At 36.7% G+C, this 72,089-nt stretch overlaps 1 protein-coding gene across 1 annotated transcript; it reads left to right on the top strand.

The window, feature by feature from the left end:
* The first annotated feature begins 21,748 nt into the window (after nucleotides 1–21,748).
* Nucleotides 21,749–46,184, top strand: LOC133038166 (uncharacterized). Its single transcript, XM_061116227.1, has 7 exons — nucleotides 21,749–21,761; nucleotides 25,341–25,585; nucleotides 25,673–25,993; nucleotides 26,102–26,200; nucleotides 26,279–26,865; nucleotides 31,105–31,168; nucleotides 46,113–46,184. The coding sequence occupies exons 1-7, from the start codon at nucleotides 21,749–21,751 to the stop codon at nucleotides 46,182–46,184; spliced, it is 1,401 nt and encodes a 466-aa protein (XP_060972210.1).
* The last annotated feature ends 25,905 nt before the right edge of the window (nucleotides 46,185–72,089 follow it).

The raw sequence follows: 72,089 nt of genomic DNA, 5'->3' as shown, positions 1-72,089 counted from the left end.
TACCGTTCTCACCCCTCAATGTATTTTGCCCCTTAAAACACTTAGCTACCTGTAAATGGTGTTTAGTGATCTAATAATTAGTCAGTTAAACAAGAGCTCATCCATTTACTTCTATTTGCTAAGCTCAAAGGGAATCATCACTTGACTTCTATACACCAGTAGAAGCTATAGATTCCATATTTATGTTCAGCACTCCCACTCAATCATACTATCATGTTCCAAAAATATACGTATTACCCTGACCCAAAAGTAGGCTTAACAAATAAATCAAAGAACATGAATAGCACTCCTGAGTTGAGCCTAAGCATATCAGGATTTAGATTCTTTTAATCTTAAGATCAACTACTGATATTGACTTGGAAAGATATATATAACGGTAAGTTTGTAATATCTTAACTTAGTTGCAATATCGGTCCAGTCCAATGTATACTCCATACATTCGAAACTAGTATACTTTACTAATGTCCTGGAAAGAACATAACACTTACTCCAAGTGTAAGTATACTGATTATCACATTAGTGTAAATCCAATAACACTGATGAAACAGGGACCAAGTCTTTTGATTCATATGATCATAATCACATTCCACTGTGTTGACGATACTGTAATTGTGAATAGACATATGATCTGGATTTAACTGATTTTGTGTGTGTGAATGTAATAAACATATTAAACATATTAAACCATTAGCATGTAGAATTCATGCAAACATCAATCACTTCAAATTTCTTATATTGATAACTAATCAAATTGTAAAGAGTTTTATTTAGGGCATAAAACCCAACAAACTCCCACTTGCACTAATATAAAACAAACTATGCAAATAGGTCAATCTGATGTCTTGATCTTCAGATCAAGTGTAGTATATTTGAATCCACCCAAATTTCTGGAAACTAGTTCATAAATACACTTATGAAACATCCTTTACTATATGCTTTACTCATCGAGGGATACTGAAATCTTTACTGTTTTAAAAGTACATTTGAATAAACAGAAGACATATCTCTCATATTTTAAAATATGTAATTGAGATAATACAGTGTAGACTTTTCTTCAGTGATATAACTTTCTTGGATTTTCGAATTTACAATGTTATAATTCTTCTCTGGTAGAGCTTGAATTATTATACAATAATTCCTCCACCCCCAAAGTAAGCACCATCTCATAGAAATCGAAATGAGTTGGCGAGATACTAGGACAACTGATACACAGTTCCTTAATATCTAACATATAGATCACTTTCATAAATCTTTCTTGAATATCTTCTAATGTTCCCTATTTGATTACATCTCAGGTAGCTCCCACTCAATAGCAGATGTCTGGTTAAATAATACTTTTAACCTTTGATTGTCTCGAGAGTTACCTAGTTGTGACTTTTGTATTAGTCTGAAACATTAAGTTAAGACTAAGTTATCAACATAGCAGACTAGTATTTGAAGTGAAAAAATACATGCCAGAGATAAAGTAATCAAAATTGAGATACCATCAAATTTTATGAGGATTAAGAATTCTGGGTTCAAGTCATTCGAATGGACTGAACTAGAGTTCTTTATCTTATTCTCATAATTTTGATAAGCTATTCCTATCCATGTGAATGGATAGATTTGCTTTTCAGTAGTGTTCTTAAGTACCTATCACAAGTATCAACCTAATGAAGATGGGTATAGAATTTTAAAATTCTCCCACTCAATTAAGGTAGTGTGAAACTTTAACAAAGAACTTTCAAAGGTATCACACTTTTACTTACAACAGTAAAATCGAAATGGAACATACAATCAAGATCAAGAATTTATATTGACAATAGCTGACTCATTATATTACTTCCATGTTTAAAGAAGATATGTGTTACATAGGGAATTGTGGAATAGACTCCACCTGTAAAGCCCGCTTAATTAATTTGGAAATTAGCAGTTGTTTATGTTTAATTATGAAATTATTTATAGCTATTTAAATAATTTATTACTGTTATTTATGGAATTCAGAAATGCATGATTATGTCATCAGTAGTTTTTATATTTCGCATTTCCGGTGTCCGGTATTTTGGAACTCGGCGTTTGGCTCAGGAGAAATCACAACTTAGTATGTTAGTAATTTGGGGACGGGTTTTAGACATTGGGAATGTCGGGAATGGCCGGGAATTTAGAATTTCCCAAAAATACCCCTTTAGTATGATTTATGTGATTTTATGGTGGAGGGGCAAAATGGTCTTTTTGCCCCATTAGTGTTTTGTCTTTTGTGATTTTATGAAATAAAAAATAATTATTTATTTAATGGTTATTTGGCTGAAATGGATTTAATATATGCTAGTTGATTTATATCCCTTTTTCACAAAATTCTACACTTAGTCAAAAAAAATAGAAATTTTCAAGAAAACTCTCTCTCTTTTCCTCTCCACTTTCGTTTATGGGTATTTGGGGTGCAAAGCTGGGTTTTTCTTCAATTTTCAAAGCTTGATTCAACCTTAATTTGTGAGCTCTTGATTGTGGTAGGTGATTCTAACTCTTTCTCTTTATTTTCTTGGATAAAAATGGTGAAAATGTGAGTAAATGCATGCTTGCTTGAGGTGTTATTCTTTCTTGTGTTTGTGATATGATTTCGAGTTTAAATCTTGTTCAATTGAGGAGAATAGAGCTGGTTATGATGCATGCTAGTGGTGTTGTTCAAAGTTTTGATTTTAGCTCAAAAATATGGTTTTCAAAGAGAAATGTCTATGTATTCTTTGTGATATTGTTGATGTTTTTGATTGTTTTCAGAGGCTTAGTTAAGCTTGTTTAAGTAAGTTTAGATGGATTTGATTGCATGCTAGCTAGGTTTGCTCAAGTTTGAGTTTAGAACTCAAAGCTTGAGCTCCAATGGTGATTTTTGTGTCTGTGGTTTACGGGTGGTTTTGTTGCCTTAGAAATGTTCTAGGGGAGGTATAGAGCAGTGTGGAAGGTTTCATGTGATTTGGGGTTGAATTGTGCAAGTTATGAATTTTGAAGTTGCTTGCGAGCACGGAATTCGGTTGAGCATCCGGTCGGATGGGGGTCTTTAATTTCCCGAACGGAATTCGGTTAGACGGCGGGTCACGGTTGGGGGATTTTCGAACCCTTTAGTTTTCCTCGTTTTTGGGTTTTTAGGGGTATTGCCATGCTTTTTATCGATAGGAAACTTTTAGTTTCAAGTTTTAGTCCGGGGAGGTGATTCGGCGTGTCACTTATAGCGTTGTGAATTTTTATGGTTTAGGAGCCGATGTCACGCTCGCCAGTTCCGATCGGAGTTGTGACACTGAAATCGGAATCCGAGTAAGATTAGTATAACAAGTATGCATATGTAGATTACATGTTTAGCGAGCATGTAGGAAGCCTATTAGATTACATTAGTTGTATGTTGGCTTCGAACCATCCAACCCCGTCACGTCGGTGCAGTTTGGAGTATGACCGGCGGCGGAGTATGGCCTGGTTTTGACCGTCAGTGACACTTGGTTGGTGGTTCCGTGCTATTGACGTATCCGTCGGTACAGGGCTGGAGTATGACCGGCGGCGGAGTATGGCCAGTTCGACCGATCGGGAGGATATAGTAACCGTCCGGTACGGTGGAGTATGACTAGCCAGTAGGAGTATGGACCGGCTCGACCGATCAAGTTGTTACGTGTCAATAGTACCGTCCACTATGAACGTTCAAAACTCGATACCATGTTGGACATGGCGGTGGTGCTCGGTACCATGTTGGACATGGCAGGCGGGACTCGGTATCGTGTTGGACACGGCAATCGATTTTATGGATGATATTATTATGCTTTTCTTCTGCGGGTCTGTCGACTCCGCGTTTATGTTCATGTGTAGGTAAAGGCAAGGCTATAGGCGATGGACCGTGAGCGAGCTTATGAAGGTTGTACATGTCGGGCGGTTAGGCCTGGAGCGTACGATCCTCGGGACGACACGGGCGAGATTTTTGTATGCTTGTCGTTAGACGACTTTATTTTTGATGTAAAAGTTAAACAGTTAAAACGTTTGTAAATGATTTTATAAATCGGGATCCCGAGACTTTTTATAATATGGTTTATAAGTTTAATTAAAAAGCAAAAATTTTAATTAATCACGTTTTTCCATAAACCTCGTTGATTAGCAACGAGCTGCACAGTATGTTTGAAAATCACGTAATTCGCCTAAGTTAGTTAGGGTGTCACAATTTGGTATCGGGCCGCTGTGTTGTCTTAGAAGATCGTCACGACATGTACAATCATCATCGATTAGCTCGGTTCACGGTTCAGTAAGCCTTTATTGCTTTAGTAGTTTATTTTATTCAGTTATGAAAAAAGAAAAGCCTGTTAGGAAGCATGTTAGTAGCCTGATAGTAGAATAGGCGCATGTTTCATTTCTAATTTCCAAATTAAGCGGCATTAGTAAGCTCTCGATGATCGTGACCTGAAGTGCCAACTCGGGATTTTGAGGCGGTTCAGACTAGATGGACGCCAGGTGAAATATTAGGAGTCAGGGCATCTCGGTCGGATCAGATCAAGGTCGAGGAGCTCAGTTCCCCTCAAGTGTTTTGGGCCGAGGTAGAGGTCCCAGGGGCAGGGTTTGCGGTTGGAGTGATGTTAACTCGCCGCAGGCTGCCCAAGTCAATTAGGAAGCCCAGAATTGGGAGTTACGGTTTGCGGAGATGCAAGCCCGGATCGAAGAGCAAGACCTCGAGATTCAGAGGTTGAGACAGCAGGGTGCTCCTGCAGTTCCAGTGCCTATAGTACCAGTGGCACACACTTCTGCCGCCCAGGCCGAGATAGTGGTGGCGGCCCCGCATTGGAACCATTGTATGAGCGGTTCGGAAGGAGGCACCTCGGTATTCTGGGAGGTCGGACGTGATGGCGAGACGATGGGCGGCGGTGATTACCGAGATCACGAATTTCATGGGTGTCAGGTAACGACGAGTGGTGTGCGCCACGTTTCGGTTTCGGGAGGACGCGCCGTTGGTATGGTGGGACATGGTGTCTCGGATTCACGATGTCACCACCATGACACAGAGAAGGTTTCGGGGAACTCTTTAATGCAAAGTACTACAATGAGGCGGTTAGAAGCGCCAAGAGGAAAGAGTTCGTTCACACGACCCGGCGGGAGAACATGAGCGTCCAGCCGAGTATACTACTCGGTTGATCGGTTGGCGAGGTTAGCCTCGGGAATTGTGCGGCAAGCTTCGGCAAAAGGAGAAATATCTGGACGGGTTGAACCCCAAGATCAGGCATGACCTGATGATCACCACGGACGACAGCACCACCTATGCTCAAATGGTGGAGAAGGCACTGCGAGCTGAGGGCGCAGTGGGGTGCATGTAAGAGTCAGCTAGTACTCCGATTAGTGGCGGAGCTCCTACCCCTCCTGCATCAGGCTATAGCAGGGGGAGTAGTGGTTCGGCCATTGATCAGAGGAAGAGGCACCCACGCCGGCGCCTCGAGTCGAACAAGAGGTTCGGGGGAACCGCAGGAGTCGTCCTGGTGGTAATGAGACCGTTCTCCTATCCCGAGTGCCTGTTGCAAGAGGCACCATCGGGGTGAATGCAAAGGTCGAGGATGCTTTCATTGTGGCATGCCCGGACACTTCAAGAGGGAATGTCCCCGGCTCCGAGGCCGGAGGGCACGAGAGCTCCAGCCGATACCCCTTCGGCAGGGTGTTCGCCATCGCGCGGTGATGCGGATGCCAGCCATCGGTAGGTCACAGTCACTTTTCATTAACAACTCGCTTTATTCGGTCATTTTGATTCCCGGGGCTACACATTCTTATGTGGCGGCCAGAGTCTTTAGTAAGTTGGGTAGACCCTTTGATAGATATGAATCAGGGTTTGGAACCCTGTTACCTGGCGGAGAATTGGTTATCTCCAATAGGTGGATTAGGTCTATGCCGATCAGGATAGATGGTAGAGAGTTAAGCGGCGATCGATAGAGATGAGCTTAGTCGAATTTGATATTATTTTAGGAATGGATTTCCTATCTAAATATTCGGCGAGCATTGACTGTAAGAGGAAGATGGTGGTCTTCCAACCGGAAAGTAAAGAACCGTTTGTATTTGTGGGTTCGATTCAGGGATCTCGGATCCCGGTGATCTCGGCTATGTCAGCGAGAGAATTGTTGCACGGTGGGTGCTTAGGGTTTCTAGCCGTGGTGGTGGACACCACTCGGCCAGACACCATTCGGCCAGAGGACATTAGAGTGGTTCGGGAATTTTTGGACATCTTTCCGAAGAACTTCCCGAGTTACCACCTCGGCGGGAGATCGATTTCGTGATTGACTTGGCACCGGGGGTGGATCCGGTTTCCAAAGCCCGTTTAGGATGGCTCAGTGAACTTAAGGAATTAAAGATTCAGCTCCAAGGGTTGCTTGACATAGGGTTCATTCGGCCCGGTGTGTCACCACTGAGGAGCCCGGTTTTTGTTCGTCAAGAAGAAGGATGGATTTATGAGGATGTGCATCGACTACAGGGAGTTGAACAAGCTGACGGTGAAGAATAAATATCCATTACCTAGGATCGATGACCTGTTCGATCAGCTTCAGGGGAAGACGGTCTTTTCTAAGATTGATCTCCGTTCGGGTTATCATCAGTTGAGAATCCGAGAGGAGGACATTCCAAAGACGGCTTTCCGCACTAGGTATGGACAATACGAATTTCTGGTTATGTCATTCGGACTAACCAATGCTCAAGACATTCATGGACCTGATGAATAGAGTATTCAAGGATTTCCTCGATATATGTGTGATTGTGTTTATCGACGACATCCTCGTGTACTCTCAATCAGAAGAGGAGCATGAGTTACATCTTCAGATGGTACTGCAACGACTTCGAGAACATAAGCTCTACGCCAAGTTCAAGAAATTTGAGTTCTGGTTGTCTCAGGTGTCCTTCCTAGGGCACATTGTGAGTAATGATGGGATCAAGGTGGATCCCGGGAAGATTGAATCCGTCAGGGATTGGCCGAGACCGAAGACAGTGACAGAGATCAGAAGCTTCTTGGGATTAGTGAGTACTACCGTAGGTTCGTGGAGGGTTCTCCAAAATTTCAATGCCCCTAACCGAGAGCTTACAAGAAGAATCGGCGGTTTATCGGTCGGACAAATGCGAAGCTAGTTTCCGGGGAGCTGAATCGGAGGGTTGATCTTGCTCGGTGCTAGCTTTGCCTTCGGACAAGGAAAAGTTCGTAGTCTACTGTGACACATCCAAACAGGGTTTGGGGTGTGTATTGATGCAAGCCGATCGGGTTATCGCTTATGCCTCCCGTCAGTTAAAGGATTATGAACAGCGATACCCGACTCATGATTTAGAATTGGTTTGCGATGGTTTTTGCCGACGATTTGGCGACATTACCTTTATGGGGAGAAGTGCGAGATCTACACCGACCATAAAAGTCTCAAGTATTTCTTTACTCAGAAAGATTTGAACATGAGACAAAGGCGTTGGTTGGAATTAGTAAAGGACTATGATTGTGAGATCCTCTATCATCCGGAAAAGCCAATGTATGGCCGATGCCCCGAGCAGAAAGGGTCCGGGCAAGTAGGCGGCATGGTTCGATTTCTACATGAGAGGATATGGTTAGATCCGACGTGAGTTTGTGGTAGGTCAGCTTCACAACTTGACGCCGCAATCGATCGTTGGAAAGAATAAAAGTCGCTCGGATGGCAGGATCGGAGTTAGTGAAAATCCGAGATGAGGTATTGGTGGTCAAGCCAAAGACTTTTCAGTGTCAGATAGTGGGATGCTTTTGTATAAAGCCAGGGTTTGTGTTCCGAACAGCGTGGAATTGAGAAACGAGATCTTTGAGGAGGCTCATTCTACTCCATATTCTCTGCATCCCGGCACCACCAAGATGTACCAAGATTTGAAACCGTACTTCTGGTGGAGCGGTATGAAGAAGAACTTGGTAGAATTCGTATCGAGATGCCTCACTTGTCGGCGAATCAAGGGCCGAACATCGAGACCAAATAAGTTGTTGCAGGCCTCTAACCCTACCGAATGGAAATGGGAGGATATTACGATGGATTTTGTGGTCGGGTTACCTAGGACCACGGGTATGTATGATTCCATACGGGTAGTGGTGGATCGATTTACGAAATCTGCTCATTTTTCGCCGGTTAGAACAACGTTTACGGTGGATCGGTTGGCGAGTTATATATCGGGGAGATAGTGAGACTTCACGGGGTACCGAAGTCTATAGTTTCGGACAGGTATCCGAAATTCACCTCCAAATTTTGGCAAAGTTTGCAACGGGCAATGGGTACGAAGCTAAAATTCGGTAAGACATTCCATCCTCGGACGGATGGTCGGTCAAAGGAAAATTCGGATATTGGAGGATATGTTGAGAGCCCGTGTTATGGACTTTGAGGGTTCATGGAGTAAATATCTCTGGATTAATAGAATTTTCATACAACAACGGTTATCGAGTACGATAGGGATGGCTCACATGCTGTTGTACGGTAGAAAATGTAGATCCCCTATCCGGGATGAGACAGGGAGAGGAAATACCTAGGTCCGAGTCGGTTCGGCGGACCAATGAGGCAATAGAAAAGATAAAAGCTAGAATGCTTGCCTCACGGAGCGCGAGAAGAGTTACGCGAGATCCGAAACGCGAGATGTTGAGTTCCAAGTAGGGGAACATGTGTTTTTACGAGTATCTCCGATGAAGGGGATTAAACGTTTCGGGAAAAGAGGCAAGTTATGCCCTAGATTTACGGGACCTTTCGAGATTCTCGAAGATAGGTCAAGTGGCATATCGGTTAGCATTGCCTCCGGCCTTATCGTGATGCACAACGTATTCCCATGTCTCAATGTTGAGAAAATACGTTTGAGACCCCTCTCATATACTCGATTATGAGAGTCTTGACTCATCCGAGACATGTCATATGAGGAACAGCCCGGTGCGGATCACGGATAGAAAGGATAAAGTCCTTCGGAATAAGACCATAGCATTGGTCAAGGTTCTCTGGAGAAACAGCAAGGTGGAGGAAGCCACTGGAGCTAAGAGTCGGATATGAGAGCTCAATATCCGGAGTTATTCGGAGTTAGATTTCGGGGACGAAATCCTTTTAAGGGGGATAGTTGTAAAGCCCGCTTAGTTAATTTGGAAATTAGCGATTGTTTATGTTTAATTATGAAATTATTTATAGCTATTTAAATAATTTATTACGTATTTATGGAATTCGAAATGCATGATTATGTCATCAGTAGTTTTTATATTTCGCATTTCCGGTGTCCGGTATTTTGGAACTCGGCGTTTGGCTCAGGAGAAATCACAACTTAGTATGTTAGTAATTTGGGGACGGGTTTTAGACATTGGGAATGTCGGGAATGGCCGGGAATTTAGAATTTCCCAAAAATACCCCTTTAGTATGATTTATGTGATTTTATGGTGGAGGGGCAAAATGGTCTTTTTGCCCCATTAGTGTTTTGTCTTTTGTGATTTTATGAAATGAAAAATAATTATTTATTTAATGGTTATTTGGCTGAAATGGATTTAATATATGCTAGTTGATTTATATCCCTTTTTCACAAAATTCTACACTTAGTCAAAAAAAATAGAAATTTTCAAGAAAACTCTCTCTCTTTTCCTCTCCACTTTCGGCTGGGTATTTGGGGTGCAAAGCTGGGTTTTTCTTCAATTTTCAAAGCTTGATTCAACCTTAATTTGTGAGCTCTTGATTGTGGTAGGTGATTCTAACTCTTTCTCTTTATTTTCTTGGATAAAAATGGTGAAAATGTGAGTAAATGCATGCTTGCTTGAGGTGTTGTTGCTGCTGTGTTTGTGATATGATTTCTGAGGTTTAAATCTTGTTCAATTGAGTAGAATAGAGCTGGTTATGATGCATGCTAGTTGTGTTGTTCAAAGTTTTGATTTTAGCTCAAAAATATGGTTTTCAAAGAGAAATGTCTATGTCATTCTTTGTGATATTGTTGATGTTTTTGATTGTTTTCAGAGGCTTAGTTAAGCTTGTTTAAGTAAGTTTAGATGGATTTGATTGCATGCTAGCTAGGTTTGCTCAAGTTTGAGTTTAGAACTCAAAGCTTGAGCTCTAATGGTGATTTTTGTGTATGTGGTTTCTGGGTGGTTTTGTTGCCTTAGAAATGTTCTAGGGGAGGTATAGAACAGGTCTGGAAGGTTTCATGTGATTTGGGGTTGAATTGTGCAAGTTATGAATTTTTGAAGATTCTTTGCGAGAGCCGAGATTCGGTTGAGCATCGGAATTCGGATGGGGAGTCCCGAATTTCCCGAGCCGGAATTCGGTTGGGCAACCGGTCTACCGGTTGGGGGATTTTTCAGAACCCTAGTTTTCCTCGTTTTTGGGTTTTTAGGGGTATTGCCATGCTTTTTATCGATAGGGAAACTTTTAGTTTCAAGTTTTAGTCCCCGGGAGGTGATTCAGCGTGTCACTTATAGCGTTGTGAATTTTTATGGTTTAGGAGCGATGTCATCGCTCGGCCAAATTCGGTCTTGACGGCACACTGAAATCGGAATCCGGGTAAGATTAGTATAACGATATGCATATGTAGATTACATGTTTAGCGAGCATGTAGGAAGCCTATTAGATTACAGTAGTTGTATGTTGGCCCGAACCATCCAACCCTGTCACGTCGTACGGGGCGGAGTATGACCGAATGACGAGTATGACGGTTTGGCCGTCAGTCGACACTTGGTTGGTGGTTCCGTGCTATTGACGTATCCGTCGTGACAGCTGGAGTATGACCAGCTAGCCGGAGTATGACCGGTTCGACCGATCGGGGAGGATATAGTAACACGTCGGTACGGGCGGAGTATGACCGGCGGAGTATGACCGGTTCGACCGATCAAGTTGTTACGTGTCAATAGTACCGTCCCTATGAACGTTCAAAACTCAGTACCATGTTGGACATGGCAGTAGTGCTCAGTACCATGTTGGACATGGCAGTAGCGGGACTCAGTATCGTGTTGGACACGGCAGTCAGTTTTATGTATGATATTATTATGCTTTTCTTACTGAGTCTGTCGACTCACAGTTTATGTTCATGTGTAGGTAAAGGCAAGGCTATAGCTGATGGACCGTGAGCGAGCTTATGAAGGTTGTACATGTCGGGGCGGTTAGGCCTGGAGCGTACGATCCTCGGGACAGCACGGCTGAGATTTTTGTAACTGTCGTTAGACGACTTTATTTTTGATGTAAAAGTTAAACAGTTAAAACGTTTGTAAGTGATTTTATAAATCGGGATCCCGAGACTTTTTATAATATGGTTTATAAGTTTAATTAAAAAGCAAAAATTTTAATTAATCACGTTTTTCCATAAACCTCGTTGATTAGCAACGAGCTGCACAGTATGTTTGAAAATCACGTAATATGCCTAAGTTAGTTAGGGTGTCACACCACCCCTTAGAATATACATATAGGGTACTATGGATAATCTCCACCCCTAAGTATATAGACATTATGATCCACCCCTAAAGGTTGTAAAGATCATTATTCTCTAAGTGTGATAGAGTTGTGTGGAGTTGAATACTATCCAGAGTTCATTAGATATAAAAGATCGTTGAACTTCATAGTTTTCATAACTCTTCTCCACCCCTATCAGATCAAAAAATCCTTTTATTAAACAAATTCTTAATAATTGTATTAGAGTTAACAATTATTAATAAACATAGAAATAGTTTCTAGTGTTTATTTAATATAACTCAATGAAGAGTTGTAAATATAATAGAATTTGCATTAATAATAAAAACACTTACACATACAAACATACAAACATATTGTGGTAGTAGTTGATGAAGATAATATAAATGAAGCTCAATCTCATAATTTGCAATATTGAATTTCGAAAATAAAACTTTATTAATAAAAAAAATGTATTGCAACAAATGAGAAAAACAGGGATAAATATCCCTAACTAAAATTTGAAATCCAAATTGTCTTAAACTAAAACAATTAATTCAAAAAATAAATTGAAGAGCTTCATCTTCATCTGGACGATTTCACCCTTGGTCCAACTTTCTGATCCAACTCATTTGAGTTCAAGTAGCTTGGCCTATAAGAAGAAGAAAACAAATAAACAAAGTTAGTCCAGAATCATAAATCCAATTGGATAGCAATTCACTAAAACTCTTAAAGTTTATAAATGGAAATACCTTGTTTCTTTGCAAGAAGTTTAGGACACTGGGGTTTCCAATGACTTTTTTCATTGCAGTAGAAACACTTTCCTTTAAGTGTAGCATCACCAGAAGGAACAGCCTTTTTATTCTTCATGGCTTTTGTTCGCTTCTTGGTATTCTTCCACTTCTTCTTCGATTTGGGCTTTGAAGCAGATGCAACATTTGCTTCAGGTTTCATCGTCCCATTACCATTCCCAGGATTATGAGGTTTACTCCCTTTCTTCTTGGGTCCTCCAATCAAATTTTCATAAGTTTGAAGGTCATTGACTAATTCATGAAAGTCAATTTCCTTATTATTCATGACATAGTTTGAAGTGTGTGGTAGAAATGCTGGAGTTAGACTATTCAAGATAAGACTTACTTGAGTAGCACTATCCATTTCAGCACCATGATCCCGGGCTTCTTGGAAATAACTAGACATGAGGAGAACATGGTCACGCACATTTTGATGAGGTTCCATCCGTGCATTAATGTACTTCTTAGTCGCGTCAAAGCGTGACCGAAGTGATGCCTTACCGAATAGCTCATTTAACTTCGTCATAACTTCAGTAGCCTTCTCGGTTTTAGAAAACCGAGTTTTGAGGGTGTCAACCATGCTAGAAAGCATAAAGTATAGAGCTTTGTCATTTGCTTTCTGCCAACGCTCATACTTTTCTTTCACAGCTTTGGATGCATTGTCCCCAGGCACTTCAGGTGACGGCTCAGTTAAAACAAACGGGGCACTTTCTCCTATGAGAGCAATATTAATGTTCTCATTCCACTTATTAAAGTTAGATCCATTCAGCTTGTTTTCAGTCAACAATGATAACATGGGATTCATTTTGATAATACAGGATACTACAAAATAATAGAAATCAACAAATAGAAATAAATAATGGTTTAACACAAAATCAATTCAGAAATTATAAGCACATAGCAAGTAGGAATGATATGAGAAAATACTTAAAAAATTCAATCCTAAATAATTTCCAAGGTTTTTCAACAAACTGATATCAGTGTCCCGTTTAGGCGAGAGTCAAAGCTACCATCCATTGAATAGAGTTTTCAGCTCATCTAAAATGTTAAACATTCTAGCAACCTTTTATTCGATCAAGATTGGAATCCAGCATTGTCCCGTTTAGGCGAGAGTCAAGGCTATTCTATCTTATGAGCTACTACCATTGTTTCACAATTTGCAAGTCAAATATGGTCGCCACCATTAGGGTGATCCATACCATATAAAACACTTACAAACCACTTATTTTTCGAGATTAAACGGTACGAAATTGCTAATGAACGTTCCTCCATTAGGGAGGATTACTCACTAAAACAAACGCGGTGTAAAACCCAAATGGAGATCGAATATCTTAATAATAATAAAGCTCATTCTTTAAGATGTATTTTCTTTATTATTCTAATAAATAAATTCTCATTAAATTCGAAATTTAGAATTGAAATTCAAAAATAAGAATTTAATAAAATATTTATAAAATTATACTTAGATGGTGATTGAAATAAAATTAATTATTTCCATCTTTGTAATAATCTTAAATATAAATATTAAGGAAATTAATTTAAGTTGAATTAAATTAAATAATTAGCAACTTAAAAATTTCCTTTGAGAATATATTTATTGAGTTCGAAAATTTAAAGTATATAAAAAATACAATTTTCGAAAATAATAAAAATTAGAAAAGAAATACTTCAAGCAAAAAATATCACCTATCTAGATTTTTCTTTTGACTAATTAATTCAATTTCTAATAATATATATATATTTTAAATTTCTTTTATTTTAAATTAATCAATATATGAAAAAAAATCATTGATTTAAGTTGGCCCAAGAATTAATTAAAATAAATAATTAATTTACAACTCAATCTATTTTTCAAGATAAATTCGAAAAATAATGCATAAATAAAATGCTATTTTTCGAAATTGATTAATAAAATAAAGGAAATATATATATATATATATTGAAAATTATTTAAATTTAGGTTGAAAAAATAAATTTCATCCCTAAAAATAATTTTCTATTTAATTAAGTGTCATGAAAATAAATAAATAGTAAGTATCATGATGAAAATCAACTTAGATATTAAAATTTTTCAAGTTAATTAAATGTATTAAATTCAAAAAATAATAATTAAGTGTAGAGAAGGCTTAATTATTAATTTCTAGTTTAATACTAGGAAAAAATATACTTAATAAAATTGTACCAAAATTAATTATTTAAATAATTAATTTCACAAAGTATAATATTTTCCTATTTAAATATTAGAAATAATAAGTAGTCTAGAAATTACTATCTAGAAAATATCTTATTTGACTAAGTATCTTTTTAACAAAAATTTGAAAAATATCTAATTTAAGTTATATAAAAAAAATCTAAAACTTAAATAATTTCAAATTTAGATTTAATTAAATATCAAAAATTAAGTTATAACCACTTAATTTGAAGATAACTTTTTAGTTAATATTCGAAAAGATATTAACCTAAAAAATATCTAAAATATTCCATTTTAAGTTAATATTCGAAAAGATATTAACTTAAAAAATATCTTAAGAATCTTTAATAACGAATGCCTAAGATTCCTTAACTTTATTTAAAATTTAAATAAAATGTTCAAATTTAAGTTAGATATGAAAAATCAGTTGATATAACTGATTTATAACTTAAATAGGAATATTTAATTAAATAAGCTCCAGAAAGAATCTAGTTAGTTCAAATTTATATTTAATTAAATACAAGAAAAATACAAATAGTTTGTCTAGAAATAATATCTAAAACTAAAAGTGTTTTTCTTAAAATTAACTTTAAAATATTAAAATGAAAATAAATTTCATATATTTTAAAAGTTAATTATGTTGCTAATTCAATTTTATTAGGTCAAACTAATATAATTAACCTAGTACAGTTATTCAAATCGGGCAAATGGGCCTTCACAATTGGGGTAGTTCATGTGAGGGGGTGCTGGGTTCAGTATGTCGTACCCACTTCTATGGCTCCCAACTCTCACACAAGGCCCAAAAGAGAGGAATTTAACCTTAAAATGAATAACTGTTATTAATTGAATAGGTCCAATAACTAAATGGACCTAAATAAAATCTATCATGGTGTGACATTTTATTTAGCAACAACCTATATGCATCTATATAATAAAATAAACACATAGGCTCACACAGGCACACTTTGGATGGATCCTATCATGTTGCTAGGTCATACACAGATGAAAGAAGATTGTAAAATTTTACCTGTTATAAATTATTAACTTGACCAAGGGAGCCATCAGATCATTAGATCTCGCAAAAAAGTAACCATGGCTATTTGCAATCAAGTAATAATAGGTTTTGAAAACTTACACAGAAGCTAAAACCACATACTCCTGCAACAAGGTGAGCTGGATAGTTGGAAGTAGGATTTATTTAATTTTAAATAAATAATTTCGAAAAATAAATAAATAAATAAATAAATAAAATTTAATTTTCGAAAAATAAAAAAAATAAATATTTATTTTCGAAAATAATAAAAAAAAATAATTTAAATTTCGAAATTATTTAAAAAAAATATTTAAAATTAAACCTACAATTTTGAAAAATTAGGTTTCAACTAACCTAAATATCATTTCAAAATTTGCTAACTACTTTTAAAAATTAAATGTTATTTTATACATAAAAATTAAATAAAAATTAGAAAAGATAAATTAAATATCTTTTCTAGATTTTAAATTTTATTTAAATAAATAAAATAACAAAATTTAAAAGTTTGCAAAATATCTTACATCTATTTAAAATTACATGATTATAATTATCTTATTTTAAATTTAAATAAGGTCAAAATATTTAAAAAAAATTTAATTTTAAAATAGTTAAAATCTGACCTTAAATTTAAAAATAAGATAAGATATAATCAAATTTAAAAATAAGATAGATTATTAAGCAAATAGATAGATATTTACTAATTTCAAATTCAAATTACACTAATATCTTGAATTAAATTTAAAAAATATTAAATTAATTCAAAATGATAATTATAATTGAATTAGGAATAGTAAATCTATAAATACAAAACTATACAAAAAATCAGAAGTTAATTCCATGAAAAAGCATGAAAAAACAAATAAAAACGAAAAAATTGTGAGCTGTACGGACAGTTTTCGCGATCGCAGAAAAATTTCAGCACAACTCCGAGTTTTTCGAATCTTCAAAAAATCATAACTAATTCAAATTAAATCTAAATTGAGTTCTGTAAAAAAGTAACTTGCTTGATTTTTTCCATACTATCCAATAAAAATAATTTCAGAAACAAAATTTCAATTATTTTTCACGAAAATTCACAAACACCAATCAATCATCAAATAACACTCAATACAACATGATACCATCCAAAAAACAAACAAACAATTGTTTTAAAGTCCAAATTTCATGCAAGTAAATCAATTACCATGGCTCTGAGGCCAGTTGTTGGATATTTATTTTACCAGGATCTTAGATCTTCTCACAAGTATGTTATTTAAACACCCTAAATATGAACTTTCTAAAACGATAAATTAAACACATATAAGAAAACCTTACATTGATGCAGCGGAATTAATGTCTCCTTCCACTCAGATCTCTAACCCTTGTATCCTTTCTGTAGCAGAGTATAATCAAGATCTGAGCCCGAATGTCCTTCTTCTTCAAGTTTGATCCTTCACAGTCTTCCAATCTATGATTGAGTTACTCCTTGCTGTGTGTGGGCACTTACTCTCTCACTAGGGTTCGAAATTGATGAAGGAAAAAGAGAATAGGGATTTTGGCCAGGTATAGAAAGTGGGGAAGGCTCCCTTTTTCTGAAGAGAGAAATTTCTGTCAGATTACTAATGAAAGCTTATGTTGAAAACTTATGATTTGACTGAGCCATCACTTTCGATTTATAGGCAAGTACTAGGTTTAGGTTAGGAATTATTTGGCATTAAAATAATGAAAATATTAATTTAAAAAACCTCATTAAGTGTCCGGCCAAGGTGTAGTAGTGGGCCCCACTTGATTTTGCAGTTTTATCAAATTTTATCTCTATTTTCTCAAAAACGCCAATTTTCCAATTCTAACCTTTTAAATGCCAAAACTAATTATTTAATAACTAAAATAGATTATTCAATAATATTGTCATTTAATTTAATTATTAATTAGACATATAAAGTCCATTAATAAATAAATAAACCTAGAAACTCTTTTCTTTACAATTTCACCCGTGCTTAGTGAAAATTCATAAAATTAGACATAGTCTAACTTTAGAATTATAATTGATCAATCACGAATCAATTAATGAGTCTTACAAGCAGAATATTCTCAACTAGAATGGGGACCATGGATCTATATGCTGAGCTTCCAATAAGTGAACCAAATTTACCAAGTAAATTCCTACTTATTAATTCTTCGTTGAATCCACTCTTAAAACTTAGAATTGCACTCTCAGACTTATATAGAGCATATTGTATGTTCCACGATATCAATACGCTATCTCATTTAACCATTGTTATAATCTTATTGTGATTTAAAGATCCTCTATATAGATGATCTACATCGAGATTGGATTTCTTTACCGTTCTCACCCCTCAATGTATTTTGCCCCTTAAAACACTTAGCTGCCTGTAAATGGTGTTTAGTGATCTAATAATTAGTCAGTTAAACAAGAGCTCATCCATTTACTTCTATTTGCTAAGCTCGAAGGGAATCATCACTTGACTTCTATACACCAGTAGAAGCTATAGATTCCATATTTATGTTCAGCACTCCTACTCAATCATACTATCATGTTCCCAAAATATACGTATCACCCTGACCCAAAAGTAGGCTTAACTAATAAATCAAAGAACATGAATAGCACTCCTGAGTTGAGCCTAAGCATATCAGGATTTAGATTCTTTTAATCTTAAGATCAACTACTGATATTGACTTGGAAAGATATATATAACGGTAAGTTTGTAATATCTTAACTTAGTTGCAATATCGGTCCATTCCAATGTATACTCCATACATTCGAAGCTAGTATACTTTACTAATGTCCTGGAAAGAACATAACACTTACTCCAAGTGTAAGTATACATCATCGCTGATTATCACATTAGTGTAAATCCAATAACACTGATGAAACAGGGACCAAGTCTTTTGATTCATATGATCACAATCACATTCCACTGTGTTGACGATACTGTAATTGTGAATAAACATATGATCTGGATTTAACTGATTTTGTGTGTGTGAATGTAATAAACATATTAAACATATTAAACCATTAGCATGTAGAATTCATGCAAACATCAATCACTTCAAATTTCTTATATCGATAACTAATCAGATTGTAAAGAGTTTTATTTAGGGCATAAAACCCAACAAACTCCCACTTGCACTAATATAAAACAAACTGTGCAAATAGGTCAATCTGATGTCTTGATCTTCAGATCAAGTGTAGTATTTTTGAATCCACCCAAACTTCTGGAAACTAGTTCATAAATACACTTATGAAATATTCTTTACTATATGCTTTACTCATCGAGGGATACTGAAATCTTTACTGTTTTAAAAGTACATCTGAATAAACAGAAGACATATCTCTCATATTTTAAAATATGGAATTGAGATAATACAGTGTAGACTTTTCTTCAGTGATATAACTTTCTTGGATTTTCGAATTTACAAAGTTATAATTCTTCTCTGGTAGAGCTTGAATTATTATACAATAATTCCTCTACCCCCAAAGTAAGCACCATCTCATAGAAATCGAAATGAGTTGGTAAGATACTAGGACAACTGATACACAGTTCCTTAATATCTAACATATAGATTACTTTCATAAATCTTTCTTGAATATCTTCTAATGTTCCCTATTTGATTACATCTCAGGTAGCTCCCACTCAATAGCAGATGTCTGGTTAAATAATACTTTTAACCTCTGATTGTATGTAAAATTTTTGCATAATCTCCAAGATGTAAGTAAAATTTGATCTTTAATATATGTCACATGCAATAATTTCCAACATTTCAAGTAATAACAATGTATAATAACATGACTAATACAAACAATCTTTAAAAGTAGTTGACTTCAATTCGTATCATTCTCTGCAGGGAATGATGAACAATAAATACATGTCTTATGTATTTAAATAACATTAGTCATGCTCACTGTTATTCTTATACTTTGATGTTTCAATGCAATTTTCTTAACATTCTTTTTAGGTATTCAAAACTCACTATAAAATTGCATCAATAATAATCATTTTTAATGATTCCTTAGTTGTATTCACATATATACAATTATTTTTTTTTGACATATATAAAACATTTACTTCAGGAAATGTTTGTTAAAATCTATATCGATATTAGATTATTTTTCATTGTCCTCAAAGAATACAAGAACATATATATAAATATGTATTCATCTATTTCATTATATATTCATCAACTATATAATGAATATTACGTTTGTATAATCTTCAGGATATATGCAAGATTTTATTGAGGACGCATAATCATCAGGATATATGCAATATTTTATCGAGGATGCATAATCTTCAGGATATATGCAATATTTTATCGAGGATGTAGAATCTTTAGGATATATGCAATATTTTATTGATGATACATAATCTTCTGGATATATGTATAATTTATATAGATTTTCTCTATCATATCATAGGCACACATATATTGTAAATATTATGAATGTTAAGAACGTAATATGTATATATATGAAATCAATAATAAATATATAAAAACATATACATACATATATAATATATAGATATATAGATAAAAAGAAAAAGGAAACCAAATGATTCTTGAAATTGTTTCAGTCAGATGAGTATATATATAAATATATATTTAGTGTATTTTGACTTTGAAACAATTTAAGAACTTTAACAAGATACTTACATTGGGACTTGGGAAGAGACTCATGCTTGAAGCTTGGGCAGAGACTCGTGCTGATAACGTGTTATAAAATAATATAACATAATATAAAATAGATGAGAAGAAAGAAGAAGAAGATGAAGAGAGAAAGAGAAAGTGAATGAGAATTTTTGAGTTGTGTATTCCAATGGGGTGAACCCCTATTTATACAAATACAAGAGTGAAATATTAAGGAACTAAGGAAAAGGGAAACTAAGAAAAGAGGAATGTTGATTACAATTAATGGTAATAAATAAAAGATTTGGACATCCACATAATTATTAATATTTATAACACTTATATATATTTGATATTGTAAGTATCAGATCTCCTAAGTATTACAATTAGTTCAAGCTTACAAAAATTGTAAGAGTAAGATGTGAGCGTATAAAATATAAAAGATATTTGAATACTTTTTATACTTGGTAACACTAAAGTAGATTAACAAAAATAAGTTGTACTCACAGTCTGAAATAGCCGGTGAAGAATGATAAGCAACAAAAAAGCTAGCATTCTTCGTTTTTTTTCCTTTTGCGATGCTCATTAGATTAGATTTTTTTTTATGAGAATGACCTGTAAAAAGAGACAACAAATGAATTAGAAAATATTCTCTAAAAAAATGCATAAAAAAATACTAACTAAATACAAAGTCTAAGAATAAATTGAGGCTAACATATGTAAAGCCCACAAAGCAAAACCAACCAAGAAAAAAAAAAGCAAATAATTAACCAAGCGTCACCAATTTTTGAATTCTCCCTCGATAGTTTCATCTCATCATCTCTTCTCATGCATATATATATATAACTATTCCTTAAGAGAGAAATGATAATGCAATGTTGTTATTTTATTTTTTGTAACTTCACATTTGATGATGAGTTAATTTTAATAATAATAATTACATATTATATAGAATACTTGACTTTTAGGTTCATTCAATTTTCATTTATTAATTTTATTTAAATAATTAAATAGTTAATAAATAATGGGAGTTATGAAAATAAAAAGATATTTTCATATATTAATACTATTTTTTATCAATAGGATGATCATATAATTTTATTAGGATGCTATATCATCACTTTAAACAATAGTATTATATTAGATATATAGATATACATATATATAATTTAAAACTCATCATTAACTTTTATTGTTAATTATTATAATCCATAAACTTTTCATATTCATATATATATATATATTATTTTGTCATTAATTATCATTTATAAAAATTGTATGACTATTAAATTTTTTATAAGTTACATTTGTAGTTAATTAGTAACATTTAATATAAATATAAGTAAATATAAATAATGAATATAAACTAAATAAATAAAAAAAAATAGAAAAATGGAGAATTGAGAATTGAGAGAAAACTCATATATGTTATGCCACATGTCCTCTTTTATACCTTCCTTTATATATCTATATATATTGATTAGATGAAATAAATGTTATTTTTAATAAATTAATGTATTGTCTCTCATAAAATTATTTTACTAATTAAATAATATTTTATTTAACCAATAAATAGTTTCACTAAATAAAACTAAATATTTAAATTTGTTAATTATTTAATTCAGAATTAAAAGATAATACTAAAATAATAATTTATAAAAAATTATTATTTTGTCCTCAATAATAATTTTTGAACACAATTTATTCTTTCACTACATAATTATTTCTCATTTTAACCTTACACTGAACAATGTGGTATAAAGGTAATTTGAGAACCAAAGACTTTTATTGCCAAGCTCTAATAAACTCGAGATTACAATTATTCTCATCAATAAAATAAGGTAGTTTATTAATTTATTATTACTCTACTATAAATATAGAATTACACCATTACTACAAAACAAGTCTTTAAAGGTGCTTTTTTCCAGCAAATTAATAATCAACGAATGCCATAGAGTGTAGCTAAATTAAATTTTAATAAAAAAATACGTACAGAGTCGGTTATTTTGTAATAACTAACTCCATACGTAATAATTTTTTAATTTTCATGAAAAAATTCTACGGAATCGGTTATTTTGTAATAATTACCTTAGATAGTGATTTTTTAATTTCAAAGAAAAAACACTTATGGCATTGGTTATTTTATGTCTTTATATAACTCTCTCTAGCTATCGTTTTCCTCAAACTCCAAAAAATCTAACAGCCCTTCGTCCTTTCAAACCCACGAAACCCTCGCCCAACCACCCCTTTCTTCCCCCATTTCTTCATTTTCATCCGTTTTTATCTATTTTTTTTAAAATCTTGCATTTTTCACACTCAAAAACATATCCCTGGAGTTTGATCGCCTTTTGTTTAGTTTTTTAGAGTAAACAGAGCTTAAAGGTAGTGGTTGTGGTGATTGTAGCCCCCACCATCACTTTTAGTGGAGAAATCGATGAATTTCAACGTCCATTAAGGTATAAATCTAATCTTTAATAATTTTACTAATGTAAATTACTTTATTTTTAATTTCGTAAATTTTTTTTTAGGATTTTCTTATATTGTTAATTGTGTTCTTGTAGTTATACATGGTGACCGGATTTTGGTCGGTATTGGTGGCCTAATTTTGATAATAAGGTAAAAATTTAAACATATGTATGTATGTATTTTGTATTTTATTAAATATATATTGTATGTATACATATTTTGTAATTGTATATGTATTGTATAGTATATGTGTATATATACAAATATTATAATTATATTATATTTTTTTTATATATTGTATATGTATATATTGAATATTTTAAACTAATAGTTTTGTTAAATATTGTGAATGAGAATGAGATAGGAGAGTATTAAACAATTTAAAAATTAATTTCGAAAAATTAGTTTAGAAATTTATTCTATTTTTTATCATTTTTTTTATTTTCAATTTTATTCATGTGTTTTTATTCTTTTTAGTAGCTAGTAAATAGTTAGTTACAACTACTTAACAAGTTACTAATTTTTATTCCTCACTACAACAAATAATACCAATAGCGGCGGGGTTATTAGCGGCGGGCCCTCTCCGCCGCTAATAAGAGGGGTATTAGCGGCGGAGGGTGGGGTCCGCCGCTAATAGTTGGCCAACCTTTTTTTTTTTTGAATATCATTAGCGGCGGGCAGTACGCCGCAATTGCTCCGCCGCTAATACTAATAGCGGCGGGCCCGCCGCTATTGGTCCGCCGCTATTAGTATTAGCGGCGGAGCCCGCCGCTAATACTCCGCCGCTAATAAATGGGCGGGATAATTCCCGCTCATGTATTTCAAATTATTAGCGGCGGACTATTAGCGGCGGGGGTCCGCCGCTAATAGTATTTTTTTTATTTTTTTATTTTTAATACTATTAGCGGCGGACCCCGCCGCTAATAGTCCGCCGCTACACATATTATAAATACCCCCATCAGCCCCACTTCTCCAACTTTTCTTTCATTTCAAAATTCAAACCCCTTTACCCCTCTTCCCCCAAATCCGACCCTTTCCCACCATCAGCCCCACCCCGAAGCACCCCACTCGGCGCACCACCACCCCGACGCACCACCATCCCGACGCACCAACAGTACATCCCCACGCACTCCCGACGTTTTTTGGTATGTTTTTTTTTTAATCTTATAATCTGGGTATTTGTATTTGTATGCATATTGTAATCTTATAGTTTTAGGTTTTAGATTTGTATTTGTATGCACATTTTGATTTATAATCTGGGTATATATTTATGTTTAGATCGGATTTTTTTTTGTTTTTGTGATAGATCTGTATATGTATATTGTGTATATTGTGTATATTGTGTATTTTGGTGTATAATTAATAATATGTGTATATATATATTGTTTGGGTATTAATTTTTTATTTTTTTGTATATATATATATTGTATTATATATTTTATTTCTGTATATATATATTTCTGTATATATATATTATTTATGTTTTTTGTGTATAAATATTGTATTATATATTAATTGATATATATATATATTAATTGATATATATATATTTTTTGTGTATTTATATAATTTATTTGGGTATTTATTATTTTATTTATTTATATATTATCTGTATATAAATATTTTTGTCTATATATATTCACTGTATATATATTTTTTATGTTTTATATTAGTATATATTTTCACTGTATATATATATATTATATATAATATGTATTTTTTATAATATATATTTTTTTACTGTATATATATATATTTATTTATGTAATGTATTTTTTTTATATATATTATATATAATATATATTTTTTATGTTTATATATATGTAAATTTAATATATATAATTTTAGTGAGTGTATATACTAAATAAATATACTTTATAAAATTTATATATTTATTTTATTGTTGTAATTTTTTTTTACTTTTTTAATTTATTTGTTGGAATTGAAAGTATATATTTTTGTTATTTTTGTTGTTATATTGTAATTTTTATTTGATTTAATTTATTTGGTATAATTGTAGCCTAAAATTTTTAGGATAGTTAAAAAATTATTTGGTATAATTTTAGCCTAAAATTTTTAGTATAATATTACATAAAAATTTGAATATTGAAAATTAAAAAGTTAAATAAAAATAATTTTTTTAATTTTAATAATAATTGTAATTAAATTATCAAATTTTTATGTAAGTTTTTAAGAAAAAATATGTTAATGGAATTTTATGTATTTTTAAAAAATAAATTTAGTTTTATATAAATGAAAAATAATTCAAAAATTTAAAAATTAAAAATTTAAAATTTAGTAATTTAATGAATTTTTATAGTGTAATATGTAAAATAATTTTTTTTATAATATAATTAGTTTAAATTTTGATAATTAATTTTAAGTTTCAAAAAATAATAATTCATTTAAAATTTAATTATTTTATATTTATTTAAATTTAAAAAATAAATTAATTTTTTTTATGAATAATAAAAATAACACAAAAATTTAAAATTTATAATTATAATTATGTTTAAAAATATAACATAAAATTTGTATTCATAAAATTTCATAAGACTTTAGAAAAATTCAAAAATTAATAATAAAGAACAATTATAATTCATATTTATAATTATATTTAAAAATATATCATAAAATTTCATAAGATTTTACAAAAATTTAAAAATTAATAATAAAGAACAATAATAATTCATATTTATAATTATATTTAAAAAAATATATCATAACTTTTGTACTCATAAAATTTCATAAGACTTTACAAAAATTCAAAAATTAATAATAAAGAACAATAATAATTCATATTTATCATTATATTTACAAAAAAATATTAATGTATGATTTACTAATAAAATTATTTTTCCCTCGAATATATATAGTTCCACCTCCGGTCAGAAAGGGTCGTGGGGTTGCCGCAAACGCTAATCTCGAAAAAAAAAGGAGAGAAGCTGGTAAGCCCTTACCGGTGGAGGTAGATCTTGAAACCGGCAAAGTAGTTGGCACTGAAGCCAGCAATTATGTTCGATTTCTTGGCCAACAAGTGAGCATGTTGTGCCCGGGTGGTCATCTAAATTTTTCCGATGTACCCCAACAATACAAGGATCAAGTGCTCAATCGAATCAGAGTAAGTGATTTTTAATTATTAAAGGTTGTAATAATTTTATGTCCTCATTTACAAATTAACATAATTTTAAATTATTTTATTACATAGTACTACTTTGATATCGATGGGAATCCCCACCGAGACCTACTTATGGGGACTTTATATTCGGTGATGGCGGAGCGGTATAGTGAGCGAAAGACGCTCAGACACAAGCATTTCAAACAACATTACAAAAAACCAGAAGATTGGGACACAGTTCTCAAATTCCCCCCTGACTACTTGAATACCGAGACTTGGAAACCGGTTTGCGAATTGTTCGTTAGCGAGGCATTTTTGAATCGTTCAACTAAAAATAAATCGAATCGGCAACTAATGAAATATCCAACAACGCAAGGCACAAAATCGTTGGCGTCCATACGCCACGGAATGGTATGTATTAATTCTTCAATTGTTAAATGTTTCATAAAAAAAATTCTTTAATAGTTAATAATATTTTTTTCTTATAATAAACTAATTTAATTGTTTATATTTGTATAGGGGGGTCCTCCTGGAGAGCATGTAGTTGAAGCATGGAAGGAGATCCATGTGAAAAAACCGTCTGGAAATTTCGTTAATGAATTAGCTGCAAAAGATTATGTAAGTGATTAAAATTATTTATTATTAAAATTTATATTTTATATTAATTACATATTCTAATAATTTTGATTTAAATAGGAGGAACTGATCAAGGAGCTTGATAGGAAGCGACTTGAACGACAATCCCAGAGCGATACTGGGACTGAATCTGAATCTGATACTGGTTATCAGTTTGACGTAATGGAAACAGTTCTAGGCCAAAGATCTGACTATCAAAGAGGCGTGGGTAAAAGGCTCAAGGGCAAAGGAAAGAAACCAATCCCTCAAACTCAATCAACGGTGCCTCCCCAACCAAATACTGAAATGATGAGCACCATGGCAGATATATTCTCAGCTATGCGTGCCACTTGGGGGGGTAATTTGACGCCTGAACAACGTGCCCAAATATTTAACCCACGCTTTGACAATTTCGTTCAAACGTATAGTCAATCGCAGTCGCCTGGTGGTTCGTCTTCTCAGAGTCATGCCGCTCCTCCGGAACAGCAACAACAACCTCCTACGCAACCACAATTTCAGCCTTCCTCGCAACAACAATTCCAAAATTTGTCACAGCAGCAATTTGAAAATTTTTTGCAGCAGCAACCCCAATCTTTTCCTCAGCAATTTCCTCAGCAACAGTCTGCTCCGCCAATGGGAAATCAGTTCTTATACCGAACACCGTCAGAGTCTCCTCCGCTCGGCTCAAACTTTGCCGATTTTGGATTATTTGGGAGTTCATCGCAGGAGAACCAATTTTTTTCAACTCCCATTTTCAACCAAGCTGAGCTCGGTAATTTGACGCTGGGTTTATCATCAGACCAAGCGTATGTGCCTTCTCCGCCACGGGCTTCGGGGACTCGTACCGAAAATAATCCAGATCAAGACTTCATAATTAGAGACTTGAATGAAGATGTTAATGAATAATTTATTTATGTTTTGTAATAATTTAGTTTAATTTTGAGACAATATTTTATTAGGATTAATATGTTAAAGTTAATTACTTTGGAGACAATTTTAAATTATTAATAAATTTTATTAAATTGTTTTAATTATATTAATTAGATTTATTTATTAAATATTTAATTAAATTGTTTTAATTATATTAGTTAGATTTATTTATTAAATATTTAATTATTTATTTATATATAATATAATTTAATTTTAAAAATAATTAATATTTTTTTTTTATTATTGGGTGTTGTAGCGGCGGAGCAATAGCGGCGGGACCCCGCCGCTATTGCCCTGTGTCAGTCTCGAAACACGAAACTGACACAGAGCAATAGCGGCGGGGTCCCGCCGCTATTGCTCCGCCGCTATTAACAGTATTAGCGGCGGAACCAGTTTTTGGCCGCTAATACTATTAGTAGCGGCCAAGCAATAGCGGCGGACCAATAGCGGCCGAGGTCCGCCGCTATTGCCCTTTAGCGGCCAAAAACTGGAGCAATAGCGGCCGAGGGGCCCGCCGCTATTGCTCCTGAATGTTGTAGTGCCTATTGATGTATTTTTAGTACTAACTATTAGTAACTATTTAGTAATAAATTAACTAGTTACTCATAAATTATATAACTAATTAGTACGTAGTAAACTAAATAAATTTTTAATTTTGTAATATTTATTTATATTATAGGTAGAATATATGAAGCCAACTTACTAGTAGATTAGGAAGTAAAAATTAAATGAGTCACCAATTATAGGACAGAACAAAGAGGTTTGAGGGTGTTCAGGATAGCGGTCAAGGTAAGAATAATGAATAGTGACCTTATCCTAAGTGTTCAAGATGTATAAAGGCATCATTTGAGCCAATGTAGAACCGGATCTTGTTTTATTGTGGGGTAGTGGGTAATCTGAAAAGAACCTATCTTCAGTTAAGAAAGACTGATGTTAAAGAAGAAAAGTGTACAGGTCCTGCCCAAGTGCTGGTTATGACTCAAGGGGACCTGGGTATCGGTCCTTCGGCCGACTCAAATTAGAATTTTATGGTAAATATTAAAATTTTTGTTTCAATTGATATTGATATCAAACATTGTACATTCAGTTAGAGACATCAAAAAATCTAAATGGACTGTGCATGTATGTTACTTAGTGGTAACCCATTTGGCGGGGTGGACAAATTAGAGAAATGACAATATGAGTTAAGTTGTTGGTATTTCCAAGTGGAATATAGGACATGAGTAGTTAATGGAGGCATCTATCCAATTGATTCAAATAACAAAATCTTTTATTTAGGAGTGATCTAGCATTAGCAAAGGTAAGAACATTTATGAGTATTGTCTGGAATCCTAGGTGTATTGAAGGCGGCGATTATGTAGTAATTTCAAGATTATGTGTAGGTGTGGGACTACCTATGCTAGCAAGAATCATCTTGTTTTGGTAGGTCACCATGAAGGAACTCCATGGCTAAGTGTCCTTGTCTTTGGGTGATTTCATTTAGGAAATTTTCCCATGAAGCGTGCGATTCAGAGCAATGCACGTTGGAAGCACTTGGATTGGTCTGTGGGACCAGTCGTCAGTCTGGAAAGTAGCTAGAGTGATGCACTTGTGTATAAGAGTCATCATTCTGTGGGAGTAAGGGCCCAATAGAGACTTGAAGCGGGGACGTTACCAGGGTAGCATATAAAAAATCCTAGGAAGAGTAGTGGTATTACTAAAGTAAAGAAGATTACCTAAATTACTTAAAGTAATTCGATAATGATGGAGAGTACTTCATAATAGATTGGATAGTTAATATTGTATATAAGGAGACCATTGAAATTCTGGGAAAAGATTACTTTATTAAGCAAATATAAAAAGGCATACTCACCCAAAATGGGGAAAAGCTTATGAATTGAGATGCAATTGAATGGACATGTATTTGAGTGATTGGTGAATGTTAAATCACAAAGTAGGTTGTTTATTAAACAATTAACTATATAATTGAGTGTAAAATAAGTTTTAGAGTGGTTAACCAAGTAAGCAGATAGTGATGATTGTAAGGGAGCAATGGTGGCGTATGAACTAGGGAGTAAAACCTTAGTGGTAATGACGAGAAAAGTATACAAGGGTCTTAGAATAATCTCTTCCCTAACGAGGTGTTTATTTAAAAGTGATAATTAAACATACCACTAGTTAGGTACCTTAATAAGTGTGGTACGAGAAAAATATTAGATACCTGTTTACTGGGGTAATTACGCTAGGTAGCCTATTAGCTATCTTTAACTCCTACATTGTCTGGAGTATAAAATCTGTTTCATGTCTCCATCCTGAGAAAATATATATCAAACTCAACCCATATTCTGAGCTTTAACGATGTTAAAATTCAGACAAATTTATTATGTGGGAAAAACATCTTGTCTAGGTTAGTACTATAAAATGAGACAATTTCACTAGTTAAGAAAGTTTCGTAGAAAGACAACAAGATAGAAACAACAGTTTGAGACTTAGAATCATAAATACGGGGGTAATATCCTGAATTGTTTAAATAAATTTTGAGGACAAAATTTTTATAAATAGGGGATGGTTGTAATATCCCGATAAGTCTAATGGTAAATATTAGAGTTTATATTTATAATATGGATGAATCAGGTAATAAGTGGGATTATAATCATGCTAATCTATTTTAGCATAAAATTTAAATTTTGCTATAAGTTTGTAAATAAGCGTAATTTATAAATTACGCAGATTTATATAGCATGTGTGAATGTAATAGGAGCTATATGTGGAATAAAAATATTTTTAGGTTCGGCGATCCTCAAGACCCGATAAGTGAATAAATAAGTGTAATTTGTTAATTACAGAAATTTATTTAAAATACGTGGATATAATATGAGTTATTTGTAAGAAAAAAATAATTTCAAGTTCGGCAACCCTGGAGACCCAATTGGAGGTCAAAAATGTAACAACAGTTTTAGTTAGAAATATTGAGGCGATTCTTGGGATAAGTTGATTTTAAAAATATCGAGATATTTTGGTATACTCAAAATTGGCTAAATACCCTAAAAATATGTTTCTTAGTGGCTAAGAAATAATAAAATAACTATTAATAATAAAAATTTTATTAATATTATTATTAATACTATATTATTATATTATTAGTAATATATTATGATTATCATATTATTTTTATATATATATTTAATTTATCGTAAATTTAGTATATATATATATTATAAGTTTATATCAGAAGAAAATGTATAAACGAAACTCTCATTTTCTTTCTTCAACAAAACTTTCTTCTCCTATATCCATTTTTTTTTTATTTTAACCCAAAACCTAGCAATCTAAGCTCTAGTAGTAGCGGGATAGTAAATCCTTAAAGAAGAAAAAATTAAAGTATGGTTTAATTACATTTTAAGCTAAAAACGATTGGTTTTATATAGTGACTTTGTGACTTAGAGTGGTTATAGAGATTCTAACTTTGTAGAATTGTTCTTTGGTGGCTATGGGACTAGTTTTGATGTTTACTTGTTGAAATTGAGGTGATTTTGATTTAAAAATTAAGTTTGGAACTTTTTAAAACTTAGTCCGAACGTTAATGGCGTTTTTCATTTAAGGGCTCAATTTTAATTTCTGTAACGTAACGATGGTAATATTTATGGTATATATGTGTCCTATGAAGTTTGGAGTGATTTGGATAAGTTTTGGTAATGTTTTAGTGAGTGCAAAATTTGGGATTTTCGTGTTTCACCGTTTTTAGAAATTTTTAGGAGATCAGAAATCGTATTTTTGTCATAAGTTCTTACTAGGGTGTCCATTTTGAACGTTCCATATACCATTTCGATGCTTGCAATTAGCTCTACAACATGGTATATATTTTAGAGCCAAAATATAAGTTTTATTTTAGTATATTTATACCACGAGATTTGGTAGAAAACCGTAGATTGTCTTATGTAAATATTAAGAAGTGTTTTAGGATAAACACTTAATAGTTTATCATTGTTGTGATATAGGGCCGAGATCATTGGGGATAGTTCTCCACTTGGGTTGGCCAACATGTATGAACCTGAATTAAAGGTAAGAAAAATATATTGTACTACATAGTATGTTGTATTGTAATACAATTAGTATTGTTGTGAATTGATTAATATTGAGGTATGGTTATTATTGTTATATATATAATAAAATGATTGATTGATTAAGCAATGATAGTGTGATGATACCATGAATGAGATATGCAGGCTCACCTTATTAGGTGATGCGATATGCCAGGTGTCGTACCTTATTAGGTGCATGCAGTAGTGATATATGAGTACCGAGCATAGGTACTGGCTCACCTGATTAGGTGATGTAATATGTCAGGCGTCGTACCTTATTAGTTACGGGAAGCAATGATATATGAGTTCTAACCATAGGTACAAGCTCATCTGATTAGGTGATGAAATTATGTGATATATGGGTGCAGGTAAAGGAAAAGAAAAGCTAGATCAACCGTGAGGTGATATATGATTTTGTTTTATGTTTTTGAGGCATTATTGTATATAGTTCTTTTGTTAAACTTCTTGTAACGGGAATCCCCGAAACACGCTTTTTATGTCGTTATAATGTCCGTTTTCGTGTTTTATTTCTGTCAAGTTTTTAATATTATCACAATTTTTAATATTTAATTAATCTATTAGCATTAAAGTAGTTTATAAAATCACACACGTGGCGTCCCTTTACTTTAGGGCATTACAAAAGTGCTCCAGCATCTTACTAATGTAAGTTGCTTGCACTAGAGTATGTAAATTACCAGGCATACCACAAGCCATAGGTTTAGATAATCTCAAACTTTTGTTACTAGGATCGAGAAGTTTTGTTAAGTCCATTGAATAGACTTATTATCAAAATTTCCTTTCTTGTTCTTGTAATAGAAAACTTTTGTCACTCCATATGAATGGTTTTAACCATAGTTCTCCTGGCTTTGCTTCTTAGTTCCTTATTCTGACTATCCATTACTTGTTTAAACTAACAATGAATTTTTATCACAAGTGTCTTCAAAGTCATAACAGTGTAGGTTCTTTAAAATCCTCCCACTATGACAAGGTACTGTGACTTTCTATCTAAGAACATTAATGGTCTTGTCCTCATCGGTTGTGTCAATACAAAAGAGGTAGTAGGACTATCTTATATAGAATAAGATGATAGAACACTTTGGAATTGAAAATATCTCCTCTACTTTGCTACTTTGTTTTCAAATTTAGTCACATTCTTAGAAAAGTATTATTTATTGAAACAAATACTTTCTCATCTTAATGGCTATAGGATGGTCCACCCCTAATCACTTTAGAATAGCTATCAAACATGCAAACTTTAGTTAATAGTTCTAGCTTTTTTTAAGTTCATGATCAGGACATCTCTGAATCTAGTAATGGTGTTTCTAAGTACAATGGTGTACACTAAGTACACAACCATTCTATCATTCTGAAGTTTTCCTATCACTAGGATATTTTCCTAGAAGGACTTAGTCAGCTGCTAGTAACTAATCATAACCTTTCACTTTCATCAATATGCAATTCGAATTTCTGGGAAGGTAATTTTGGATATACTTTGAAGTTCAACATAATGATCTTTCATCTTCATAACCAAATATTTTTCTACCCCTATAAATTTGCAAGATCTTTAACCACTTACCTCAATGGTTTTCACCATTTGCTAGAAATTCTTGAAATTTCTCAAACATTTCAAATTTCATTACATAAGATATATATCTACCGTAATCGTTTTAAGAATTTAACGATAACTCATATCCACCCCTGAATGTACATCCATATGTTCGAATACATATGATCCTACTTTCAAGTGGATACTGACATATTTTCTCTTTTCAAAGACTGATCTTGTCAAAACCACTATGAGCAAGATGCAAATACAATAGATATATTGTTGTGGTTTGATGAGTTAGGTCTAGTTACAACAAAGAATTCTTAGAATAGTTCAAGTAGATTTTGATCACAGAATACCAAACTCATAGTCCATACATTAACATACAATTAGGATCCATTGTAGAAAATGAATATGAAAGAGTTCAATTAAACTAATAATCAAATATGGAAAAATATTTTTGTGTTAATCTTGGCCAATGAAAATGATCTAATGGTAAAATAACTTGGGATGATGATTTTCAATTTCAAGAGCTCAAATCTGTCCGTTGGATCATTTTCGGGTTATTTGTAGAAAAAATTGAATAAGTCTTGGGACAAATTTTGGACCTGAACTCTTCATTAAGATATGGGTGTGACATACGACTTGAAGAATCATTGAAAGGACTTTCTAAATCAAGTTGAATCATATCAGTCAGATCAATATTGACGGAGTTATGACAGTTTTATTGAATGTTGTTCAACACCTAACTCCCAGGTTGAAATACTGACGTCAACTTGGATGCAGTGTGAGTTGAAAAACATCTTGGAGTTGTATTTTTTGATGCTTAATTGATATGTTGACATCACTTAGTTAATTACTTAGTTTTAGTGAAGTTGTTAGCTAGTTCTCAAAGATGTCGATTTTCCACAAAATTGGGCATTCTCAAAACTTTCCCATTATGACTAATTTGCTGATATTACACTTTGCCAAAATTATTAACTATCAAAGTGTAAATTTTAATTGTCATAAGTCATATCATAGCTCTCGTTTAATATAGAAAAAAATAATCATTTGCTCAAGACGTTACCAAAATTGGATAAGCAGAACCCAGCGTACCGAACCATATGTCAACCGAGGTAGTGAGTGCTTCAACCTAGGCGCTGGGTGCACACTAGGTGGCCCGGGAACCTAGTGTTTCAAAAGGGAAGTATTTTGATTCTTATTATGGTGCCTCTAACATGTTCATGATTGGTCTTATTCATCTATAAGTACAAATTTTGAGCCATTTTTACCAAAACAGACCCAATAACTGAAACCCTAGTTGGGAATGTTAACGTGGGCGCTGGGAGAAAACCCTAGGTGCTCGAGTTGACTTTGGCATTTCATTTCATCTCTTTCCAATTTTCAAGCCTCAAACATGGATTCTTCTTGTTTTCTTGGATATAATACTAAGGGATGGTGAGTTAAAAATAACATAGCAGGATCCAAACACCCATTTCGGACATTTCAGAGTCAACCTAGGCGCAGGGCTAGGGACCCCTCCCAGGTCGACTGATATGACTCGGGACTACTCAACTCCGTAAATATTTTCCTTCTTCTCACGTGTCAAACATTAATGTCCACATCACCGGTAAACATAGGTTGTTACAACAACCTTGGAATTTTTATATTTAACGGTAATTTTTAATAATATTTTATTTCATTAAAAATAAAAAAATCCTAGCCAATATATCTTTGTTATTTTTTTTTTTAATTTAAAATTAATTTATTGGTAAAATCTAAATATACTCTATATGGTTAACTTGATCATGGATATTTTAAATTTAAATTAACTATAGGCTATATTTTTTTTTAAAACTCATTATTTAATTAATTTAATATCTATGGTTAACTTGATGATAGATCCAATGGATCAAAATTAGCCATAGTAAATTGATGATAAATTAATTAAATAATTTTTAACAAAGGTATACTCTTCTCATTTCTTTCATCTTTGTCATAAACTTAGAGACATGATAGAGCCCATCTAAATCAACATGTAAGCCAATTTATTTTAGATGATAAAATGGACTAGGTTGCTAAATAAAATAATCACCATATTGATAGATTTTTTTAATGGTAAAAACTTGTCAACTAACTTAAGGTCAAAAAATCAAAACTCAAAATAAAGACTTAGATTGAAGACAAAAATATAAAAATTCAAAACCTTAAAGAAATATTTAGAGCAACAATGGAGGAAGATAAATGCTTGTATTTCTTGAAGTGAAGTTTTACAATGATTGTCCAACCCCGCCTCAAATTCGGAAGAGGTGTATTTATAGGCTCTAATGGCATGGGGTATATTAGTGGTCCTAAGGGACATAGTGATATTCATGACGTGGAGGTTGCAGGTAGCAGGTGTTGGTCTCATGCCTTTTACCTTTGTTTGGTGTCGAGTGGTCCTGAGTTGCAAAGGTATTGGTTGTTGTGCACTCTTTTTTGGGATGTCAGCACTTACAAAAGTGGTGTCTCCACTGCTCATACCCCCTAGCATCAGATTTGCAAGAGGTGTGGTTGTACTCTGTTTGCATGCATACTTCATCCTTAGTATGCATGACTTTTTCTTGTGATCGTACCTCCGTTGTAGACATATTCAACACTTGGGAAAACTTCACTAAGCATTTTTTGTGTCATCGAGGAGAGCATTACAAATTTACATGCATGCAAGTTTTGGCCTAGTGACTTGCATGCATGTATTACCCGAGAGACTTGCATGTTTCATGGCCAAGGGATTTGCAAGTTTGTCACATGGCCAAGTGATTTACACATCCATAATTGAGTGACTTTCTTGTTGCATGGCCAAGGGATGTGTAAGTTTTTCACATGGCCGAGTGACTTGCACACCCATGGCTAAGTGACTTTCATGTTGCATGGCCAATGGATGTGCAAGTTTGTCACGTGGCCAAGTGACTTTGATCTTGACATGGTTGAGTAATTTGATCCTTACATGGTCGAGTGACCATCAACCCTTCTTGGTCGAGTCACCATTACCCCTACTTGGTTGAGTATCTCCCAAGCTAGGGTTTGGTGGAATGGCCTCAGGATACACACATTGATCTATTCTTCTTTTCCCTTACTCTTAAAGCTAGTTTTTTTAACATCTCGAGATTAATTATTGACTAATCTTGAGAATTTGCCTTGCTAATTTTTTGGGTTAACATTTTTCCCCTTGTCTATAAGAACTCTTTTAAGTGTTCTTATAGTCTAATTTCAGGATGCATCATGTAAAGCCCGCTTAGTTGAATTTGGAAATTAGCAGTTAATTATGATTAATTATGAAAATTATTTATAGCTATTTAAATAATTTATTATACTGTTATTTATGGAATTCAGAAATGCATCACTATGTCATTCAGTAGTTTTCATATTTTGCATTTCCGGTGCCCGGTATTTTGGAAATCGGCGTTTGGCTCAGTAGAAATCACAACTTAGTATGTTAGTAGTTTGGGACGGGTTTTTAGACATTGGGAATGTCGGGAATGGCCGGGAATTTAGAATTTCCCAAAAATACCCCTTTAGTGTTATTTATGTGGTTTTAGTGTGGAGGGGCAAAATGGTCTTTTTGCCCCATTAGTATTTTGTCTTTTAGTGAATTTATTATTTGAAAATAAATGTTTAATTATTAGTTATTTGGCTGAAATGGTTATATGCTAGGTGTCCTTTATTCATTTCTCATTTTACAACAAAATTACACTTAGAAAAATTAGAGAAAAGCATTCAAAACTCTCTCTCTTTCCCTCTCCATTTCGGCTTCATTGTGAAGCAAGGAAAAGGAGATTTTTCCTTGTGAATCTTGTAATTTTCAGCAAGCTTTGGGTGATCTCTTGTTGTGGTATGTGTTCCTAATTTTATTCCTTTGCTTTCTTGGAAAAAAATGTTGAAAATGGTTGATGCATGCATGTTTGTTAGTTGTTGTTGTTGCTGTGATTTTGTGCTTAATTTCAGAGGTTTAAAGCTTGTTAGATTAGGGTTATTTAAGTTGTTTTGAAGCATGATAGTTAGGTTGAGTAAAGTTATGATTTTTCTATGTTAAAACTATGGTTTTCAAAGAGAGTTGGTTAGATTCTGTTGCTGTGATGTTGTTGATCTTTTTTAGTTGTTTTCAGAAGCTTAGTCATGCATATTTAAGTAGATTTAAACATGTTTGAATGCATGTTAGAGGTCTTTAGCCAAGCTTGAGTTTTGAACTCAAAGCTTGAGGCTTTAATGGCAATTTTCGTATCTGTGATTTCTGGGTTGTTTTAATGCTTTGAAAATGTTCTTTGGGGTATTTAGAACAGGTCTGGAAGGATTTGTATGAATTTGGTTTGATTTGATTGAGTTATGAATTTTTGAAAAAAATTCCTGCGAGGAACCGGAATGCCGGTTGTGCAACCGGAATTCTGGATGAGAGTCCAGTAATTCCCAGAACCGGAATTTCGGTTGCAGAACCGGTCTACCGGTTGGGGAATTTTCAGAAACCCTAGATTTCCTCGATTTTATGTTTTAGGGGGTATTGCCATGCTTTTTATCGATGGGGAAACTTTTAGTTCCTAGTTTAAGTCCCCGGGAAGTGATTTAGCGTGTCACTTATAGTGTTGTGATTTTTATGGTTTAGGAGCCTGTAATCCGCCGTCGCCTAAAGTTCCAAATAAAGTTGACGGCACACCTGAATTCGGAATCCAGGTAAGATTAGTATAATAGTATGCATATGTAGATTACATGTTTAGCGCGCATGTAGGAAGCCTGTTAGATTACATTAGTTATGTATGTTGGCTTCGAACCATCCAACCCTGTCACGTCGGTACAGGCTGGAGTATGACCAGCAGCCGGAGTATGACCGGTTCGACCGATCAGGCTGACACTTTGTTGGTGGTTCCGTACTATTGACGTATCCTGTCGGTACAGGCTGGAGTATGAATAGTAGCCGGAGTATGACCGGTTTGACCGATCAGGAGGATATAGTAACACGTCGGTACAGGCTGGAGTATGACCAGCAGCCGGAGCATGATCGATTCGACCGATCAGGCTGTTACGTGTCAATAGTACCGTCCCTATGAACGTTCAGAACTCAGTACCATGTTGGACATGGCAGTAGTGGCTCAGTACCGTGTTGGACACGGCAGTAGCGGGACTCAGTATCGTGTTGGACACGACAGTTAGGGTTATGATCAGGGGTATGGGCGTCTGATCATAACCGGGATTATGTATGAGTATTATTATGCTTTTCTTACTGAGTCTGTCGACTCACAGTTCTCTGTTTATGTGTAGGTAAAGGCAAGGCTAAAGCTGATGCACCGTGAGCGAGCTTGTGAAGATTGTACATGTCGGGGCGGTTAGGCCTGGAGAGTACGATCCTCGGGACAGCGAGGCTGATTTTGTAACTGGTCGCTAGGCGACATTTATTTTGTGTATCAGTTAAACAGTTAAATCTTTTTGTAAATGATTTTATAATCGGGATCCCTAGTCTTTTGTAATATTATTTTATAAGTTTAATTAAAAAGCAAAATTTTTAATTAATCACGTTTTTCCATAAATCTCGTTGATTAGCAACGAGCTGCACAGCATGTTTAAAAATCACGTAATACGCCTATGTTAGTTAGGGTGTTACAATTTGGTATCAGAGCCGCCAGGTTGTCTTCCGAAGATCGTCAGGACATGTACAATCATCATCAACAGTTAGCTCGTTTCACGGTTCAGTAAGCCTTTATTGCTTTAGTAGTTTATTTTATTCAGTTATGAAAAAGAAAAGCCTGTTAGGAAGCATGTTAGTAGCCTGATAGTAGAATAGGCGCATGTTTCGTTTTTAATTTCCAAATTAAGCGGCATTAGTAAGCTCTCCTTGAATACGACCTGATATGCCAACTCTTGGTTTCGCAGGCGGTTCTAATCAGATGGACGCCAGGCGGACTACCAGGAGTCAGGGTAACTCAGTGGGGTCGAATCAAGGTCAGGGAGCTCAGTTTCCCCCGCTTGTTAGGGGCCGAGGTAGAGGTCCCCGAGGCAGGGCTCGTGGTCGGGGTGATGAGAACCCGCCACAGGCTGCCCAGGCTCCCCCAGCCGATCAGGGAGCCCAGAATTGGGAGTTACGGTTTGCGGAAATGCAAGCCCGGATTGAAGAGCAAGACCTCAAGATTCAGAGGTTGAGACAGCAGGGTGCTCTCGCAGTTCCAGTGCCCATAGTTCCAGTGGCACCTGCCCCTGCTGCCCAGGCCGAGATAGTGGTGGTGGCCAATAGATTGGAACCTCTGTACGAGCGGTTCCGGAAGTAAGCACCTCCGGTTTTCCTGGGAGGTCTGGACGTGATGAAAGCCGAGCAGTGGCTGACGGTGATTACCAAGATTCTGAACTTCATGGGTGTCACCGGTAACGACAGAGTGGTGTGTGCCACTTTCCAGTTCCAGGAGGACGCTCTGGTCTGGTGGGACATGGTGTCTCAGATCCATGACGTCACCACCATGACCTGGGAAAGGTTCCAGGAACTCTTCAACGCGAAGTACTACAATGAGGCGGTCAGAAGCGCCAAGAGGAAAGAGTTCGCTCACCTGACCCAGCGTGAGAATATGAGCGTCACTGAGTATACTACTCAGTTTTATCGGTTGGCGAGGTTAGCCTCGGGTATTGTGCCGACCGACTTCAGTAAGAAGGAGAAGTACCTGGACGGGTTAAATGCCAAGATCAAGCATGATCTGATGATTACCACGGACGACAGCACCACCTATGCTCAGATGGTGGAGAAGGCACTGCGAGCTGAGGGCGGAGTTGGGTGTATGTCGGAGTCAGCCAGTACTCCGGTGAGTGGCGGGGCTCCTACCCCTCCTGCATCAGGTTTTAGCAGGGAGAGTAGTGGTTCGGCCATTGATCAGAGGAAGAGAGCATCCACTGCTTCCGGTGGCTCGAGTCAGAACAAGAGGTTCCGGGGGAACCAGAACAGAGGGAGTCGTCCTGGTGGTACTGAGACCCGATTCTCCTATCCCGAGTGCCCTAGTTGCAAGAGGCACCATCGGGGTGAGTGCAAAGGTCAGGGATGCTTTCACTGTGGCATGCCCGGACACTTCAAGAGGGACTGTCCCCAGCTCCGATCAGAGGCACCGAGAGCTCCAGCGATACCCACTCCAGCCAGGGTGTTCGCTATCACTCAGGCTGATGCAGATGCCAACCCATCAGTTGTCACAGGTCAGCTTTCTATTAATAACTCGCTATGTTCAGTGCTGTTTGATTCTGGGGCTACACATTCTTATGTCGCGGCCAGAGTCTTTAGTAAATTGGGTAGACCGTACGATAGATATGAATCAGGGTTTGGAACCCTATTACCTGGCGGAGAATTGGTTATCTCCAATAGGTGGATTAGGTCTATGCCGATCAGGATAGATGGTAGAGAGTTAAGTGCTGATCTGATAGAGATGAGTTTAGTCGAATTCGATATTATTTTAGGAATGGATTTCCTATCTAAATATTCGGCGAGCATTGATTGTAAAAGGAAGATGGTGATCTTCCAACTGGAAAGTGAAGAACCATTTGTGTTTGTTGGTTCAGTTCAGGGATCCCGGATCCCGGTGATTTCGGCCATGTCAGCTAGAGATTTATTGCATGGCGGTTGTTTTGGGTTTCTGGCCGTGGTGGTGGACACCACTCGGCCAAATACCATTCGGCCAGAGGACATCAAGGTGGTTCGGGAATTTTTGGATGTTTTTCCCGAAGAACTTCTAGGGTTACCACCTCAGCGGGAGATTGACTTCGTGATAGACTTGGCACCAGGGGTGGAACCGGTTTCCAAATCCCCGTATAAAATGGCTCCAGCTGAACTTAAGGAATTAAAGATTCAGCTCCAAGGGTTGCTTGACATAGGGTTTATTCGGCCCAATGTGTCACCCTAGGGAGCCCCGGTTTTATTCGTCAAGAAGAAGGATGGATCTATGAGGATGTGAATCGACTACAGGGAATTGAACAAGCTGACGGTGAAGAATAAATATCCATTACCTAGGATCGATGATTTGTTCGATCAGCTTCAGGGGAAGACGGTCTTTTCTAAGATTGATCTCCGTTCGAGTTACCATCAGTTGAGAATCCGAGAGGAGAACATTCCGAAGACGGCTTTCCGCACTAGGTATGGACATTACGAATTTCTGGTTATGTCATTCGGACTAACCAATGCTCCTGCAGCATTCATGGACTTGATGAATAGAGTATTCAAGAATTTCCTCGATATCTGTGTGATTGTGTTTATCGACGACATCCTCGTGTACTCTCAATCAGAAGAGGAGCATGAGTTACATCTTCAGATGGTACTGCAACGACTTCGAGAACATAAGCTTTATGCCAAGTTCAAGAAATGTGAGTTCTGGCTATCTCAGGTGTCTTTCCTAGGGCACATTGTGAGCAAAGATGGGATCAAGGTGGATTCCGGGAAGATTGAATCCGTCAGGGATTGGCCGAGACCGAAGACAGTGACAGAGATCAGAAGCTTCTTGGGTTTAGCTGGGTACTACCGTAGGTTTGTCGAAGGGTTCTCTAAAATTTCAATGCCCCTAACCGAGCTTACAAAGAAGAATCAGCGATTTATTTGGTCAGACAAATGCGAAGCTAGTTTCCAGGAGCTGAAACAGAGGTTAATTACCGCTCCAGTGCTAGCTTTGCCTTCGGACAAGGAGAAGTTCGTAGTTTATTGTGACACATCCAAACAGGGTTTGGGGTGTGTATTGATGCAAGCCGATCGGGTCATCGCTTATGCCTCCCGTCAGTTAAAGGAATATGAACAGCGATACCCGACTCATGACCTAGAGTTGGCCGCGGTGGTTTTCGCATTGAAGATTTGGCGGCATTATCTTTACGGGGAAAAGTGTGAGATCTATACCGACCATAAAAGTCTCAAGTATTTCTTTACTCAGAAGGATTTGAATATGAGACAAAGGCATTGGTTGGAATTAGTGAAAGATTACGACTGTGAAATTCTCTATCACCCCGGAAAGGCCAATGTAGTGGCCGATGCTCTGAGCAGAAAAGGTCCCGGGCAAGTAGCTAGTATGGTTCAGATCTCACCTCAGCTAGCAGAGGATATGGTTAGATCCAGCATTGAGTTTGTGGTAGGTCAGCTCCACAACTTAACGCTGCAATCTGATCTGTTGGAAAGAATAAAAGTCGCTCAGAGGACAGATCCAGAGTTAGTGAAGATCCGAGATGAGGTGTTGGCTGGTCAAGCCAAGGAATTTTCAGTGTCAGACAGTGGGATACTTTTGTATAAAGCCAGGGTTTGTGTTCCGAATAGTGTGGAACTTAAGAATGAGATCTTTGAGGAGGCTCATTCTACCCCGTATTCTCTGCATCCCGGCACCACTAAGATGTACCAAGATCTTAAACCGTACTACTGGTGGAGCGGAATGAAGAAGAATTTGGTAGAATTCGTACCGAGATGCCTCACTTGTCAGCAGATTAAGGCTGAACATCAGAGACCAGCAGGGTTGTTGCAGCTTCTAACCCTACCAGAATGGAAATGGGAAGATATCACGATGGATTTTGTGGTCGGGTTACCTAGGACCACGGGTTTATTTGATTCCATCTGGGTAGTGGTGGATCGATTTACGAAATCTGCTCATTTTCTCCCGGTTAGAACAACATTTACAGTGGATCAGTTGGCAGAATTGTATGTTAGGGAGATCGTAAGACTTCACGTAGTACCGAAGTCTATAGTTTCGGACAGGGATCCGAAGTTCACCTCCAAATTTTGGCAAAGTTTGCAAAGAGCAATGGGTACAAAGCTGAAATTCAGTACAGCATTCAATCCTCAGACAGATGGTCAGTCCGAAAGGACAATTCAGATATTGGAGGACATGTTGAGAGCCTGTGTTATGGACTTTGAAGGCTCATGGAATAAGTATCTACCGTTGATAGAATTTTCTTACAACAACAGTTACCAGAGTACGATAGGGATGGCTCCCTACGAACTGTTATACAGTAGGAAATGTAGATCTCCCATCCACTGGGATGAGACAGGGGAGAGGAAATACCTTGGTCCAGAGTCAGTGTAGCGGACCAATGAGGCAATAGAGAAGATAAAAGCTAGAATGCTTGCCTCACACAGCAGACAGAAGAGTTATGCAGATCCGAAGTGCAGAGATATTGAGTTCCAAGTAGGGGACCATGTGTTTTTACGGGTATCTCCGATGAAGGGGATCAAACGTTTCGGGAAAAGAGGCAAGTTATGCCCTAGATTTACAGGACCTTTCGAGATTCTCGAGAAGATAGGTCAAGTGGCATATCGGTTAGCATTGCCTTCAGCCTTATCAGCAGTTCACAACGTATTCCATGTCTCGATGTTGAGAAAATACGTTTCAGATCCCTCTCATATACTCAGTTATGAGAGTCTTGAGCTACAACCAGACATGACTTATGAAGAACAGCCAGTGCAGATCCTGGATAGAAAGGATAAAGTCCTTCGAAATAAGACCATAGCACTGGTCAAGGTTCTCTGGAGAAACAACAAGGTGGAGGAAGCCACCTGGGAGCTAGAGTCAGATATGAGAGCTCAATATCTAGAGTTATTCAGGTTAGATTTCGGGGACAAAATCCTTTTAAGGGGGGGATAGTTGTAAAGCACGCTTAGTTTAATTTAGAAATTAGAAGTTAATTATGATTAATTATGAAAATTATTTATAGCTATTTAAATAATTTATTATACTGTTATTTATGGAATTCAGAAATGCATCGCTATGTCATTCAGTAGTTTTCATATTTTGCATTTCCGGTGCCCGGTATTTTGGAACTCGGCGTTTGGCTCAGTAGAAATCACAAATTAGTATGTTAGTAGTTTGGGACGGGTTTTTAGACATTGGGAATGTCGGGAATGGCCGAGAATTTAGAATTTCCCAAAAATACCCCTTTAGTGTTATTTATGTGGTTTTAGTGTGGAGGGGCAAAATGGTCTTTTTGCCCCATTAGTATTTTGTCTTTTAGTGAATTTATTATTTGAAAATAAATGTTTAATTATTAGTTATTTGGCTGAAATAGTTATATGCTAGGTGTCCTTTATTCATTTCTCATTTTACAACAAAATTACACTTAGAAAAATTAGAGAAAAGCATTCAAAACTCTCTCTCTTTCCCTCTCCATTTCGGCTTCATTGTGCAGCAAGGAAAAGGAGATTTTTCCTTGTGAATCTTGTAATTTTCAGCAAGCTTTGGGTGATCTCTTGTTGTGGTATGTGTTCCTAATTTTATTCCTTTATTTTCTTGGAAAAAAATGTTGAAAATGGTTGATGCATGCATGTTTGTTAGTTGTTGTTGCTGCTGTGAATTTGTGCTTAATTTCAGAGGTTTAAAGCTTGTTAGATTAGGGTTATTTAAGTTGTTTTGAAGCATGATAGTTAGGTTGAGTAAAGTTATGATTTTTCTATGTTAAAACTGTGGTTTTCAAAGAGAGTTGGTTAGATTCTGTTGCTGTGATGTTGTTGATATTTTTAGTTGTTTTTTAGAAGCTTAGTCATGCATATTTAAGTAGATTTAAACAGGTTTGAATGCATGTTAGAGGGATTTAGCCAAGCTTGAGTTTTGAACTCAAAGCTTGAGGCTCTAATGGCAATTTTCGTATCTGTGATTTCTGGGTTGTTTTAATGCTTTGAAAATGTTCTTTGGGGTATTTAGAACAGGTCTGGAAGGTTTGGTATGAATTGGGTTTGATTTGATTGAGTTATGAATTTTTGAAAAAAATTCCTGCGAGGAACCGGAATTCCGGTTGTGCAACCGGAATTCCGGATGAGGGTCCAGTAATTCCCAGAACCGGAATTCCGGTTGCAGAACCGGTCTACCGGTTGGGGAATTTTCAAAAACCCTAGATTTCCATGATTTTATGTTTTAGGGGGTATTGCCATGCTTTTTATTGATAGGGAAACTTTTAGTTCCTAGTTTAAGTCCCCGAGAAGTGATTTTACATTAGTTATGTATGTTGGCTTCGAACCATCCAACCCTGTCACGTCGGTACAGGCTGGAGTATGACTAGCAGCCGGAGTATGACCGGTTCGATCGATCAGGCTGACACTTGGTTGGTGGTTCCGTACTATTGACGTATCCCGTCTGCAGACAGCCGGAGTATGACCAGCAGCCGGAGTATGACCGGTTCGACCGATCAGGAGGATATAGTAACACGTCGGTACAGGCTGGAGTATGACCAGCAGCCGGAGTATGACTGGTTCGACCGATCAGGTTGTTACGTGTCAATAGTACCGTCCCTATGAACGTTCAGAACTCAGTACCATATTGGACATGGCAGTAGTGGCTCAGTACCGTGTTGGACACGGCAGTAGCGGGACTCAGTATCGTGTTGGACACGGCAGTTAGGGTTATGATCAGGGGTATGGGCGTCTGATCATAACCGGGATTATGTATGAGTATTATTATGCTTTTCTTACTGAGTCTGTCGACTCACAGTTCTACGTTTATGTGTAGGTAAAGGCAAGGCTAAAGCTGATGGACCGTGAAGATTGTACATGTCGGGGCGGTTAGGCCTGGAGAGTACGATCCTCGGGACAGCGAGGCTGATTTTGTAACTGGTCGCTAGGCGACATTTATTTTGTGTATCAGTTAAACAGTTAAATCTTTTTGTAAATGATTTTATAATCAGGATCCCGAGTCTTTTGTAATATTATTTTATAAGTTTAATTAAAAAGCAAAAATTTAATTAATCACGTTTTTCCATAAACCTCGTTGATTAGCAACGAGCTGCACAGCATGTTTAAAAATCACGTAATACGCCTATGTTAGTTAGGGTGTTACACATCATCACTTCTTCTCTGTTCTGCAGTTGTCTTTTTAGGCAGTTGCGCCTTGAGATCTTTTATTTGAGGGAGTATTTTTCCACTTGGGCTTTCTTAACATCGTTTTGATGTAACCTTATTATGAAGGGATTATAAACTCTTTCAACGGTCTCGACCTTTTACTGGCTACTTATAGGATGTAAGGAAAATGTTTAGCCTCTTGGGTCGTGCGTAACTTTTTCAAGTTCTTGGATGTTAAGGGAGCTATTTAGCCACTTGGGTCACACTCAAGCTTTTTTAAGATTAAACATTTTGTTGACGGAGCATGTTGTCCTTAGGCGCTCAACCTCTTACATTGCATTCGTGGTACTTAAAGTTCATTTTAAATGCTAGATGATCGATACTCCTTTGATATAAGGGAGCTTGTGGCCCTTAAGTGGTTCTCAGCCTTTTTTAAGATTTAAGGTTTTATTGAGGGAGCTTGTGCCTCTTAGGCAGTGCTTTACCCCTTACATTTCATTCGTGGTACTTAAAGTGCGTATTGAATGATAGAAGATCGATAATCCTTTTACAGAGGCGTCCCTCTTAAGATCGTATCCAATTCATCTTTTCTTTTTTTTTTCCTTTTTTTAGACTGCTTCATTCACTTTTACAATTTCGATTGACAATTATAGTGAGCAACTCAAGCAAACCAGTGGAGACTGATGAATGCCATATGTAAGGTGTAAACTTAACATTTTATTGATAAAGAAGACCTGTGATCGCCTGAATACACATGCTATGTTTGGAGGTCAAACTAGGTCCCCTTTTCAATTTAGTACAAGGTATTAAAGGTAAACTTGACTACACAAGGAATGCTTTCCCACATAGTGGAACTTCACTTTGAGGAACATCTTGGATATTCAATTTTTATGGGTTGTAGAGCAGAGGCTTCACTTTAATACACCGACTTACGAGTGTTGGGGCATCATCTAATAGACCATGTAGGGAAATGATAAGCTTCCCGAAGAGCACTCACTGGTATCCGTTTGCAAGACTTTCTTTCCTTCCTAAACACGGATGAACTTCCCTGCTCTCTCATAGAAGTCTTCTATGCCAACCAATTCCCTTTTCAACATATTCCCCCAAAGTCTGCTTCCAGGGTGTACTGCATTGGCTATGGAAAACTTGAGTTCATCTGTAAACATCTTCCCCACTTTGGTGACTTTCACATTGAAGCGCTGGATGTAGCTTCGTAAGCATTCCTTTTCCCCTTGCTTCACATTGGTGATACTTGTTATATGCATAATGTAATCACTTGTTGACTGGTACTGTTGAAGGCATTCCTCTAAAAATTTATTTTAGGATGTAATTGTTCCTAGTCCGATCCTTTTGAAACACTTATATGCAGCTCCCTTAAGTGTGACCACAAAGCATTGACACCTTGCCTTGCATGATACCTTTTTAATCTTTATTAGGTTGTTAGAAGCTCCTTGATGACACTTTAGATCATTTCTACCATCAAATGGAGTCATGCGAGGCTCCTTGAAATTGGGTAGATGAATTTGAATTTGAATTTCCCTTGAGAAAGATGATTCTTTAGCGAACCAATCATCCTCCAAATTTCCCTATGGTGTAGTAGCAATCATTCAACGTAGATCTTGCATCTCTGCTTCTAGCACCTTCATTCTTTTATTCATCCTTTCTCCAAAGATGGTGATTAGAACTCAGGTTTTCCTCGCAGCTTGCATGGAGCCCGCGATTAGTACTCCTCTCGCCCCTCATTGTGTGACTTCACACTGTGATTAGGGTATGATGTCTTTCGCTTGCATTGCTCTTGAAAGGGGGGGGGGGGGGCAGGTGCAGTGCCCTATATCATGAGACTCTTCGTGTGAAATCCCTTCATAGGATCACGTTATGTTTCCATCATTGCAATCTTACTATGGTAAGTAGACTCATGTTGCCTTGATTAACTTATAGTGCCATTTTCTTTCAATGGTCCCTTTCTACACTCATCGTCTGGGGTGAAATATATTGATGACATAGAGTCCCCACCACCAGTATATGCACTTGGGATCCCGTGCTCTTGTTGGTGGTTTTTATGCTGAAGTTCAAGGCTTGGGGTTTATGATTGGGTATGCCACTCAATACATTTCGCTTGCCATCCACCCCAGTTTTTGACGTTTGATTCTTCCAGTAGAGATCGTTTATTTCATCTTCATAGTGGCATGTTTGGGATGTTGAGCTCACAGAGTTGGCTTGTTTTTGTTTCCCAGGCAATGTCGCGAGGTACTGCGATCTCACAGAGTTGGTAGTCGAGGGCACCTTACTGGTGATACTTTTAGCCTTTGTAGACTATTCTCACCAATAGGTGTGATGGATGCAGTTAATCCATATTGGTGCATGTTTTTTGGATTCTCTTCATGATGGTCACCATCTCCTCTTGTTTGAGGCACTTGGCGATTCTGGCCAACTTCTTCAACCATGGGTGTTGGTGTCTCTCTTTTAGAGGTGATCAGCTGAGTCTTATCTACATGAATCTCGACACCCAGAAGACGATCAGAGCATCTAAGCATCTTATAGCAGTGGAAAGTAAGGAAATGATATGAATTGAGTTTTTCATTCCCATGGAGGGCAGCAAACTGTTGACAGTGAAAACTCGTTAACTAACATGAGACCAAAAAATAGAGACTCAAACACAAGACTTAAAACAAAAACGAATATATGACCTGGGGTACATTAGTGGTCCCAATGGACATGGCGACATCCATGACCTGCAAGTTGCATTTTGTAGGTGGTGGTCTCACACCTTACCTTTGTCGAGTGTTGGGTGGTCCTTAGTTGCAGGAGTAGTGGTTGTTATACACTCTTGGTCAGAATGTCAGTACTTGTAGGAGTGGTGTCTCCACTATTCATACATCTCTGGCATCATAACTTGCTGGAGGTGTGGTTGTACTTCCTTTGCATACACACCACGTCCTTTGTATGCATGCCTTGTCCTTGAAATCGTACCTACGTTGTATTCTTATTGAACACTTAGGAAAACTTCACTAAGTATTTTTATGTCATTGAGCAAAGCATTGCCAATTTACAAGCATGCAAGTTTTGGCCTAGGGACTTGCATGCAAGTCTTTCTTGAGAAACTTGCATGTTGCATGGCCAACGGATATGCAAGTTCATCACATGGCCGAGTGACTTACACATCCATAGCCGAGTGACTTTCATGTGGCATGGCCAAGAGATGTGCAAGTTTGTAACATGGACGAGTTACTTTCATGTTGCATGGCCAAGGGATGTGGAAGTTTGTCACATGGCCGAGTGACTTGCACATCCGTGGTTGGGTGACTTGCACATCAATGGCTTAGTGACTTTTATATTGCATGGTCGAGGGATGTGCAAGTTTGTCACATGGTCAAGTGACTTTCACACCCATGGCCAAGTGACTTTCATGGTGCATGGCCAAGGGATTTGTAAGTTTGTAACATGGCCGAGTCACTTGCACATCATGGCTGAGTAAATTTCAAGTTGCATGGCCAAGGGATGTGGAGAATTATCATATTGTCAAGTGACTTGCACATCCCTGGCCGAGTGAATTTTATGTTGCATGGCCAAGGAATGTGCAAGTTTTTCACATGGTCAAAATACTTGCACACCCATGGTCGAGTGACTTCATGATGCATAGCCAAGGGATGTGCAAGTTTTTCACATGACCGAGTGACTACAGATTCAGGGTCGAGTGACTTTCCTGTTGCATGGACAAGTGATGTGCAAGTTGTTGGAATTTATTTTACCAGGATCTTAGATCTACTCACAAGTATGTTTATTAACATCCTAAATAAGAACTTTCTAAAACGATAAATTAAACACATATAAAGTTTAAGAAACCTTACATTGGGTGCAGCGGAATATAATGACTCCTTCCGTTCAGATATCTAGCCCTTGATTCCTTTACGTAGCGAGCATTATCAATATCTGAACCTGGATCTCTTTCTCTGAATCCTTGATGCTGAATCTCCTTTTGCTGATGATCTTTCTTCACGATCTTCCTCACTATGATTGAGGTATCACTTGATGTGTGTGGGCACTACTCATACACTAAGGATTTCGAAATTATCAAGAAAAAAGAGAGAGAGTGGTCAGCTAAAGATAGGGAGAGAGAAGGCTCAGTTTTTTCTGATTCAGAAAGTCTGAAGAAAAGTGTAATTTTCCTGAAGCCTTCACTATCTATTTATAGCATTCCACTAGAGTTAGATTTGAATTATATGGCATTAAAATAATGAAAAAATCAATTTAAAATATACATATAGGTGGTCGGCCATACATAAGTGGATTGGGCCTTGGGTTTTGTAATTTTGCAATTTTACCACCTTTTGTATCTGATTTTATCAAAAATGCCAATTTCCTAATTCAAACATTTAAATGCCAATTCTAACTATTTAATAACTATAAATAATTATTAAATAATATTGTCATTTATCATATTTATTAATTGAACCATACAAAGTATCATAATTAACAAATATGCCCCTATAAACTCTTTCTTTACAATTTCGCCCTTACTTAGTGAAAAATTCACAAAAAGACATAGTCTAATTTGAAAATTATAATTGATTAATCAAAACCAATTACATGAGTCTTACAAGCAATATTATCTCAACTAGTGGGGGGACCATGGGTCTATATAACCGAGCTTCCAATAAGTAGATCAAGAATTTAGCACTAAAATTCACTAACTTATTAATTCTTCGTTGAATCCACGCATAGAACTTAGAATTGCACTCTCAGTTATATAGAATGCTCTATATGTTCCACCATATAGACACATCATTAGTTATCCATTGTTATAATCCTAATGTGATCAATGATCCTCTATATGAATGATCTACACTGTAAAGGGATTAAATTACCGTTACACCCTACAATGTATTTATTCCTTAAAACACTTGACCCCGTATAAATGATATTTCAGCTAATGTGAAATGAGTACTCCACCATTTATGTTCGTTTGGTCAAGCTCGAAGGAGATCATCCTTTGCTTACTATTCGCCAGATAGAAGCTATAGATTCCATGTTTATGATAGCGCTCCCACTCAATTGCACTACCGTGTTCCCAAAAAGTACGTATCACCCTGACCAAAAGGTAGGCTTAACTAACAATTCAAGGAACACGAATAGCCTTTCAAGATTGAGCCTAATCATAACAGGATTAAGATCATTTGATCTAGGATCAACTAGGCGATATTGACTTGAATAGATTTTACGGTAAGTTTAATTAAATCTAAGTCAAAGTTCAATATCGGTCCCTTCCGATGCATACTCCATGCATCCAACCTGAGCTTTACTTTAACCAATGCTCTGGAAAGAACATAGCACTTCTCCAAATGCAAGTAAACTCGTTGTAGATTATCATATCGGTAAAACCCCGTGTCGATAAATCTAGGAAACTTTATTCACATAGTCATGTTTACTTTCCAATGTGTTGACGGCACAATAAACAGGATCAAGTATGTGAAAAGGGTTTCAGATGAATCTATACATTATGTACATATAATCATGAAATAAATCATGTGAACCATGCAACATTAAATGTTATTTCTGATCTATATTAATAAGCAAATCTGATTATATTGAAATGAGTTTTATTTAGGGCATAAAACCCAACACAAGTCTGTCACATGACCAAGTGACTTGCACATTAATCGTCGAGTGACTTTCATGTTGCATGGCCATGGGATGTGCAAGTCTTTCACGTGGCCGAGTGACCTGCACACCAATGGTCGAGTGACTTTCATGTTGAATGGCTAAGGGATGTGCAAGTTTGTCACTTGGTCGAGTGATTTGCACACCCATGGCCAAGTGACTTTCATGTTGCATGGCCAAGGGGTGTGCAAGTTTCGCACATGGGCAAGTGACTTTGATCTTGACATGGTCGAGTGACCTTGATGCTAACATGGTCGAGTGACCATCAATCCTACTTGGTCGTGTGACCATCAGCCCTACTTGGCCAAGTGACCCTCAAGTTTGGGTTTGGTTAAATGGTTCGTACAGGCGTCGATCTAGTCATTCCTTGCACGACTCTTAATGTGGATTTTTTTAACTACTCGAGACTAATCTATGACTAATCTCAAGAATTTTCCTTTGTAATTTTTGGGGTTTAAAAATTTTATTTAGGCCCAATTAGTATTGAGCTTATTCAATGAATAACAATCATTTATATAATGGTTAATTTTTTTTATTTTGTGCCTTGTGTGAGAGTTAGGGGTCATTAATAGCAGGTATGACATACTAAAGACAACCCTCTTTTACATGAACAACTCTAATTGTGAAGGCTCATTTACCTTGTTTGGATAATTATATTTGGCTAATTATATAAGTTAAACCTAATTAAAATTGATTAGCAACATAATTAATTCAAAAAATATTTTAAATTTATTTTTCAATTGATTATTATTTGATTAATTTAGAACATCTACACTTAGTTTGATGAGATAAATTCTAGATAATTAATTTTTAAGGAAACTTATTTGTACTTTTTGTAAGTATTTACTTAGATAGAAAATTAATATTTAAGTTGAACTTAATTCAAGATACATAAATATTGGACAATTATTCTGTGACATTTAATTAAACAAGAAAATTATATTTACGATGAAAAATAATTTTTAATTAGTTGTAGATCAACATAAATTAAGAATAACTTTCATAATTTATTTTATTATATTTTAAAAAGTATTAGAGTATTGAAGTTAATATGTAAATATAGAAAATTAAATTTAAGGTTAAAAATTAATTTTAATTAATTTTATAATAACTTAAATTCATTTTCAATAATATTTATTTAAAATAAATATTAATTAAAATTAACATACAATTTTTTTTTTACAAAATAATAAAGTTTATTATAAGATATTCGATCTCCATTGTTGGCTTTACGTAGTTACTATTTTTAATGGGATTCGTCTCTAATAGATGGTCATCTATTTGATAATTAAACATCGTTAGATCTTGAACGATAACTATTTTCTAGGTTCAAATTCTAAGAGCTTCATCAATATAATGACTACATAGAATTGAATTTACAACTATGAAACAATGGTAGAAGCACATAACATAAGAATAACATTGATTCTTACCTAAAATGAGATAACGTTAATTTCTTATTTTAATCGGATACAATGTTGTCAAAGGTTGTCAGAATGGTGTCCATTCTAGATGAGCTAAGTACTATATTTAACTAATAGTATCTCTGAGTCTCGTCCAAATAGGACACTATGTATATCATTCGGTAAAAAACCCTTGGAAAATATTTGAGATATTTATTTTGTATCATTTTTAATATCTTCATTACTTGTTAAATGCTTACAAATTTCTAAAATTATGTGTATGAATTTGTATTGAACTAATAATTGATTTTTTTGTTTATTGATGTTTATAATTCTTGAAATGGCCTTTAATGATCCCAACCTGATCCTTACTGCCTTAATATCTTTGCAAATGAACTTGAACTTATGAAGATGACTCTTGGTTAAGGTATCATTGCACACTTACTCTTGGTTAATGACAATTCCAAAAAGCTGCCATGGTTGAAATTTTACTTTCAAAAGAAAGATAAGTTCAGTTCATTCTCAACAGTTTATTCCCTAAATTCCACCAATTTATTGTATTGTTCATGATGAATAATTGGAATTCATCCGACATTGACAAGCCCAAAGCTGAACTAAGAGCTTATAAAAAGATAATAGTAAGGGTAAGGAACTTAGGTTCAAAGATTATTCCCGACACTAAAGGAAAAGAAAAAATTGTTGTTGAAGAAGATGATTCAAAATTAGAGAAACCTAATTTGAAAAGTCTTATAATTTTTGAAAATGCTATACCATTGGACTCAGTTGAAAGAATTTTGGGGCACTCTTCATCTTCTTCAATTGTTCTTGATCAAAAAATTGAACCAACAAAAAGAACAACAAGGAAAAAAATAAAATCACGGTTCTTTTCAATTGCCTAGTCAAAATATTTTGAAGATACCTATAAGATGTTTTTACAGTCGTAAGAGGGGACATTTAAAATCTAAATGTCCCAAATATCTTGCTACCAAAAATGAAAGTAATACATCTTATGTTTTTTTCTTTGAATCATACGTTTTTAGAGAATGATAAATCCATTTGGATTGTTGATTATAGATCTAATAACCATGTTTGTACTTCATTACATGTGCTTGAAACATGGGAGTATTTGAGTCCTAGCGAGTTGAATCTAAGAGTTGGTAATGGTGAAATGGTTTCGGTCAAAGCTAGAGGAAAAGCTTGCCTCAAATTTAGGAATAAATTTTTCTTTTTAGACAATGTTTTATTTATTTTAAAATTTAGTAGAAATTTAATTTCTGTTTAAAAATTAAAACTACAACATTTTAAATTGACATCTTCGAGTTTAAATTTAAATTGACATTTTTGAGTTTAAATTTAAATATTTCTCATAAAGGACTTCAATTATGAGTTTCCTCATTGGAAAGTGGACTTTATATTCTACAATCAGATAAACATATTGCTCTTAATAACGAACTTTCTTAGTGTTGCTAAACCAAGAAATTATAAAAAAGAAAAATATTAATAATGATGAAGAAATATATTTATGGAACTTACGACTTGGTCATATTATCTATAACACATTACGTAGACTAACCATGGGTGGTCTATTGAAAAATGTCACTCTTAGAGAATTACCTATCTGCAAGTCATGTCTACAAGGCAAAATGACTAAACGCTCTTTCTTTGCACAGGGAAATCATGCCATAGTACCACTCGAATGGTTCATTCATGTGTCTGTGGACCACTAAATTTGCAAGCATGGGTAGATTTAAGTACTTTGTCATTTTCATTGACGATTACTATAGATATGGATTGTTGGAACTTATTTTACCGGGATCTTAATTTATTAATCTTGTATGTTGATTATACAATATAAAATCTAGCATCGTAAAACATGAAATACTTAAAATGACCAATAAACATCTAAAATTTTATAATCACTTACATTAATGGTAGCAGAATATAATGGATCCTTTCACTCAGTACTCTAACCCTCAAATCAATTCTGTAGTACAGTATCACCAAGTACTGAGTCAGGATCTCCTTCCTTAAACCAAAATGCAACAGCTCTTCATAATCTAGAGGTTTGATTACCTTCTTGATTAGTGTATGATGGTATTCAATTAACCATTGGAACATATTTTAAGAGAGAAATAGACTTTAGTAATCCAAGAATAGAAGGCGAAGAAGAAGAGTGCTTTCTCTAGGGTTGAATAACTTTGAATTATTTGATTGCCAAAGTTATCCTCTCTTTCTATTTATAGCCTTCACACTAGGGTCAGGTTAGATGAGATGGGCTTAAAATCAAAAGACAATTAGGCGAAAATTGAAAACCATTAATGGGCAATAGAGTTGGAGTTTTCCGACATTATTTCAACTTAGTGAAATAATGTGTCGTTTCTTATTTTTACCACTTATCACATCCTCTTGGGCCTTCTTGATCATGGCTCTAGAGTTATTTTATACGTGTGAGAACTCTTCACTTATCTGACAAGTCGTAGGTTGCAGTGTTAAGCTCACTAAAGAAATAACTGAAGTTATCTCAAGACCAGCCCACAAGCTTTACTCATCACTTGAGAATGTCGTTAGGTCTGTGAATTGTAATTGATTAATTTAAATGAAGTATAAAAAAAAACTTTGTTCAACGCTTTCTCTCATCAAAGTAAATACAATCACATTCATGTGAACTAAGTTGAACGAAAAAAGTACACTTTAAGGTAGTAGTTGTAGGTTTCCTTCTTCATCCAAGCTTAGTTGATGTGATTTGCACTACACTAATGCCCTGTTTGACTTATTAGTGGAGGAGCCATACCATAATGATGTACCTCTTAACCTAGAGACAACTTCGTCACATATCGTTAGTTTAAAAGGCGATTGATCCACTTGCACGAGGTAAAGTGAATCTCACTGTGAAGCAAGCTGTTTTGAAGACAATACTTCTATTTGTAGTACTGTCGTAGATGCACCTCGTTTTGGTATCATGGTATTGGCACTAGATTCAAGTTATAGTCATAGTGTGCTAACTTATAAGTTTTGCGTTCAAGCATTTCAATGATGACATATGGTCCTTCCTAATTAGGCCCAAGTACTCCTACTACTGCGTCTTGCATGTACAAGAATACTCGTCATAACACCATATCTCCAGGCATAAATTTTCGTATCTTTAACCTTGGAGTTGTAGTGTTTTGCAACCCTTTGTTGATACGCCACCTTTCTAAGCTCAAACCTTTCTCTGATATCTTCAATTTCATCTAGGGATTCGGCCAACAACTAATGGTTGGTTTGCTAGTCGAATGTCAGCCTTCAATGAGATGAAGGTGCATGTGAGCTCTATAGGGATCATGCCTTCGTACTAGCAAGTTAGTGCAAAGATAGTGTGACCTATTGTTGTTTTTTTTTTCTGTTGTGTGATAAGCCCATAGTACTGCAAGGAGTTGTTCAGGACAATTCCTTTTTTCTTGCTCCAGGAATTTCTTTAGCGTATCCTTAAGAGTTTGGTTGACTGCTTCCACTTTTCTATTTACTTGTTGATAGGGAATCACTATGAAACTCTTAATAATTCCATGTCTAATGCAAAAATAGTAAAGACGTCACTGTGAAATTATGTTCCCTTGTTTGACAATATCTTCTGTGGGAGTCCAAATCAGAAAATGATATTCTTGACCACGAAATAAAGAACTTTCTTTGATGTGATAGTGGATAAGGGGTATGCTTTGGCCCATTTGGTGAAGTACTCGGCCACAACTAATGCATATAGAACTCCACCTTTCCCCTCAGGTAGTGAACCAATGAGGTCGATTCCCCAAACAACAAATGGCTAGGGTATTTTCTTACTCTTGAGTTGGTTTGGGGGAGCTCTAGGTATTTTGGAGAATCTCTTGCATTTGTCACACTTCCTAACATAGTCTATTGAGTCTTCTATCATTGTTGGCCGAAAGTACCTTTGTATCAAGATCTTCTTTTAGAGGCTTTGCCCACTAACATGATTGCCACAAAAGCCCTCATGTACCTTCACCATGAGAAGTTTGGATTCTTCTTTCGTGACACACCTCTGAAGTGGCATTAAAAAGATTCTTCTATTTATTACTCCATCCATGAAGATGAAGTGAGTTTCTTTTATCACAAGTCTCTTAGCTTCATTCCGGTTAGTTGGAAGAAGAATATCTTGCTTAAAGTATTGCATAATTGGTGTCATCTATGATAGAGTATTGTCGATCATTGGGATTAGGCAATGAACCTTCATTAATGCTCCATTTAGAGAGGTATTCGAGGGAAAGTACACTAACAGTGCCAGAATCTTTATACTAGCCAGTTTAGCTAGTGAGTTTGCATTTTTTATTCTCCTCACATGGTATTTGTGGGATTGAGTAGTGTTTGAGCTGGGCTAATAAATCTTTAGATTTTCTTAAGAATGCGATCATATTTGACCCTCGGGCTTGATACTCACCAAGAATCTGATTAACAACTAGTTGTGAATCACTGTAGATCTCAAGTGACTTTGTAATATGCCGAAAAAATATAATGATATTAAATTGAGCATATTTTATTAAATATGTGGTTAAGTGGGCAGTAGAGTAGGATTATAATCCTACTTAAGCTAATTACGAGTTAATTAGTGAAATACGACTAAAGAAACAAATAAAGTGTAATTTATTAATTACGGAGATTTTGTCAGACTATGAGGTATTGTGGATACCATTTTTTAAATAAAATATTTTTGGGTTCGGCGGCCGTGGGAACTCGACGCAGTGGTCAGAAATGTCATGACAATAAGAGATGAATTAAATTGGAATTAGAATTATACCGGACTAGTGTAGAATTTTTAAGTTATCAGTTTGGTGGGATTAATTAGAATGACCAAAATATCCCTAGGGTAGATTTTAGGCTTTAAATTTAGTCTTTTCCTAAGGTTGGGATTTTCTCTTTATGTGATTTATATATAGGTTGAAAAGAATAAAGTAACTTAGTTTATATTACCTAAGTATCTATCTTTAGAAGAAAAACCTAGAAAACTAAGAACAATTGCATAACACCATTACTCTTCTTCTCCTCCTTCAAAACCTAGAAAGCCAGCTGCTGCAAGGGATTTTTCTTTGAGTTTTGGCTGAGTTAATCAAGGATTAATGTCTTCTAGGTTGTGAGGTAAGCTCTTCACTTTTTTGTCTTTGCCTTTTTTAAGGTTTAAAATGAGTTTTGAATGGGGATTCTTGTGATTTCGGGGCTGTGAAGTAAGTCTAGGACCAGAGTTTTTTCTAGGGTCAATTTTAGTGTTGTGTAGGTTCTAATTGGATGAATTTCATGGCTGATTAATTTGGAATTAGGAACTTTAGCTTATGAACTTAATTATGGTTCTAACATGGTGAATTGGGTGTTGTAGTGAATTTCTATGAATTGATGATTTAAATGTATTATTTTTGTGGTATTAAACTGTTGTGGAGTGTTTAAGCAGGTATGAAAGAGTTTTGGATCAGTTTCAGAGGAGAGAACCTAAGGTTTTCTTGCCTGCCAAAACCGGTCGACCGATTCTACTGGTATGGTAGAACCGGATGACCGATTGGTCTGTAGGGGAAAATCTCAGTTTTTTTTTTAGTTAGGTTTTTGGCTCGGGATGTTTTTCTTAGCTTGGTTTACGAAATTTTGAACCTGTGGAGAGTTAGAATTTTCTCAGTTATGAATTAGGCTTTGTTTCGAGGATTAGATAAGTTGTTAATCGAGTTTTGTTATCGCGACATATGACCCGGAATTGTCGAGCATGGTTTCACTCAGATCGGCCCGCACACCCAATATTGGTTTGAGGTAAGAAAAGCTTTAGGCACTGCTAAGCATGTTGGTAAGAACCAATTATTACCGTTTGTGACTCGATTATGATCGAGGTAATGACGAGAAATGATTATTATCGTTTTTGACTCGATTATGATCAAGGTAATTATGAGGAACGATTATTATCATTTGTGACTCGATTATGATTGATGTAACGATTATTATCGTTAATGACTCGGTTATGACCAAGAAAATGATAAAGATACGATCATTACCATTAATGAAATGAATTATTACTCCCTTGAAGGTGCAAATAGGTTTTTTACTTATCGAGTACTTTATCGGGAAACGATAGTGACATACGTAGCTCGTGGATAACGAGTGGTAAGGATGCTTTACGAAGCATTAAAGTAGGATTGTCTAATAAGGTAATTAATTGATTATGTGATTATGTACTAAGTGAATATCTGTTTATTACGATGATAATGTTGTTGACTATGATTTTCTTATAATGTGTAATATATGTGTTTATATAGACGTTAAATTACATATGTATGTTGAATATGTAATGAATCATGAGTATGTATATTATGTCATATTGTGATTACTTTTGTATTACATCGCTTTTGACTTAGTAGCTTTTCTTGCTAAGTCTTTGTGACTCACGGGTGCTTCATGGTGCATGTATGGAGGATAGGAACTGTGTTCGGCAATGAATCAGAGGTCTCCCAACGATGTACATATCAGTCGTGGTGTCATGGCTTCCAAGAAACAGGGTCAACCCTTTGGCTATGTTTGAAAATGTAACCTTACTTTTGTGATAGCATTTTTGAGACTTGTTGTAAAAGAATTTATAAACAGAGGATTCCCACATTAAGGTGGTATTTTGTATGAAAGTTTTATTTTAATTTAATCAAAAAAGTTTTTAATTAAACCACACATTTCCTAAACTAATAGATTAGTTAGAAATAAGTTTGTAAAAGCACACACGTAGCGTCCGTGTGAGTCAGGGCGTTACAGACTCGACTTTGATTGTTAGTGCTAATCGTAGTCCTTCTAGGAGTGCCTCATGCTCTGCTTCATTGTTGGTTTCAGTGAAATCGAACCACAATGCAATGTGAGTTCAAAATCCCTTTGCAGTAACTAAGATGAGTCTAGCACCAAAACTGTGCTCGTTGGAAGAGCCATCTACGTATAGTTTCTAGGTTGGTCCACTGTCCCCCTGAGCTGCAGTCTCAAGTGTGCGGACCTCGTCTTCACAAATCATGAGATTGTCTTGGTCGAGGCCAGTACATTCAGTAATGAAGTCTACTAGTGCTTGTCCTTTGATTGTTGTTTGAGGATGGTAGGTGATCTCAAACTGACCTAGTTTAGTTGCCCACTTGAGTAGGTGCCCTGATTCTTCTGGCATCATCAAAACTTACCTATGTGGTTGGTCAGTTAGTACCATAATTGTGAGAGCTTAGAAGTATGACCTTAGCTTTCTAGAGGCCAGGACAAAGTAGTAGGCTACATTCTCAATGGGAGGATACCTTGACTCCACTCTGATGAGACACTTCCTGATGTAGTACATAGGATGTTGTACCCCTTCTTATTCATGCACCAGAGCATCACTGGCTGCATGCTTGGTGATTGCCAAATAAATTTATAGTTCTTCACCATCTATTGGCTTGCTCACATTGATTAGTCCATTCAAACCCCTTGTTGCTTCTTTTAAGTAAATTAAAGAAGGGAACACACTTGTCGGTTGACTTAGAGATGAATCTAATGAGTGCAATAATTCATCCTGTTATGCTTTAAATGTCTTTTATCTGCGACAGTGACTTCATGTCTTGTAAGGCCTTTATCTTCTCAGAATTTTCTTCAATACCTCTTGATTTGATAATGAATTTGAGAAATGTTTTTGACTGGACGCTGAAAGCACATTTTAGAGGGTTGAGCTTCATTCAATATTCATGTAGGATGTTAAAGCACTCCTCTAGGTCTTTGATGTGGTCTTCAGATCTTTTCAACTTAATTAGCACATCATCGACATAGACTTCCATATTGTTTCAAATTTGGTTGAGGAGTGTACTGTTCACTAGTCTTTGATAAGTAGCACCTGTATTCTTAAGTCCCAAAGGCATTACTTTGTCACAGTAAAATCTGATATTAGTTTGGAAACTAGTATGCTCTAATATATTAAGTTTATACAAAGCTAAACAAGACTCGTGAGAATATTTATCTCGGAAATGAGAATCGGGTCACTTTTTAAAAACCTGAACCTATGAGACACTCAAGAAATAAGTGAGGTCTGAACAAATATTGTTATTCATAGAGACATTGGACATACCACTGACGAATGTCGCCAATTAAAAGATGAGATCAAAGGACTGATTTTCCAATGCTATTTAAGGCTGTACGTAAGAAATAGAGGGAATGAGCAAAACCTGCCAAACAAATAGAATCAAAACCATGGTGTACAACCTCTCCCAAATTGAGGGGGAGGATATCTTGGTTAATACTAGAGGATCGCATCTCGTAGGAAACAACAATAGTGCCCTAAAGAGGTATATAAATCAAGTTAAGAACCAACAATCAGACTTTGCACCAGAGCTCCTCAAGCGAGCGAAGCCTGAGGAACTACCAATAATCTCCATTGATGAACATGCAGTACATGTGTAGTTTCCACATTCAGACCCCTTGGTTATTACAGTCTAGCTCGCAAACAAAAGAATAAAAAGGGTTCTCATCGACAACGGGTGTTCTATCAATATTCTTTACAAAGAAACACTAAAGAAGATGGGTTTGGAAGAGGTCAAATTTAGATCATGCGTGGTGAACTTACGTGGCTTCACGGGGGAATTGTTCTGAGCCTTGGTACCATTTAACTCCCACTCACTATGCGAGAGCCGCCACTATCAGCGACCCAAATGATAGATATCCCTTCGGTATACAACATGCTAATGGGTCATCCTGCACTAATATGACTAGGGGTAGTAAGCTTAATAAAGCGAATGTCCTTGAAATTCCAACTCATCCTAGAGTCTAGATAGTGAAAGGTGACCAACTGTTGACCAGACAGTTCTATAGTGTCAAATCAAAGAATCGAAGGGAAACCCACTAGCTAATGGTAATTTTGATAGAGGAGAATGAGGAATATGAGATGGAAGACTTGGATCCTAGGATCCAAGCTGAGTACAACTCACTAAAACGAATAGAAGAGTTGGAAGAAATAAATTTAGACCCAAATGACCCAACTAAATGTGTTAACATTGAGAAGGATTTGGGGGAAGAACTAAAATAGAAATTAATCACATTTTGAAGGCAAACCAAGATCAATTTGCTTGAAGCCACTCAGACATGGTCGACATCGACCCAAATGTAATTTGTCACCATATCAACATTGATACCTCTTATCCTTTGAAGCATCAGAAGAGGCATCCCTTGGATCCCGAGCGACAAAATACTTTGAAAGGAGAAGTTAACAAATTGTTAACCGACAACTTCATAAGAGAAGAATTTTATCCCTCATGGATCTCAAATACTGTTCTCGTCTTGAAACCAAATAAGACATGGAGAACCTACGTAGACTTTTTTTGACTTGAATAAAACTTGTTCGAAGGACAGTTTTCTATTGCCATGGATTGACCAATTGGTTGGTGCGATAGAAGAACATGAGCTGATGACCTTTATAGATCCATATTTTGGATATAACCAGATTAAGATGTACATTCCAAATCAAAAACACACAAGCTTTGTTACAAATATGGGGTTATATTGTTACAAGGTCATGCCATTCAGACTCAAAAATGCTGGAGCAACATATCAATGTCTCATGAATGGTATACTCAAGAACTAGATATGTCAGAATTTGGAACTGTATGTATATGCCATATTGGTAAAATCAATCAAGAGTGAGGACCATGCTGAAGACCTTGCAGAGTGTTTTGCAATATTAAAAAATTTCAATATGAAGCTAAATCCTAAAAAATGTTCATTTGGTGTGTCGTCGAGAAAGTTCCTTGGTTTTATTATAAATGTAATAGGAATTGAGGCTCACTCTGAGAAAATAAAGGCATTGCTCAAAATGCCTTCTCCAAAAAAACCAAAGGAGGCCAAATCTTTGATTGGAAGAATGGCAGCCTAAATTAGATTTATCTCAAAATCAATCGATAAATGTCTCCCATTCTGAAATATTTTGCGAGGCAACAAAAAATTCAAGTGGAATGAAGAATACAAGTAGGCCTTATCAAAAGACATCTTTCAATGCCACCAGTAATGGAAAAACCAATAATTGGAGAACTATTGTACATTTACTTAGCCATCTAAAAAAATACCATTAGTGCAGTATTAGTGCGAGAAGAGGGAAAATACAAGCAACAAGTTTATTATATAAGTAAACGATTACTGGGAGAAGAATCGAGGTACCATCCACTTAAGAAACTCTCACTTAGCTTGGTACATGCCTTGAGAAAATTACGAGCCTATTTTCAACCGCACCCCATCAATGTTAGGACTTACCAACCTCTGTGACAAATATTATCAAAACCTGATGCCTCAGGAAGATTGATTAAATGGTCAATCGATTTTGGGGCAGTTTGAAATAACATACAATCCTCGAGTTGCTATCAAAGGTCAAGCCTTAGCCGACTTCTTGGTAGAAGGAGTAAACTTAGGAGAAGACTCTAGAACAAGAACAGATTAAGAAAGGTGGAAATTGTTCATAGATGGTGCATTGAATGAGAGAAACTTGGGGGCAAGTATTATAATGGCATCACCTAAAAAATTTCATTTTCACAATGCACTAAGGTTCTAATTTAATGCCACGAATACTGAGGCAGAGTATGAGGCCTTGTTTGCAGGACTGTGGATCGTTGAAGCTTTAAAAGGTAAATCGGTTCAATGTTTTAGCGATTCACAATTGATCGTGAATCAAGTATTGGCTGAATACCCAGAAAAAGGTGCCAAGATGACAAAAAATTTAGACAATGTTCGGAAGAACATGGAAAAGTTTGATTACTTTTAAATCAAGCATATTCCAAGAGAATAAAACTCTAATGTTGATGCCTTAGAAAAATTTGCATCACAATTTGAGTTAGATAAATTGAATCTTGTTTCAGTAGAAGTATTAAGCAAGCCAAGTATCTACAAAGCTGAAAAGCAAGACATGGAAATGATATACGCGAGTTCCACATGGATGACTCCCATTGTTGTCGAGTGAATTTCGCAACACCAAATTATATTATTTGATTAATACAAAAGAGAATTTTTAGAGAAACGACAAGTGCGAGTATTCGACCTAGAACGACGAGTATTTGACTGGGAATGTGAGAACGATCAACAAAACTGGAAAATATCAGTGAGACAAAGAATTATAGTGGTTCAGTCAGATTGTGATCTGCTTAGTCCACTGTAGCAAAGGATTCGTAGGTGCCATTTCATGGTGGATCACCCCTTTATATACAAAGCAGGTCTCCAATCGGTTACACAAGGATCACATTCATTGTTAATCCATTATTTACATATTGAATTGCAATAATTAAACCCAAGCAACGTTAACATTAATAAATGAATGACAGTTATTAAGTCCATCAACGTATGCGTCTTCTGCATCTGCGAGTTGACCGTTCATGTTCCGTTGTTGAGCTCGCAGGGTTATCATTACGTTTGGAATGTCTGCGTCCTTAGGTAATTGCCTCTTGTAGACATCGTGTGTCGAGCTGATAGAACCTAGACATGCGAGTCTATACCGGTTTATCAAGGCTATTGGGTCGTTGGGACCAAATCGCATCATAGAGAGTTGATCTCTACGCTTTCGCAGAAGTATAGAGATGATACTGGCATATGTCCCAACACATGCGAGTTGGATCCATCCTCTCATCCTGCATAATGCAAGTTACAGTTATGCGATCCGACGTTGGTCGTACTCGCTGGCTTTATCCTGGCGAGGTTCAAACTTCGAGGAGTCTCTCATGGACATTTCAGCTTCCATTGGAAATCTGAAAATACATGTCCTCTAAATAGGAGTCTTGTCTCGAGTTTCTAGGTGAGAGAAATCTCACTATAACACATGCCCCTAGTTTCGCGATGTGACAGGTGCGGTCACAGAGGGAAACTATTACTCGAGAGACAGGTGAAAGGTTGTCACGAGGAGGTGACCTTTTGGTTGTCCCGTCGAGGGTTTCGAAAAATGACGGCTGTAATTATTACTTTTTATTGCATTTATGGTGCCACGTCACAAAACTCCTCGGTTTTCGTGTAGGCGTGGACATCGTTGGCCATTAGATTGGGCGACCTTAGGCATTCTGGTTGCCACGTGTCATAATCCCAATTAATAAGGGATATGGGTATTTAAACCCTTTGATACGAATCAAATCTTCCATTTTTCCCTCTTGTTCTTAACTTCCTCCTTCCCCCTTTTACAGAGATTTCAAACCCACTTTCGTACTTTGCCCATATTTCTACCACTCTTTCTAAAATATCCTCAATCGCAGGAACCAAAACTAAAGGTTAGTTTCGAGTCATTGTATTTTCGTTTTCTGTTCGGAGAAAAAATGCTTTTTTTTTTTCTGGGTTTTTGTATTTTGAGGCTTTTTAGGAATGTATGCTTGTAAGGGGTATGTATGAGTGTTGTGTAAGGATGAATGTTTATGAGGCTATGTGTTTTAGGTAAAAAACCTGGGTAAACTCATAGAATATGACCAGTAAACTGACATAACCGCACACGATATACTTGAATAGACACTGTTTCACGTCTTGAATACTGGTGGGTATTCAGATGAACAACTCGAATACTCGCGGGTATTCAGATGAACAATTCGAATACTCGCGTATTACCAAGATTTACTTTCTTTTGATTGATAGCTAGATCTTTTAGGATTTTTATACGTCGTGGGTTGAGTTGCGAGGGTATCAATCGCTGTTCCGAATGGTGGGTGTGTCTCAGTATTCTAATGGTCATATATGCGATTATATGCCCCTTGAGATACTGAGATACACCCAGCCATTTGCAATATGCGATGATACTCAAATGATCGTACTCCTTGGCTGATAGGTAGTCTCAGAACGGTGGGAGTATCCCAGTAACTTCAGGGATATGCTTGAAAACGCATGCCCCTTGAGTCACTGGGATTCTCCCAGCCGTTTCTGAAGGTATGTCGCTTGGCCTAGGATGCGTGAATTACTCGCCAAAGAAAGTATTATCTCTACTCGCATATTGATGGGGCGGTCAGTATTCGCAAGGATGCTGACCATTCTTTCCAGTGCGACTTTATAGTTTAATGCGGGTGAGATCACTTATTTTGCTTTTCACACATCCATCACGCTGAAAAGATCTTCTATCTTTCAGATGAGCGACTTGTCGGATACCCAACAGCTCGGCTCTGGAGTTCGTGCATTCGACGGTGAAGTTGACCAGGAGGAGGACAGCTTTCTCCCAACCTCGCTTTCCGAAGAGGAGGCCGCTCCAATAGAGCTAGGCCCGATGTCTTCTGTGGACATCGAAAGGATGGTGCAGGAACTCGCCGAACCTGGGACCATCGATATTCGAGACAGCGAGTCCACGGTGTCAGCCCGCGACTACCTTATCCACTCGAGGCATGCTCCTGATGTCGAGGTCGAGGAGATGGATGATGAATGGACGACCCCAGTCCGCGAGTCAGGTGAGGACGAAGAGGAGGCGGAAGGGAGTGTGACAGATTTGGTTGACGATACCCAGCTGAATGAGCCCTTCGCGTGTGAGGATCTAATTTCGAGGGTTTCCAAATCAGATTTCACTACCTTTGTGAGGTTAAATTTGCTGCGACTCGCGTTTCAGTGACCTAAACCGTCCCAGAGGGTGCATCTTCCATTTACTAACCCTGCAATTATTCCCACGGAGAATGTGGTAGTCTCAATACCCATTCTCCGGTGTGGGGTATCGGTCCCCTTCCATCCCTTCATCGCAACTATTCTCAGGCGATATGATGTATCACCTTTTCAGTTAACTCCAAACAGCTATCGCACTGCCTTAGCCTTCTATGCGATGTACATGGAATATGTTCATAGGGCCCCCTCAGTAGAAGAGTTCAGCTATTTCTACGACATAAAAAGCGTAGGTCTTCATAATGGCTTCTACTGTTTTAGCAAATGGGCGACTTCTGAGATCAATGGAGTAGAAGGAATGGCATCGAACATGGGGGACTGGAAATCGAAGTGGTTTTATGTCTTTAAAGTCCCTGGGATTAGAACTGACTTTAATCGCAAACCTAGTATGTCGCATATTTTTTGACTTAGACATTTTCTGAATTACTTTTGAGATCTTTTGCTTACTCGCTCTTTGTTGCTCTCGCAGATAGACCAGTTCGACCGGCACTTGACGCGACTCGCAGAGAGACAGCTGAAATCCTCGGGAGCCTTCCGGTACAAGATCGCGACTGGCGATTACTGTGTACAACTGCGAATTTGCGAGAACACCAGCTGATTCCTGAGAACGCAAGTCTTCAAAGGGAGCCAGTATACAAAGAACCATTCGAGAGGCAACAAGAGCGAATAGACAAACGCCTCTCCAAGCAAACTTCTCGACCAACCTCAGGTAATTTATCTCTCGTTATAAACCTATAGATAGAGTTTGACTTATACTCATCTTTCATTTATCTTCGCAGATATGACTTTTTTGAAGTCCGAACCTGTCCTGAAGATCAAGCCGAAGGGTGGAGCAACGACGACCTCGCCCGTTGTCACCCAAAAGAGGAAAAGCAATGCGATGGCTACCCTTGCCACAGACTCTTCCAAGAAGCTGGCCAAGACCGCACAAGACAAGGGGAAGAAAGTCGTAATCGATCCACCTGTTCGAGCTCGCGACTTCTTAGCCATGCAAGAGAAGTTCCTGGCTGAGATCCCTTATGAGGAGCTTGTTACGCGCTCTGCTGAGTTGGCCGCGCAGTCGATGACCCTGTTCATAAAAGCTGCTGCTACTCCTTCGAAGGAAGCCGACTCGCTGAAGAGGAAAAATGCCCAGTTTCAGGAGAACATAAAAACGCTGAAGCAAGAAGTGGCTAGAAAGGAGAAGGAGCTCGAAGAGCTCAGCAAGGCTAAGGAGCAGGCGGAGCTTGAGGTCAAGAACTCGCGGGTGACGATCGAGGAGATGACCCGCGATTTGGAGACTGAGAGAGAGAATGGGAAGAAGCAGTATGATCAGGCAGTGTCTGATTATATTTATACCACTCTTTCCAAAGTTCCAGACTTCGACTTCTCTCTCCTCGGAGCAGAAGCCACTGAGATGGCCGAGGCTTTTCGTGCCATGTCGCCTACTCAGACCCAAGGTGGTGGAGGGAACCTTCCTGATGAGGTCGAGGGTGCGGATGCTGAAGAAGTCGAGAACGAGGTCATCAGCAAAGTCGCGGATGAGACTGCTCCTGCTGCTCCAGATGTTTAATTTTCCTCTATGTTATGCTTTTTAATTTTACTTCTCTTTTTTTTTATATGCGGTACAGGGGTACTCGCGCTTTTGTACTTAGACAAATTTCCTGTTATTTTGGAAAAATTGATATCCTTGCGGGGATAATTATCCTTTGACATTTTCGCAGTACATGGGTACTCGCGTTTTCTATATATATATATTGGCGACTTTAATTACAGCTTGGTGTAATAAGTAGAAATATTTACAAGGCTGATAAAATTTTGAAAATTTTAACAATCAATTTCATTCATATAATCAATAGTACATTCGGGCATATATACCCCCCTATACTTAGGATTTTTTCCTTTGCATGAAAAATATATAAGTATAAGTACAAGAGTGAACATAGTCGAATAATGCGAGTACTATTGATAATAAAATTTCAAACTCTCGCCATTCCATACTCGTGGAATCGCAGTTCCATCGAGTGTTGCGAGTCGATACGTGGCATCACCAATTTTTTCTGCGATGAGGTATGGTCCTTCCCAATTATCCCCAAAGACCCCATGCGATGGGTTTTTGGTATTTGGCATTATTCTTCTAAGGACCAAGTCTCCTGCTCGCAGGACTTTTACTTTCACTTTGGAGTTAAAGTATCTTGCAGTTCGCTGCTGGTAAGCCGCATTTTTTAAGTGCGCTTGGTCACACTTTTCCTCCAAAAGATCAAGGCAGAATAGCTGTGTCTCGTTGTTCTGCGAGATGTTGAAAATACCTCTGCGTAGGGAACCTGCCTTAACCTCAACTGGCAACATGGCCTCGCACTCGTAAGAAAGTGAGAAGGGTGTTTCGCCAGTTGTAGATCGAGGAGTCGTATTATAAGACCATAGGACTTGCGGTAACTCGTCTGGCCAAGCTCCTTTGCGATCTTCTAGTTTCCCTTTTATGGTGTGTTTGATTATTTTATTAATGGCTTCAGTTTGTCCATTACTCTGCGGGTAAGCAACTGCGGAAAAAGCCTTTTTAATTCCCAAATAGTCGGATAGTTGTCGCATCTCTTTACAGTCAAACTGTTTTCCATTGTCTGAAATGAGTTTATGCGGAATGCCAAAACGAAAAATGATGGAGGTATAGACAAACTCGCGCAACTTCGTTGCTGTGATGGTTGCGAGTGCTTTGGCTTCGGCCCACTTCGTGAAGTAATCAACTGCGACTACCGCATATTTGACTCCGCCTTTTCCTTTGGGTTACTCGCCGATTAGATCAATTCCCCATATTGCAAAGGGCCATGGACTTGTGATAGAATGGAGGTTACTCGGAGGCTGGTGGGTATAAGTGGCTATTCGCTGACACCTGTCACACTTCTTTGCAAACGCGAGAGCATCTTCCCGCAATGTTGGCCAGTAATACCCTTGCCGCATGATTTTTAATGCAAGGGAGTTACCTCCGGTATGATTGCCACAAATCCCCTCGTGTACTTCACGAAGTATGTAACCACAATCCTCTCCGCTGATACATTTGAGAAGCGGTTGACTAAAACTTCTGCGATAAAACCTTTGGTCATATATTACATAACGGGCGGCTCACTGTCGCAATTTTCTTGCTTCTACTTTATCATCGGGTAAGAGCCCCTTTTCCAGATATGCGAGGATAGGAGTCATCCAGGTAATCTCCTGAACGACATCTATCTCCATGCTTACTTCTTGATTTATGGTTGGGTGAGCCCATACGTCTACCGGAATCACATCGAGCAATTCGGCTTCTCTAGTTGAGGCCAAACGGGCCAATGCGTCTGCGTGGGCATTTTGAGCACGCGGTACTCGAGACACGACTACATTTTTGAACTTCTGCATTATTTCGCGAACAATGGCTAAATATTTAACCAATCTCCCGCCTCTTGCTAGGTATTCTCCATTCACCTGGCATACCACGATTTGGGAGTCGCTAAAAGCCTGAAGATACTCAACTTTCATCTCGAGGGCAAGTTTCAATCCTGCGATTGAAGCCTCATACTCGGCTTCATTGTTAGATGCAGAAAACTCAAAACGTAAAGCAGCGTGTACCTTGAAATTATTGGGACTGATTAACAAGATCCCACTACCAGAACCTTAGCTATTTGAGGCTCCATCGTCGTACAATGTCCATGTTTCTCTGCTTGCTATAGCAATGTCACTTCTGTCCTCTACGACTGCCACCTCGGTGCTGGGGAATTTGAGTATAAAATCTGCCAAGGCTTGCCCCTTGATCGCAGTTCTCGGTTTATACTTGATGTCGAACTGACTCAACTCCATCGCCCATTTTAACAATCTCCCCGATGCTTCATGTTTCGCTAGAACTTGTCTTAAGCGGAAGTTTCTCAAAACTTCAATGCTGTGAGCCTGGAAATAGGGTCGCAATTTTCTTGAGGATATTATCAAGGCGAAAGCCAATTTCTCCATTTGGGGATAACGTGTCTCGGCATCCAGTAATCGCTTACTGACGTAATACACTGGGTATTGGCGTCCTTGGTCCTCGCGTATTAGTACTGAACTAATCGCATATTCTGAGACGGCCAAATAGATGGACAAGACTTCTTCGGAAAATGGCTTTGACAAGATCGGAGGCCGCCCCAAGTGCGTTTTTAAAGCTTGAAAGGCCTGCTCGCATTTTTCATTCCAATGGAACCTGTTGTTGCCTTTCAAAATCTGAAAAAACTCCTTGCACTTATCAGAAGATCTGGATATAAAGCGGTTTAAAGCTGCGACTTTACCTGTGAGGCTCTGAACCTCCTTTGGCTTGGTCGGTGATGGCATTTCCACCAATGCCCTGATCTTCGCAGGATTGGCTTCTATTCCTCGCTGATTAACCATGAAACCAAGGAATTTCCCAGAGCCAACTCCAAAGACGCATTTCAGTGGATTTAAACGCATCTTATATCGTCGCAATATATCGAACATGGCCTGTAAGTGGGCAATATGTTCCTTCGCATGTTGTGATTTTACGAGCATATCGTCAACATATACCTCCATGGTCTTTCCAATGAGATCTGCGAACATCATATTCACTAGCCTTTGATAAGTCGCACCTGCGTTTATTAAACCAAAAGGCATTACTTTGTAACAGTATAATCCTCGATCAGTAATCCCGAGTATGCATCCATGAAACTCAAGAGTTCGTGACCTGCAGTGGCATCGACAAGCTGGTCGATGCTAGGAAGAGGAAAGCTATCTTTCGGACAGGCTTTGTTTAGATCTGTAAAGTCAACACATGTGCGCCATGAGCCATTAGGCTTTGGCACAAGTACGGGGTTTGCTAACCAGTTGGGGTAAAACGACTCACGTATAAAGCCACAGGCAAGGAGGCGGTCGACTTCTTCTTTTAGCGCTTGGTACCTCGCGGGGTCCATTTTGCGGCGCTTTTGTCGGACACCTCGCACTTCGGGGTCAATGTTCAAGCGATGACACATGACTTGCAGAGATATCCCGACCATATCTGAATGTTTCAAGGCAAAGACATCAAGATTTTGCTTTAAAAAGGTCGTTAATTGTTCTCGCATCTGTAAATTTAATTTAGAACCAATTTTTAAAACCTTGTTATTATCTACAGGATCTATAGGTACCTCAATTGTGTCTTCCGTGGCTTGGGCTACGGCGATGTGATCAAGGATTCTTGGATCCAAGTCTGGTTCGTCTATGTGTGGCACTTCCTCGATTCTGAGGATCTCCTGGCGAGGAGATGGTGCCTCCAAAAGGTAGATGACATTTACCGTCCTTTTTTCTGCGAGTTTAACGGCTGAGTTATAACATTCTCGTGATTCGGATTGGACTCCCTGCACCGAACCTACTCCAGCGGGAGTAGGGAACTTCATTGTCAGATGATAGATCGAAGTTATGATCTTCATCTCCTTCAGGATTGGTCGACCAATTACGGCATTATACGCTGAGTATTGGTCGATTACTGCGAAGTCTGCCATTGACTTGGCTGTAACTGGGGCAGTTCCCAAAGTGATTGGGAGTTTGATCATTCCTTTAATTGCTATGACATCTCCCGAAAAGCCATAAATGCTCGACGTCATAGGTGGCAAATTCTTCTCCTGCAACCCCATTTGTTTGAAGGCTTGGAAATTCAGCAGATTCACGGAACTCCCATTGTCAACCAGTATGCGATGGACATTGTCCCCACCAATATTGGCTACGATCACCAGTGCATCAGAATGCGGGTGATGGACCCATCTCGCATCACTCTCCATAAAGGTGATGTCGTCGCATTCTTTCTTAAAAAGTTTCTCGGGCCGCTCGCCAAGATTATTCACATTGGTAAGCGGCTTTTCCTTGGCTTCTCTGGCATATCGTTCTTGTGATTTGCGAGAGTCGCCTGCCATGTGAGGTCCTCCAATTATAGTCAGGATATTGCGAGGTGTTCTGGAGCCACTCACATTCTGGTTTTCTCCTT

Source organism: Cannabis sativa, chromosome 5 (assembly GCF_029168945.1).
Source record: "Cannabis sativa cultivar Pink pepper isolate KNU-18-1 chromosome 5, ASM2916894v1, whole genome shotgun sequence".
Lineage (NCBI taxonomy): Eukaryota > Viridiplantae > Streptophyta > Magnoliopsida > Rosales > Cannabaceae > Cannabis > Cannabis sativa.
Note: the sequence above shows the minus strand (reverse complement) of the source record. Positions and strands in the feature narration are given on the sequence as shown.

Bases quoted from the DNA above. Each gene is read 5' to 3' on its own strand.
- LOC133038166 (XM_061116227.1), top strand. The intron at 26,201-26,278 runs GTAAGTGATTAA...TGATTTAAATAG, and splicing joins AATTAGCTGCAAAAGATTAT to GAGGAACTGATCAAGGAGCT. The intron at 26,866-31,104 runs GTCTCCTCCGCT...GTTGTGATATAG, and splicing joins TTATACCGAACACCGTCAGA to GGCCGAGATCATTGGGGATA.